Source organism: Saccopteryx bilineata, chromosome 4 (assembly GCF_036850765.1).
Source record: "Saccopteryx bilineata isolate mSacBil1 chromosome 4, mSacBil1_pri_phased_curated, whole genome shotgun sequence".
NCBI lineage: Eukaryota > Metazoa > Chordata > Mammalia > Chiroptera > Emballonuridae > Saccopteryx > Saccopteryx bilineata.
Genome location: NC_089493.1, coordinates 32,566,810 through 32,638,111, shown reverse-complemented (window position 1 = coordinate 32,638,111; position 71,302 = coordinate 32,566,810). Strand labels below are relative to the sequence as shown.

Here is a 71,302-nt window from a genome sequence, read left to right as displayed (position 1 = left end):
GAGAAGGAGGAAAAGAGAAGCAGATGGTCACTTTTCATGTGTGCCCTGACCAGGGATCAAACCCAGAATGTCGGCTTGCTGGTCCAATGCTCTATCCACTGAGCCAACCAGCCAGGGCCAACTCCCTCCCTTTGTACCCCACAACCCATGGGGTGAGGCTCTGGACGATCTGAGATCTTTTTATATAATATCTGACCTGCAGCCCCACTCACCCTACAACTCTTTGAGAGCCAAAGTAGCATTTTTCTACTTCTCTGGTTACAATATGGCAGCACCTAGTAGGCCCTCCCTGGTGGCAACAGTTATAAATGCACACCTCCTGCTTCTCTGCTTTGCTTCCCAGTTTATCTTCCCATTTAACTTGCCTCACTGAATAACTCCTTATTCCTTTGGTGGTTCTCCACAATTCGATGGTTCGGTCCAGCATCATTCCCATTTCATAGTCTCATTACCACAGTTCTAAAACTCCCTCCGGCACCTGCAGACTGAGAGAAGCCCTTTCTCAGACTCCCGTCTTTCTGCCTTTTGACCCATCTTTTTTTTTTTTTTTTTTTTTTTTTTTTTTGAGAGCATCCGGCACTGAGAAGCATGCTCCAAAAATCTGGAACGCTTCACGAATTTGCGTGTCATCCTTGCGCAAGGGCCATGCTAATCTTCTCTGTATCGTTCCAATTTTAGTATATGTGCTGCCGAAGCGAGTACCTTTTGACCCTTCTTAAGACTACTTTGAATCAAATCACCTTCCCTGAAGCTCATGCAGGCTCTGGCTATTATTAAACTTTTACTTGTCAATAATGGCCAACCCCTCTCCCACCCCACAATCTTCGTTTCTGTCTGATCCCCTAAGCAACCCCCCAGGCATCTTCACACACTGTCCCTCCTGTTTTCCACCTGGTGTGTCCCCAGCTGCCCTGGAGGCCCCTCTAACCCAGCCTGACTTTAAAATGTCTTCCAGAAATACAAAGCCCAAGTCACATTGTTTGTGTGAAGGGTCTCACCCAGAGCTTAAGGTGCTCCTTATTTTGCCAAGTCATTGGTTTTCAGCAAACTCCCTGTATGAATCCTCTCTCACCACCTTTTTCCATTATAAACTGGAAGGTGGGTTTAAAAGGAAAGGAGCTCATGAAGGCCTCCCAGCACTCTGCTGTGGCAACTATGGGTCCCCATCCCAACAACCCGCGGTGTCCTGCACCACTGTGTCCATGGAGAACCCCAGCCTGGGTCCTGTTCCACAGTGTTCCACCGGGGACCTCGGCCTTTCACTTTTGCCCCCTTTCTATGTGGGGTCATCAGCAGGAGTCAAGCTCAGCCACATCCCCCGCCCCTTCTCCTCTGCTGCTGGAGTGATATTTCTAAGCAACCCGCTCACGGCTTTCAGCCCCTTTTAAGCCATTCTGCCCCTGACGGTTAATGTATGGATTCATTGCTGATGTCCGCTGATGTCTCCAGTTCACAACAAACCATGCCATGTCCTAAAGCCCTGTTTTCTCAAACTGGTACAATGGGGAACTTTTGTTTCCTTCTCTCCACCTCCCACTCAGTTCTCAGTTCTCACAGCTTCCAGCAGGCCCCTCGCCCATAACAGGCTGGGTGCTCAGCTGACCCGAAGAAACATTAGCATACCTAAAACCCACATTTACATTTTATTACTTTATAGGAAGATGACTTACAATGCAACCTACAATAAATTGGGAAAAAGAAATTGAACAAGTTTCTCTGGGTAATGGGTCAGGGTTATATATACACCTGTGTATTCTTTTTGAGACTTTTATTTTTTTTTTAAGGAGAAATTGGTTAATGGAAAAACCAGGCCTGTGGTGTGCTGGTATCTTATTCCACTGGTGTTTCAGCCTCAATTACCCAACTCTTTCTTTAACCAGAGGAATTTTTCCCTAATGGAGAATTTCCTGATTTTGCACTGAAAGCTTTTCAAATCTAGTTCTTTCCCTCTTTTTGTTTGTGTATTTATCTGTCAAACAGACACGGGCTGAGAAGGGATGTCCCCCTGGAGGATGAGGTCGGGCACTTCTAAAGTTAAAACCTTGAAAAGGAGGAAATGAGCCCAGGTCATGGATTGGCTGATTTTGTGCATTAGAAATTCTAAGCTAAGTTTAAGTGAACTTGCTGAAATTTCTGTCTGGCCATCTTGGTTGTCCATTGAGCCAATGCTATGTGTCCCTTGAGTCTATGACATTACAGCAGGTCCCCCAGTATCCCTGAAAAGCAAGGGCCCTGCAGACTTTGAGAAAACTCCCCTGCACTGATCAGCTAGCCGTTTTCTACTCACTGAGCACACAGCTCCACAGGGACACGTGGGCTGCTGACCTTCGCCCTCATTGTCAGCTTCTCTCCTCTCAGCCTGCACCCAGCAAAGCTGGGGACACCCAGGGGCACAATGCCCAGGGGTGCCCCTCAGCCCTTACACTGTGGGAGAAGAATGTCGCCTGCTAAGATCACAGTGAGTACAAGGGGAAATCAAACCACACTGCTTTGGAGGGGATGCTGCTCAGGAACTCTGGGGAGGCTTCATGGGTGGTGGCTGTCAGCCTATCTGCAGGGGCCCCTTCGGTACCCCGTCTTAGACCAGCCCTCCTCTCCACCTGGACTCCGTCCCCTCGTGTTGCCCGGGGTACCACTCTGCATGGGGGGTGCTCTCTCTCCCCATCAGCTCATACACATGTTTCATTACCTCCCATCTTAAAAGAAAAAGGGGTTAGAGCATCATCCTGATATGCCAAGGTTGCAGGCTTGATCCCCAGTCAGGGAACATACAAGAATCAACCAATGAATGAAAAAAATACCCTCTGGAACCAGGTCTCTCTTCAGCTAGCACCCTATTTTTCTTCTCCCTTTTAGAATAAAATTTCTGTAAAGAATTACTGATTTTTACAGTCACTACCACCTCTCCTCCTATTTTTTCTTGAACCCTTTACAGTTGAGCTTTGCTCTCCACCATGCCCCTGAAACTAATCTAGCCAAGGGTCACGACAGCATCCACTAGTCAGCTCTCGCTTGTCCCCCCACTTCTTAGCAGCAGTTGGCCAGTTGATCACTCTCTCCTTCTAGAACTACTTCCTTCCCTTACTCTCATCAGCCCTGTCTCTGGTTCTTCTCCCTGATGTCTGTTTTCAGTCTATTAGCCTCCGGTCTGTGCCCTAGGGCTTTACTTAGCTGTGCTTACTCCCAGGGCAAGCCCATCTCATCCCCATTCTGAGAACCATTCTTATGCTGATGAGTTTGTATCCTGGCTCTGACCTTTCCGATCCGCATGACCTTGAAAAGTCATTTAACCTCTGGACCTGAGTCTCTTCATCTATAATTTAAAAGGCTCCAAAAAGAATAAAATTTTTCCTGCATTATGAATTACATGTATTTGACCTTGGGTAGGGTAAACTTCAATTCAACTCAACTCAATGGAAAACAATTTATAAGGACCCTGCTATGAGCACATGTATGTGCAACAGCCTAAAGAGAACATAGTGAAATTCCAATTCCATACCTCTCTCTTTTTGTTTCTATAGAACTTTGTGTCTAGAACAATAAAAGACTTCTTAAAGTCTTTATAGTTCTGCTCCGTTAACCCCATGATTCAGACAGAATAAGCTTACAATGAGGGGAGGAAATTAATACCCCTTGAGTACCAACACTGCCGGTCTCCTTCACGTGCTTTCTGATGAAATCCCTACCACCAGTCTGCAATGTCAGGATCTAAACACATCTCCTAAATCAAGGGTAGTCGACCTTCTTATACCTACTGCCCACTTTTGTATCTCTGTTCGTAGTAAAATTTTCTAACCACCCACCAGTTCCACAGTAATGGTAATTTATAAAGTAGGGAAGTAACTTTATAAAATTTAGAAAGCAGAGTTACGGCAAGTTAAAGCATATAATAATTACTTACCAGCCTGACCAGGTGGTGGCGCAGTGGATAGAGCGTTGGACTGGGATGCCGAGGACCCTGAGGTCACCAGCTTGAGCGCGGGCTCATCTGGTTTGAGCAAAAGCTCACCAGCCTGGACCCAAGGTTGCTGGCTCGAGCAAGGGGTTACTAGGTCTGCTGAAGGCCCGTGGTCAAGGCACATATGAGAAAGCAATCAATGAAAACTAAGGTGTCGCAATGAGCAACGAAAAACTAATGATTGATGCTTCTCATCTCTTCGTTCCTGTCTGTTTGTCCCTGTCTACCCCTCTCTCTGACTCTGTCTCTGTAAAAAAAAAAAAAAAATTACTTACCAAGTACTTTATGTCGGATTTTCGCTAAGTTTGGCAGAATAAATCTCTATAAAACAACTTACTATAGTTAAATCTATCTTTTTATTTATACTTTGGTTGCTCCACTACCACCCACCATGAAAGCTGAAATGCCCACTAGTGGGCGGTAGGGACCAGGTTGACTACCACTGTCCTAGATGAAGCCCTGTCTCTAGAATCCCAGCAGGCAGGGCCTCCGTGAAGGCCTGGAAAATTCCAGGAACTCATCAAACCTAATCTGCCCTGACTTGGGTGTGGGGGGAAGATCCAGGAGGAGCCGATTCAGCCCTGTGGCTGTCCTAAACGCTAAACACATGACAGTATCTGCAATGTGATTCAAAATAAAAACACCACAAACTCGCTAAACACAAAACTCGCACGTGTGCTAAAGTTAAAATTGCGTCTTTCTAGATGTTCCCAAACACGGTATTCTTGATAACTTTATCAAAGCTGCATCTTATTTTCTTCTCCCGGCTTTGAAGCCCCTGATTTGCTGGTACAATGGCCCTGGGTCTGCCTCCCAGGTTAGGCGGCAACCAGAGTCAGCTGCGTCCTCAGGAGATCAGAGGTGAATGAACTTAGGTAAGGCTCTGTCTCAAACCCTTCCCAGCGATAAGGAGTGGATTGACTAAGCATTTCATAGGGGCACCCTTCATGAACTTTATTTTTGAGAAGCAGGCACACCGATGAGGCCAGGAGATAACTAGATGGAGATAACTAGAGAACCGTTTCAAGGTCAGTGGGTTTGGTGGGATAGTCGGTCTCATCTTTGTTTCTCTTTCCCCTTCACATGAAAAGAAAAGTAGGTGTGTAGCCTCTCTGTGAGTCGCTGCAATATCTAGGTTCAGGTAGAAAATCCTGGTCCCCCTTGGATAAGCTCCCAGGGCTCAGAGACCTTCGGTCTGGGTCCTATCGTCCTGGACCCAGAGGCTGCTCTCCAAGAGGTGCTGATTATGATTTTCCCTGTCTCTGGGAAGACACAGAAAGAACACAGCCTCAATGTAATATTCAGCCTCAACGCCCTAAAGAATGCATGGCAAAGATGGCATGAGACCCACTGTTAGGCAAGGATGTGAGGAAATAGGAATCCTCATAAGTTGCTGGAAGGAGTATAAATTGATGCATCATTTTTGCAAAGCAATTTACAAACCTGTCAAAATTTTAAATGTACAAATATGCCCTTTGACTCAGTTATTTCAAGTCTAGAATTTTATCCTATAGAAATTCAATCACACAAGTACTCAAAGATATATGAGGAAAATATTCATTGCAGTCATTTTTATCCTATTTTTATTTTTATTTTTTTATTTTTTTTTAATTATTTTTATTTATTTATTCATTTTAGAGGAGAGAGAGAGAGAGAGAGAGAGAGAGAGAGAGAGAGAAGGGGGGAGGAGCAGGAAGCTTCAACTCCCATATGTGCCTTGACCGGGCAAGCCCAGGGTTTTGAACCGGCAACCTCAGCATTCCAGGTCGACGCTTTTATCCACTGCGCCACCACAGGTCAGCCTTTATCCTATTTTTAAAGAGTGGAAATAACCTAAATATCCATTAATGAAGGGATAGTTAAACAATGTCTGGTATATCTGGTCTATGGAATACTATGCAGCAGTTTTTAAAAATCCTGTTAAGCCTGACCTGTGGTGGCGCAGTGGATAAAGCGTTGACCTGGAAATGCTGAGGTCGCTGGTTCGAAACCCTGGGCTTGCCTGGTCAAGGCACATATGGGAGTTGATGCTTCCAGCTCCTCCCCCCTTCTCTCTCTGTCTCTCCTCTCTCTCTCTCTCTCTCTCTCTCTCTCTCTCCCTCTTCTCTCTAAAATGAATAAATAAAAAAATTCTTTAAAAAAAAAATCCTGTTAAGATCCATCTACAATTACTCATTAAGTTAAAGACACAACTTTTCAAACAGTATAAAATAAATCATGTGTGGTTTTTTTTTTTAAAGTACGTACATATATATAAGGTTTACCGGAAAGTTCTGTCCATTTTTGGAATAAAAATACAATAAACTTTATTAAATAATATAATTACCATTATTATTAATGATTTCTTGCCAGCATGAGGGCAATTTGTATATCCCATTTTTGAAAAATGTTTTATCTTTTGATGCAAAAAATTGAACCAGTGCTTGTTTGATATCTTCTTCATTTTTGAATTTTTTGCCCTTCAAAAAATTTTGTAAGGACAAAAACAAGTGATAGTCGGAGGGTGCTAAGTCCGGGGAATATGGTGGATGCAACAGACATGCTTCTGTAGCATTTCTTCCTTGTTGAAATTCGTAAAAATTACAGTGACGTAAATGAACTTTATCAGTAGCCATGGGTACACTATGGCTTCACACATAAGACTAACATGAACCAACTTTGTTTTAGTTAATTTGCTACGTCAGTATGTATACATTAAGTGATAAAAATAGAGAGGCACACATGCACCAAATAAACATGTGCTCACGTGTCGAAACTTGTTGTGATAGAAAAGGACAGAACTTTCCGGTAGACCTTATATTTTTATAAGCACAGGAAACATCAAGAAGATATTATGTCACTTGGGGGGGGGGAGCTCTGAGTGAACAGAGGTAAGAGGGGCAGAGAATGAGAGACTTCTACTTGTTGTTTTTCCATATCAAAGTTATAAATTTTCCTTCAAGAAACATGTGACTTTCATAATGAGGTTGTTGTTTTTTTAAAAAGAATGTACAGAGGCCTTTGGCGATGGGTCTTGTGATGCTGTTTTATCAACAAACATACCATGATGTGAGTCATGGATATCTCACCTCCTCGAGCACTGTGTCAAGTTCCATGCTCCTCTGAGAATGATTGAACCCCAGACTGTCAGAGAGAGCACCATGCCCACCTGCTGCCAGGTGAGAGAAGGTGTTTACTGCTCTGTCAGCTTCTTGGGGACAGACAGAGCTTTGCCATCTGCGCAGTGGCTTCACTACCTTATCTCACAACAGCCTGCAAGACAGGCGGGACAGGAATTTTTATTTTCATGTCTACAGTGGAGGCTTTGAGAGGTTACTGAACCAGCCTCCGGTCTGGTGGATGGAAAGTCAGTGAGCCACAACTGAATCAAGTTAGAAGCTAGTTACGCAGATGTGCCCATTTCCACTACAAAGGTACATACCAGTCGCCAGGACCAGACAGGTGGCAACCTTCGTCCAGGGCAGGCTCTCCCTGGTCAGGGCATGATGGAAACACCCATATTGCCTCTAACTTTCCATATTTAAGCTAACACATTCCAGCAGCTAAATCTGATGCATCAGGAACCCATTCCAGCTCTTTGAACGAGGTGTCTCTGTACAGCTCTGTCTCCTACCACCTGTTGCCTGGTAATACATTGGTATGGGCTGCACTCTGTCCCCTAAATTCATATGTTGAAGTCCTGACCCTCAGTGCCTCAGAATGTGACCATATTTGGAAATAGGATTTTTAAGAGATACCGTATATTTTGCTCCATTAGACGCACGGGCATTTTCCCCTCCACTTTTTTTTTTGGGGGGGGGAAGTATGTCTTATGGTATTTCATTAAATTTTTTAACACACCATTTGGTTCAGAATATTTTTTTTTCTTATTTTCCTCCTTAAAACCCTAGGTGTGTCTTATGGTCAGGTGTGTCTTATGGAGCAAAATATACGGTAATTAAGTTTAGATGAGGTCATTGGGGTGGGTCCTAATCCAATAGGATTGCTGTCCTCATGAACAGAGGTAATTTGGACACAAACATGTATAGAAAGAAGATGTGGGGACACAGGGAGAAGACAGCATCCACAAGCCAAGGAGAGGGGCCTAGAACAGACCCCGCCCTCACGGCCCTCAGCACAAATCAGCTGTGCTGCCACTTCGGACTTCCAGCCTCCAAGCCTAAAACAACACACTTCTCTCATTTAAGCCACTCAGTCCGTGGTACTTTCTCAGGGCAGCCCTAGCACACAAACACCTGTATCTCTCAGAACACAACTTTGTTTCCCTTATCTCCAACCTCTTGAGAGAGGACCTCACCATCCTGTACAAAGAGTGATATCATCTAAAAAAATTTCACTTGACTAGGCGGTGGCGCAGTGGATAGAGTGTCGGACTGGGATGTGGAGGACCCAGGTTCAAGACCTCGAGGTCTCAAAGAATTGATGTTTCTCATCTCTCTCCATTCCTGTCTGTCTGTCCCTATCTGTCCCTCTCTCTGACACTCTCTGTCTCTGCCACAAAAATAAATAAATAAATAAATAAATAAATAAATAAATAAATAAATAAATTTTCAAGAGACCTGCATCAGGATGGTCCAGCTTTACTAAATAATCCGTGGTACCATCCCAGACTGAGAATTCTAGGCGGAAATCTCTAACAACGGCTGAGGAGGACGTGTGCATTGAATAACTCCAGAAGTTGATCAGATGTCTATGACTGAGCGGGGTGGTGAGAGCCCTTCCCACAATGGCCGGGGGCATATGAAGTTGAAGAGCCGGCCTGGCTTTGCTTCAGGGTCTTCAGTATGCTGACAGACAGAATGAAACTCCTCAGCTTGTGAATCCCAGGAAATAGGAAGCCCTTTAATATGTTCCAAGGAGGGCAATTTCTATTTTAAAAGTATGATGTGTGGGTCTTATGATTTTTAAAAGAAATACATTCAGAAATGTTGGAAAATATAGAAAATGTAGAAAAAAGATGAAAATCTCCATAACCCTACCACCATGAGGCTTTGTTTACTTTTTCTGTATATTATTGCTTTATTTTACATGGTCGTATTTCATAAATGGATACAGAGTTTTATATACAATCTTACATACTTTTTTTTATTTATAAAGCATTCCTCCATATTATTATAATCTCTCTGTAAACATCATTTTTAATGACTGCAAAGGATCCCAGCAAGTTGATCAGTTTCTTCAAATGTGAACTGCAGAGCATCTGCCTCAGAATCACATGGGGTATGTTAAAAACGCAGATTTCTGGATCTCATCCCAGAACCGTTAAATCAATCTCTAGGGGTGGAGGCTTGGGAATCCTCATTGTAATAAACTTCTCAAGCAACTCATAAAGTTACAAAAATTTGAAAACCACTGAAATTGGTATAACCATAGTTATATATCACCGTTCCCCAAATGCTGAACGTTTCAGTTGATTGCCATTTTTGTTTTCATAAATAACTGTGTAAAGAACATCTTTGTGCATAAAGCATTCAGCAACTTTTATAGCATTTCCTCAGGATGGTTTCCCCAAAGCGCTATTATTTTGTCAGAGATGTGAACCTTGGAAAACTCTTGATAAACACTCAGCACACCTGGACATGCCTTTAAGCACAGTCTGCTCAGGTTTCAGGGACAAGTCAGTGGTCATTTACTTATCTATAGTCTTGGTTTATATTAGCTTTTGTCTTCCAGTTCTCTTTTCAACAGTGTTCTATCTTTATTAACAAAAATACTGAGTTGGATCACAATAAAGTAGGCAAGAAATGAACAGACAGTCAATAAAATGCCCTTTATTGCAGCATAAAAGTCTATGGCTTGGCCCCATGGTAAACCAGGGCAGCAGATCACCGTGGGCCCTTGGAGGGCTACAGACTAGAACTCAAACCAGATGCAGCAGCACCTCAACACACCCATCCCACATGCCACAAGAACAGTACTCTCTGCAACTCAAACCGATGACCAATACTGAAGGCAGACGCACAGCGAGATGAGTGTAGGTAGAGGCTGGGCTCACCCGCCCTGATGAGTAGGAATCATTTTTCAAAGAATAAGAAACATAGCAGCTGGCAGGATTTGGGGATTCCAGAGAGGAAAATTTGTTCACAGAGCCACAGTGAGCTCAGGGCAGCTTATGAGCTGCCAAGGGGGTTAGAAAGAGCCACGATGGAATGTCAAATGCATAGCAAGCATATTGTTTTTAGAATGTGTGTTGAAATGGCTCAGGGGGGAGGAAATGATACAGAGATATGGGCAGCCTCAAGCACTGATCAGAACAAGGAGAACTTATTCATTTGCTTAATTAGACTTTACAGAATATTTACCATAAGCTACACATGGGCCTAAAAGCTTTACAGTGTACACACTGAATCAAGCCTATAACACATCATCACCCCCAGTCTACAGATGAGGAAACTGAGACACAGAGATACTAAGGAAGTTAGCTAAAGTCACAGAGCTAATAGGTGGAGCCAATATTTAATCCAAGCAGTCTTGCTACAAAGTCCAGGCTTTTAGCCACTGCGCTATTCTGTTTTGGAAGAAAGGACTAAGAAGCGTGCAACCCAGTATACAGACAGAGCAGTGAGTGCAGCTGAAGCCACAGTCAACTAACATGACATTCAGAGCAGAGATGCTATCTGCTGACCCTCACATCCAGCACATTTTGGAAAGATGAGGTTGTTCATTATAAACCAACCTTTCAGCCTGACCTGTGGTGGCGCAGTGGATAAAGCGTCGACCTGGAAATGCTGAGGTCGCCAGTTCAAAACCCTGGGCTTGCCTGGTCAAGGCACATATGGGAGTTGATGCTTCCAGCTCCTCCCCCCTGTCTCTCTCTCCTCTCTGTCTCTCTCTGTCTCTCTAAAAAATGAATAAATAAATAAATAAAAATAAAAAAATTAAAAAAATAAAAAAATAAACCAACCTTTCAGCACTAGTCTTCTTTCCTACATATCCCCCCACCACACACACACACACACACACCTCCACCTTGTTCACCCTGCTGCTAGCTTCAGAATGTGGCACCTAAGCCCCTAGGTTGCTGTGTTCCTAGTACAATAATTCCTCCCCTTAGGGACTGCTTCTGCATTTTATATGAAGGACTGCAGAATTCATCATCCCTTGCCTCCAGGGCCTTCCATCACTGCAACGAATTACTTGTGCTGTAAAGTCCCATGTGGAAACAATTGACAGACTTTCCCATCAAACCTGGTTGGCCGGCAGCTCACATGCCTAGACTGGAGCAAGCTGCCTCCCCTTTTAAACAAACACATTAAGTTAATAATAACACCGGCCACAGTTTGACAGCCACGTTCACTAATTAATTCTCATTTGTCCTTTCTGTTAGGAAGGCTGGTAGGATTTACTCAATTTACAGATGAACTGAGACTACTAAACAATTTCATTTAAGGTGGCACCAAAAGGTTATTGGAGAGTTTACCTGAGAACCTCCCTGCTTGTTCAGCCTTGTGTGGGATGGAGGTCCTAGAGTCACCTCCTGCTCGCTCCAGGTGGTGACCAGCCCTGCCCCTTGACAGGAGAGTAGGTTGATCCTCACAACCACTCCTTCCATTCACCTGGCAGTGCCAATGCACGTGGTGATCTCATTCCATCCTCACAACAATCCCATCATAGATGAGCAGCTGTGGCTCTGAGAGGTCAATTGACACGCTCAAGGTCACACAGCTCAGAAGCAGCAAGACCTAATGTCTGCAGCCTCATCCTTTGCCCAGGGATGACTGGCTCAGAAATTTGTTCCAAGTGATATAATAGGCAACTTCCAGGAGAAAAGAAATCTGCCTTCCTGTCCAGCCTTGAGCCATGACCATTGAAGCTGGCCTCTCTCCCCACACCTGACTCCAAAGGCCCTGGAGCTCTGGGCATTCAAGAGCTGAACTGTTGTGGGCTCTGGTGGGAGGAAGAACTTGCTCCTACTCTGTAACCTCTGTTCCCTTAATCCATACAAGTTTATCTAAAGAATACTGTTGCCTAGGTCAGACACCCCAGGATTTCTGTCTTCAGCCATGTTGTTGGGTCTATGCTGGACTTCCACCCTGAGCTATTTTCATCCGTGGCATCCCAGGGCTGGGAAAGGTCATTGGGCGTGCTCTCTGTCTGCTTATCTTAACCTCACACTCTATCTTCTCTCTCTTCTATAACATTTATTGAGCATTTTCAACGTGCCAAGTGTTCCAGTGGGACCATTAACATTCTAGATCATGTTTAGTTCTTGCAACAACCCTACAAGGCATATATTGTTATTGTGGTGCTGGTTTTATAGATGTGAAAACCGAGGCTTGGAGAGCTTCTGTGTACGATAAAGGTCACGTGGCTACTTGCAGCAGAGCGTGGATCTTTCTGTAGACTCTAGGCTTAGGACACGGTCTCTGCCCCCCTCACCCTCACACAGCAGAGGGTGCCCGACTCTCAGGGCCAATGGCTCCCGTTCACAGTTTTCACCTGGTGATAGCCTGTGGGGCTGATTACAGCCATGCATTATTTCCCAAGAAGGTTCGGGGCCCCATAGCAGAAACCAATACCCTCACCTCCACCCTCGTTGAGCATGGAGTTTCAGCTGACTCTGAGAGCCGAGAGACCTAGGCTTCTGAGGTTGTACAAGAAAAAAAGAAAATGTCTTTGGCTTCCTGCTCAGTCTGGATCTGGCTAACCACGTCCCACTTGGGATCAGCATGGTGGCCGGGACCTACTGAGGAATAACACCATCGGGCTCGTCCTGGGACTTCAACTCTCCGTATTTTCCTAGGGCTTCCCTACGGACCCATGGCTCAGTGACAAACATGACCTCATGTAGCCTCGTGATACCCTCATGCTCCTGAATGAGCGGAGTGGTCAAAGGAGACTACTTTTAAAGGTGGAGACACTGAGTCATGGGGAGGTGATTGTGTTTGCCAGAAGTGAGTTGCAAGAACTGAAATTCAGGTCCCATTATCCTCCAGGAAGCCATAGCCACAAGACCCCTTCAGGCCTCACTGGGGTCCCAGAAAGAATGAATAAACCACCGAGGTTTCTCAAAGTAGTTGGACTGGAGGTGGCTCCAAGGCATGTGCTTACAGAAGGGCAGTGGCCCTGACGGAAGAAGACTAGGCAGCCAGAGCGAACACATCTGGCCATTATCTGCAGGCCTGCCTATCTCCTGCCCCCCTTTACTGCCCTGCCCCAAGATAACCAGCAGCAGCTCTGGACACAACTGACTGCCCATGAACTCCACCTCTCCTCCGTGGTGAAATCCAAACCTGATAGCAAAGACACAGTTTTGTGTTGGGTTTTTTTTTCCCCATTGATTTGAGTGAGAGAGGAAAGGACAAAAGGGGGAGAGAGACATCAACTCATGGCTTCACTTAGTTGTGTACTCATTGATTGCCTCTTGTAAGTCTCCTGACTGAGGGTTGAACCGTTGGCCTCTGCGCTCCAGGACAATGCTTTATCCCCTGAGCAACGCAGCCAGGGCCCAGAGAGTTTAGTTTTAAGCCCGTGCTAGCCAGGCTGTGCTCCACGGCCAGGTCCAAATGGGGGATTTCTCTTGTCCTCTCCCACCTCAGACAGATCTGCTCAGCAGAGCTGGCCAGGCACAGAAAACCATCTCAGTAAGCAGGGTCTCTTAGCTGACTCCAGCTTCCTCAGAGGGTCTCCAAGGCTGGGCCTGGACCTTGGAACCTCTTTTGAGGTGGTCCATTAGGCTGGGCCAGGCCTGAGAGAATGTCCTGATTCCCTCTTCACCACCCCCACCTCCTAACTCTGCCTTTCCAGAACATCTTCCCTGACTCCCCCCACCCCCCACTCCTCGCTGGCATCTGCATAGCCCTCTCACTCAGAACCACCCAGGCCGGCCCCTAGGCCTCACTTTCCTCCCTGCCTTCCAGGCCCACCTGGTGAGCTTCTGCAGAGAACCTTAGAGCTGGAGAAACCCCCAAGAGCCCCACCACCACCGCATTTTACACACCAGGAAACCATGACCCACAAGGGCTAAGTGGCAGGTCCAGAGCAACCATTTGGTAATAGCAGAGCTGGACTGGTTTACAGGAATCAAAAAAATGTTTGCCCCCCAACCTGCACACAGAAAGTCAAGGTAAAGTAATTGGGATGGCGGGTGGGAGTACGTGGAGAACAAAATTCACCCATCGACAGTTGAGGAAACTGAGGCCTGAGGAGGCGAAGGGGGGCTGCCCAGGGCCCCAGTTTACACAGTTTGCTGGTGTGAGCTCTTAGATACAGACTACATGGACCAGAGGCCCCTAATCCTACTGCTGACAGCTGATGTCCAGATGGGGTGATTTTGTAACCTCAATTAGTCACCTATTAACAAGCAGCTCTGAAAATCCTGCCGCAGGCTGCCATAAATCCCTCCGCCCACGGGGGACTGTGTGCCTCTGTTCCCGGGAGAGCTGCTCCACGTGGGGGTTCAGTTTCCCAGTCAGAAAAGACGAAGAATCTAGAAAGGAATAGGACCAGATTATAATTATTATTATTATTATTATTATTATTATTATTATTATTATTATTTTAATGAAGAAAGATCTAAATTATCCGAGTGGCCAAATCACCAGTAGCCTGTAGAGTTCCTCCTCACCCTTCGGTTGCGGGTACCTGGACACTAGACAGCCTGGCTTGGCATCCCCGCTCAAGTTTCTTAGCCCCTTTAAACCTCAGTTTTCTAATCTATCAAGTGGGAATATTACCTGCCGTTCTGCCTCTTGGTGAGATTAAAATTAGAAAATGGATGGAAAAGAATGTCGTGCTTTGTAAAGTGTTCTACAAATGTAAGCAGTTTTCCCTTATTAACGTAATACCCTCCTGGCATTTGAGAAGGGCCCTGCGTGGGGTGCCGGAAGGGGATTTGGGTCACGCAGCCAGGTTGCTCCCATCAGCCTGACTTAATGAAAGCCCTCTTCGTCATGGAAGCTCCTCCCTCATTGTACCTGGCTCCTCTCCACAGCCTTCGGAGCTCTGCAATCTCAGTTCAGACAATGTAGCCCACCCACCTCCCACCCAGTGCTCTCAAGAAAGAGTTTCCCTTGTCTTCTCCCAAACCCAGCTTTCTCTGATGAGCCAGCCGACCGGACAGCCCTGGGGAAGCTGGCATCTGATTCCAACTGGATTTTTTCCTGAGTGTCAGAGAGTCTGGGTGACCCCTGGGCTGGAAGGCAGAGCAGAGTCCCTGTCTGTAGGTTAGCGTTTTCTTGTGAGAAGGCTGGAGGTGGGTTTAGGCTAGCCTGGTGGCAACAGATCCTTGGCACCTCCTATTTTCTGAACACCACACTAAATCAAGGGGAGGGGCAGGGAACTAGCGTGTACTAATCCTCTATTATGTGCCAGGCACTTTGCCCATGTTCGCGCCACTTCCCATAACCCGCAGAGGGTATTATAATCTCCACTTAACAGATGAGGTGAAACAGGTTCTGAGATGCAAAGAAACCTATCCATAATCACGCAAGACAGAAGGGTTGGAACAGGGATATACATCCAGGGTTCTTGCCTCAAGGCTGGGGTGTGGGGCGGATCACATACAGCACGGCCATTTCCTGAGTCTGTATAGAGCAGGTTTACGGAAGCACGTGAAGAAAAAGCGAGCATAAAGCTCCATGGACTTCTGGATTTTTATTGTGATCTCACGATAAATGCTGTGAGTATAAAAAGTAAACAGAGTTGCTGTTAGGTAGATATCTTTAATATTGTTGTGTTACCTGCTCAGTAAAAAAAATAAAATAAACAAAATAAACAAAAAACCCCAAGACTCCTTCCTAACAATTTTCTGTTTGCAAAGTGAGCAGCTGATGTGTATAACAGTAGCAACTAATATTCATTGACCACTTACTATGCACAGAGCCTTACACAGGAATATTCTTATTCAATCCAACAACAGCCTATGCAATAGGTATGTTCCCTGGGGTTTTTTGTTGTTGTTGTTGTTGTTGTTGTTGTTTTTACAGAAACAGAGAGAGAATCAGAGAGAGGGATAGATAGGGATAGACAGGAATGGAGAGAGATGAGAAGCATCAATCATCAGTTTTTCGTTGTGACACCTTAGTTGTTCATTGATTGCTTTCTCATATGTACCTTGACTGGGGGCTACAGCAGACCAAGTAACCCCTTGCTCAAGCCAGAGACTTGGGTCCAAGCTGGTGAGCTTTTGCTAAAACCAGATGAACCCGCGCTCAAGCTGGCGACCTCGGGGTCTCAAACCTGGGTCCTTCCGCATCCCATTCCGACGCTCTATCTGCTGTGCCACCGCCTGGTCAGGCAGTATGTTCCCTGGTTTTTTGTTTGTTTGTTTGTTTTTTGTATGTTCCCTGTTTTACAGATGAGGAAACTGAGGTGCAAAAGTGACTTTCCCCAGGTCACTGAGATAGTTAAGAAAATTTGAATCCAAATAGTCTGATATTGGCCTGACCTGTGGTGGCGCAGTGGATAAAGTGTCAACCTGGAAACACTGAAGTTGCCGGTTCAAAACCCTGGGCTTGCCTGGTCAAGGCACATACGGGAGTTGATGCTTCCTGCTCCTCCCCCCTTCTCTCTCTCTCTCTCTCTTTCTCTCTCTCTCTCTCCTCTCTATAATGAATAAATAAAATCTAAAAACAAAAAACAAACAAAAAAAAAAACCCAAAAAAACACAAATAGTCTGATATTGGAGCCTATACCCTGAACCATTAAATCTAATATTACCAGCTCTGGGCCCTGGTCAGTTAGCTTAGTTGGTTAGAGCATTTTCCCCATATGCCAAGGTTGTGGGTTCGATCCCTAGTCAGGGCACATACAAGAATCAACCAATGAGCCTGACCAGGCGGTGGCACAGTGGATAAAGCATAGGACTGGAATGCAGAAGACCCAGGTTCGAGACCCCAAGGTCACCAGCTTGAGCGCGAGCTCATCTGGTTTGAGAAAAAAAAAAAAAAGCTCACCAGCTTGGACTCAAGATCGCTTGCACTAGCAAGGGGTTACTCGGTCTGCTGAAGGCCCACGGTCAAGGCACATATGAGAGATCAATCAATGAGCAACTAAGGTGTTGCAACGAAAAACTGATTGATGCTTCTCATCTCTCTCTGTTCCTGTCTGTCCCTATCTATCCCTCTCTCTGACTCTGTTTCTGTGAAAGAAAAAAAAAAAGGAATCAACCAATGAATGCATAAATAAGTGGAACAACAAATTGATATTTCTGGTGTGTGTGTGTTTCTCTAAAGTAAATTTAAAATTTTTTTTAAAAATTATATTACCAGCTCTAGGACTTCCTCGACCAAGGATAGAGTGTGAGCCAATGAAGGTATGCTTAAGTGCCAGAGAGTCAAAAGCACTCAACAACCATTAGCTGGAATGGAAGAAAGAAAGGGATGAGTAGGTGGCAAATGGATGACACGCTGAGGGGACCCTGGGGGTAACTACACACATGGAAGTCTTGAATTAGCCATCCTCAAGGTGTTCTGGATCCCTCTAACAGCTGCCCTATGAGGGCGAGATGGGAATGGTGGGCGGATGCAGACAGCTTCAGAGAACTCAGGCCCCGGGTGAGCGGCGGCTCAGTTCTCTGAAGGCCACCCATCCTGTTTCGGAGCTGCTGACCACCCAGGACATCACCAGTCTGGTGTCATCGCAAACCATCCAAGGCTAGGCTGAAAGACCAGACAGATGCCTGTCACAGATTAGGCTTGAGGCCAAGAGGAACACCCACAAGGCCAAGAGGGAGCTCCAAACCCACAAGCATTTGCTGAACACTGACACTGGAAGGCAACCAGGCACGGCTGACAAGGCTTTTGCACCAGGAGTTACCGTCTCAGGCCATCTCAGAGATGACTGTGCCTCCCATTTCCCTGTAGAGGACAGTCTCCTGGAGTCCTCCCACCTCCCATTCCAACCAGTCCACCAACACTCCCATTCTTTCTTCCCTCCAGGTCCTCCTCCTTCCTTCTCTCTGCCCCCACGATCCGGCCCTGGCCTGCCTCTGCAGCCCCATCTCTCACTGCTGCTCCCACTCCCTTCCCCCCTCTGGGCCTCATGAAACACCACTGTTTGCTTTCCACCTTAAATACCCACTCCCTTTTGCCTCTTCAGTGCTTTCATCTGCCCCGGTTCCTGGCCTGAGAAGCTCCTCCTTCATCCCCCTCTCGACTGTTTAGACAGCCCTGCTCACCCTTCGGAAAGTCTTCCCCAACCATCAAGAAGGTTAGGCCCCTGCCATATGCTTCTATAGCCTATCCTGCCTTGGCCTATGATTCATATAATCACTTAATTGCTTTTAATCTCCAGGAGGACGTGGACTGTCTGTTTTGTTCATTACTCTATCCGTGTTCCCTAGCACAGCCCCTGGCACATGGCGGGGGCTCTTCAATAGTTTTCAGCTGCTCAGATACAGTCCAGTGCAGACTCAGTTTCTTCAGGGAGGCAGAGGAGTGCAGTGCAGCAAAAGCAGTGCAGAATTAGCTTAACTGGGCACGTTGTTACCCCAGGGCTCTGCTGTGGCCAGGCGAGAGGCAGAGGTGCCCCGTTCACTGCTGTTGTTGGTGAAAGGCCTCACTCTAAGTGTGGAAAGCCTTGTATTTCAGCTCAAGCCATTGCCTAGGCTGGATTCTTTCTGGAAGTCTGGAAGGGGGTGTTGCAGGGAGGAGAGGGAAGGGGGAGATATATGTAAGCCGCCCAGGCCTTGGCCAGCTGAAAGCAAGCCTCAAGTCCAGGAACCCCACACTGTCCTACACCCACATAGCTCCTCCCTCACCACCCGCAGGGACCAGCAGCAAGAACCCAAGTTTGTGTAAACAAGGCCACAGGGAAGCAATGCCCTTATCTGTTATCGGTCCTCTTTCTCCAGCTCAGCCACTTGGCTGGACCCTCAGCCAGGAGGTGGGAGTTGGCCAGACTCCTCCTCTTCTCTCCTTTATCTTTTCTCCCTGGCAAGTTTCTCCTCCCCCAAAGCTCCCTGGGTTCCCTGCTCCCCGCAGCTGGAGAAGGGAGGTGGTCCTATCTTCACAGCCCAAGTCAAGGCCTAGTCTCTGATTGTCAGCTGTGGGGAGGCTCCCTCCTCCCTCTTTCCTTCCCTCCCAGTTCCCTCAGGATGGGGTCGGAGATGTGTTTATCTTGTTGGAGGAGATGGGGAGGGGTGGTGGGCAGCAGGCTGGAAGTTAGTTGAAGGGTGTGGAGTGCCCATAGGGTTCTAAGCTCTGATTTTGACCCTGGGACAAGAGGGATACATTTGGGGCCTCACGATGTTCAGATATCCAGTTGGAATCAGATGGACAAGAGTTCATTAGGTGCAAGGTCTCTTCCTGCTCTAAAATTCTGTACAACAGCTAGAAGGCTGCGTGGGAAGGCTGTTGGCAGGGGTGAGTCTGCCTGTCTGCCTGTCTCCTCTTTGGACTCCTAATTACATAAGCCTGGTACTGACCCAAAGAGAGGGGGTGGCTGGCTAATTCTCTCCGGACTGTCATATTACACCAGAGGCATTCCAGCCTGAAAAAAAAAAAATCTGTGAGTCTGAGGCATCAAGTTCCATGAAATGAAAATATCTGAGCCGCATCCCTAAGAAAATAGATTCTGTACTTCTCAGAACAACTGAACTGTAAGGGGAGAGGGGAGATCCTCCCCCTTCACTCAGCCGCAGCCTCTTGTCTTCCCCCACAGTAGTCTCAGAGACCCACAGTGACTGAACGCATGGCCCAACAGCAAGACAGACGAGATGCCTGCAGAAGGAAGCACCTCGGGTTTTACAATAGCGCTGTGAGACCTCAAACCTGGCCGGGGCGGGATGTTTGGGGATAAACATGCTCCCAGGACAAAAATAAACCAAAGCCTTAAATACTCAAAGCATATGACAGAAAAAAAAAAAAAAAAAAGCATATGACAGGAGGTCTCGAAACTACAATACTGTGGCACTTCACTTTATAGAAATGACAGTGATAAATATATGACCCTACAATGGTCCTGAAAGGGAGACTGGAGAAAGCAAGAGCTTGAGAAGCCAGCCTTGTGGCTAGACTACGGATAGGCGAACTCCAATCCATCAGCCAATTCTGGCCCACTGCCTGTTTTTGCAAATAAAGCTTTATTGGAATATAGCCACACTCGGAACATTTACACATTGTCTATGGCGGCTTTCACATTACAACCAACTTGAGTGGTTGCAACAAATATTATATAATATGGCCTACGAAGCCTAAAATATTTAATATTTGCACTTTACCAAAAGAGTTTCCTGATTCCTGAGGAAGACCAAAACAGGCTAAAAACACAACATCCCAAAGCAAAAGGTGAAGTCCCAACTCTTCTGGTTCCATCAGAGAGCTATAGGTTCTGTGAGTGTGACTGTCTCCACATCCAAAGATATCAGAGTGTGGGACACAGACACTCCTTGGCTGAGGCAGGAAGGATCAAACTGCATCTTAAACCCATTTATAATTCATTCAGCAACCAATATGTGTTGAAGGGCCTGTTCCTGGCCCTTAGAATACACCAGCAAACAAATAGACCAAGAATTGTCCCTCGTAGAACTTATTATACTGTAGTGACTGGTTTATAACTCCACCCCGAGACAGTTGTCCTCACCTGACCAGGCGGTGGTGCAGTGGATAGAGCACTCACTGGCCTGGGATGCTGAGGACCTAGGTTTGAAACCCTGAGGTCACTGGCTTGAGTGAGGGTTCACCAGCTTGAGAGAGGGGTTGCCAGCTTGAGCATGGGATCATAGACATGACCCCATGGTCACTTGCTTAAGTCCAAGGTTGCTGGCTTGAACAAGAAGTCAGTAGCTCAACTGGAGCCCCCTGGTCAAGGCACATATGAGAAGCAATCAATGAACAGCTAAGGTGACTCAACTATGAGTTGATGATTCTCATCTCTCTTCCTTCCCATCTGTCTGTCTGTCTGTCTCTCTCTCTCTCTCTCTCTCTCACTAAAAAAAAAAAGAAAGAAAAAGAAAAAGACAGTTGTCCTCAGCTGGACTCTGAGGTCTCTCTGTCTCACAGACTGAGTGAGGCTGGACCCCAATATGGCCTAAAGCAGAACTGACTTTAGGGTGGTAGACTTTATTATTATTCATTCAAAGAGGATTTTACTTCCCTTTCCCAGGGGAGATTAGGCTTGGTCGTATGACTTGCTTTGGCCAATGAACAGAAGTGACAGGTGTCCCTTCCAGACAGAGTTCTAAGGATCTGTGAGTGATTCATCATGTTAGTCTCTTTTCCTTCAGCTATGAAACCATCAGTGTCCCAGATCAAAAGTCCTAATGTCCATCAGCCCAGGAAAGAAAACCACCGAACAGACCTACAGCCAACACACAACAGACATGGTACAAATGACAACTTGTTATCATGAGCCACCAAGATTTTGTGGTAGCTACCACAGCATAACCACACACATGTTGACTTGTTTGTGCACTACATGTATCCCAGTAGAGGTGACTATATGTTTTATTTTGTTTCTTTATTTCCCCACTGACTTTCTTTGGGAAAATGACCAACTCATTCCAGTAGATGACATGAAATTGTCCATACGCTGCATGGACCCTTCACCACACTTCCTGTACAACACAGGCTTTCCCAGACGACTTTTCTTTATTGATTTTTAGGGAGAGACAAACAAACAGAGAGAAACATTGGCTTGTTGGACTTGTTGTTCCACTTATTCATGCCATCATTGGTTATCTCTTCGTATGCCCCGACCAGGGATCGAACTTGCAAACTTGGCATGTTGGGACAGTGCTTCAACCAGCTGAACTACCTGGCCAGGTCCCCAGAAGACTTTTCATTCTGCTTAATTGTGACACTCATAGTTCCCCATACCTTCATTTTGTGACTCTTTTTTTTTTTTTTTTACAGAGACAGAGAGAGAGAGTTGGAGAGAGGGATAGTTAGGGACAGACAGAAGGGAATGGAGAGAGATGAGAAGCATCAATCATTAGTTTTTTGCTGCGACACCTTAGTTGTTCATTGATTGCTCTTTCATATGTGCCTTGACCGTGGGGTTACAGCAGACCAAGTAATCCCTTGCTCGAGCCAGCGACCTTGGGTCCAAGCTGGTGAGCCTTGCTCAAACCAGATGAACCCGCGCTCAAGCTGGCGACCTCGGGGTCTCGAACCTGGGTCCTCCGCATCCCAGTCTGATGCCCCATCCACTGCGCCACTGCCTGGTCAGGCCATTTTGTGACTCTTAAAGGACAATGTCTGGTACATATGGGTTGCCATATCAGATTTTTTCATAGGTGAAACATCTAACTCATATATCCTAGTCAAAAAATTCTAGGGGAGTGCACTGGTTATATGAAATATACCCATGTCCCCATGTGTCTGTCTTGTCAGTTCAAAGTCATATATATCAAACGTATCCATGCCTTATATGTAGCCAGATGTCACCTGAACATCGGTACCCAGTTGGCTTTTCTCTTCCTCATCTTACACTCTAAGTCTAGAGTGTTTCACATCGGCTCACTTCATCCCATCTCTACCCAAGAAGCCATTGCCCTCTGTGGCCAGCCTTCTTGTTCTTTAGTACATGCCCCAGTTTTCTTGTCAAAAACATTTGTCTTTTGGGTTTCTGCACACCTTCTGACTCTTGTTATTGCCGCGGTCGCTCCAGGGCAAGCTGCAGGCATTGGCTGGAGTTTCCAAAGCTAGAATCCTCAGGTTGGAAAGATTAGTGTGCTTATGGGGAAATATTAGAGTATTTATTCAACCAGAAGGGAGGCTGCCATTTGGCAGGAAGGAGACTGAGACCTGCGTCAGTGTGGGAGACAGGTACTAACCTTTGCCTCACATGGCTGACGGAACTGCAGAGCTGTTGACAGAGCAAGAGGAAAGTCATGAGTGCATCTAGTCAGTAGGATGAGTGAGGAAAGGAGCAGGAGTTCAACAGGGTCCCAGGAGTTCTGTTCCCTCTCCTATCCCAGGAGCTTCTCTCCTCTGGGAGACACAGGCAGATGAGTTCTACCTTTTTTGCCTTCCTGGGAACCCAGGTGGGCCAGGTGTTGGGGACATGTCTCTGGGAAGGGGAAGAGGGCAAGATTAAGGGACAGTAAGAGAGGCTACTGGGAGAAGCAGGCTTCCAGAACCTACTCCTTCCTGTCACTCTGGTACAAAGCTGCATACGACAGCACAGCCCGGGACAAGGTCTCAGTCCCAGAAACAGGGAGGAGGGGATGGGAGAGTCATGGCTAAGGCCTTCCTGGGAGTATATGGGGTGAAGGCAACTGAAATCCCTCAATCTTTACCCAGTTCATGAGCTAACAGATGTGAAAGCCCTTTGTAAACTATGAAACACCACACAAATGTTATGGATTGCCCTGGCTGGTTATTTTCACTCTCTGTCAAGCCCAGAACTCAATTTCTCCTGTAGGACCCAGCCTGGCCATCTCCCCAGGCTTGTAGGAAACCTCATGGTCTGTGGCATTTTGAATGCCTTGTCTCCTTAAATCCCTCCTGGCCAGGGTGTTCATCCTTTGGTTTTACCCATCCAAGTCCCTATCTCTCCTAAAGCCACATCTCATTCAAGCTTCCCCTGAACCCCTCCCATCCAGCAGAAGGCCAGCAGAGGCCTCCTGATCTGGTCCCCACTCTGCCACAAGAAGAGGGGCCACGTTGGAGACTCCAGGGATGATTCTTCCTTGTTCCAACACCTCTCCTTTCTACCCCAGCCCCTTTTCCCCCAGGGCTCTGCGTTCCCTGGCTCTGAGCCCCACTGCCCTGCTCCGTCATGGATCCACCTTCCTTAAGTAGGTTTCCAAACTCCAGGCCTTTAACAGCTTCTTCCAAACCTACCAGTCCTGGGACTTTTCCTCTCTGCTCTGTTCTTAGTGGTAGCCACTTAACTGTGACCAGTCCTCAGGAAATGCTTAACAAATATCCAGGACTGCGGTAAGTGATGTGCAGCTATCCATGGGACATGGTCCTCGTGCCCTCAAGGGAGTTAAAGCAACTCATACGTGGAGAAAGATAGTTATTCGAGGATGACAAGGACTTGAGTGGTGCTCAATGTTCTGGGTGTGCGTGGAGTTCTATGGAGCTTGGAAGTGGAGGATGAATTTCATCTGAGCAGGGAGGACAGGGTAGGCCTTGCTGCCCTAACACATTCCAGAGAGATGAAACTATCCTGTTTGGGAAAGGCCTCCAGGGCCGGAGGTTTCAAGGCAACCCAACAACCGCGGGCTGATTTCCCTCTGGCCCCTCTTGGACATGCTAGACACTGTGGCCTAAGTTCCCTGCTTGTCCCCAGGAGGTGAAGAACAGCTAGTCACCAGCCTCAGTGGCCGAGAAGACAGGCAGTCAAGGAGCACTGATGTTGCTGAGAACTAAGAAAACCAGCCCAGATGGGCCTTTTGGAAAAGGGCTGAGCCAACAGCCCTGGTCAGTCGTCATCTGATGTCGGCCTCTGGGTTGCACACGTGACAGACACTTACCTAGTGAACCACCATCCCAGTGAGGGGCTGGGAGGTGTTGGGGTTCTGTGGAGACAGGAGAACCTGAGTGTTCTGGGTTAGTGAGCATGGTTAGGAACAAAAATATGGTCAGGTTGTGGGAGGAGGTGGCCCTGCGGTCCTAGAGGCAGGGAGTTTAAGCTTTCAAACTGAAGAAGCTGTGAAATGAGTATGGCTCAGCCGTGACTGGTGGGCATGGACCCACTCAGTGTGACTGATGGCCCTGCTGATGTAGGCAAAGGAGCAGGCGGGTGCCATCGGGATGGAGCAGCGCCTGCCTGGCCCTGGCGGCTGCTTTTTGCCCCAACCCCAGCTTCCTGAGAGAAACAGAAAGAGCCAGGTAGAAAAGAATGTCCCCTTCCTGTCCTTTGCCCAGCCCCTCACTCCAGCCTGCCACAGCCACCACGACCACCACCATTTATTGAGCAGTTACCACTCCTTATCATGCAGGGATCTCATCTGACCCTCCCCCCAAACACAGCAATGCTGTAAAATGGGTCAGACGTGTAACCCCCACCGCAGACATGAACAAACCTCAGGAGCTCGGCTGATTTTGCCAGAGTCACACCGCAAGACGTGTCCCAGAGCGCTCACGTGGGTCCCTTGACTACCAGGTGACCTCACTTAATCCCTGGAACCTTCCCTGAGACCATTCACTTTTATTATGAGAATTTCAAGGATCACAGAGGTCCAAGGCCTTCCTCAAAGTTATTCAAGAAGCCAGGGAGCAAAGGCAGGATTGAACCCCAGGCTTTTCAACTTCCGAGCCCAAACTAGTCCCTACTGTTTCCCTTCCCATCACCCCCGTAAGAAGCAGAGAGGTGAGTCAGCCTGTATCTTCCAAAAAGACTCACCTTCTCTGAGAGTCAAGTGATCTGTAACCTGAAAACACACGTGGGGGAAACATTCCCAGGTGAGGGGAGGCTCCTCGGGGCCATGAAATGATGGTCCTGTGGGCACAGGTGTGAGCACAGCAGGCACAGAGATGGGGCCGCGCTGGGGAACAGCTTCCAGCACTGCTGTATGAGCTTGGCATTCCATCTGCTCTTCTACACCCTTGATTTTAAAAAATAGTTCTCGCCTGACCTGTGGTGGCGCAGTGGATAAAGCATCGACCTGAAAATGCTGAGGTTGCCGGTTTGAAACCCTGGGCTTGCCTGGTCAAGGCACATATGGGAGTTGATGCTTCCAGCTCCTCCCCCCATCTCTCCTCTCTCTCTGTCTCTCTCTCTGTCTCTCTCTCTCCTCTCTAAAATAAATAAATAAAATAAAATATATATATATAAAAAAATAGTTCTCTCTCTTTTTTTTTTTTTTTTTGTATCTTTCTGAAGCTGGAAACAGGGAGAGACAGTCAGACAGACTCCCGCATGCGCCCGACCAGGATCCACCCGGCACACCCACCAGGGGCAACGCTCTGCCCACCAGGGGGCGATGCTCTGCTCCTCTGGGGCGTCGCTGTGCCACGACCAGAGCCACTCTAGCGCCTGGGGCAGAGGCCAAGGAGCCATCCCCAGCGCCCGGGCCATCTTTGCTCCAATGGAGCCTTGGCTGCGGGAGGGGAAGAGAGAGACACAGAGGAAGGAGGGGGGGGGGTGGAGAAGCAAATGGGCGCTTCTCCTATGTGCCCTGGCCGGGAATCGAACCCGGGTCCCCCGCACGCCAGGCCGACGCTCTACCGCTGAGCCAACCGGCCAGGGCCAATAATTCTCTTTTTTAATGTCATGTGGGCATGGAACATTGTCGGTTGTGATAACATCACGCTGTCCCTTTTTATTGTTTATGAGTTTAGTCTTGCTTGGAAGGGAGAAAAGGGGATTCTTGGAAAAGCCAAAAGCCACAGAAGACAAGGTGCTGTAAGAATAACTCACTTCGCCTGACCTGTGGTGGCGCAGTGGGATAAAGCGTCAATCTGGAACACTGAGGTTGCCGGTTCAAAACCTTGGGCTTGCCTGGTCAAGGCACATATGGGAGTTGATGCTTCCTGCTCCTCCCCCTTCTCTCTCTCTCTCTTTCTCTCTCATTCCTCTCTCTCTAAAAATCAATAAAAAATAATAATAATAATAACTCACTTCACCACAGGGACACACCTCACACCCCCGAGAAAGGAAGATGGCCCCCCACCTGCTTCCAGGGGACCTGGCCCTGGAGAGTTGGGAAAGGGTTCCATTTTCTGACCTGCCAGCCTCTACGACTGCCAAACTCTTCCTGAATCTGTTTATCCTAAAGCCAGAAAGGTCAACCTGACTCAACTGAGATGGAGTCTTATAAGAGAGAAGCCTGGGGCAAGATGGGATAGATCCATGACAAAGGTTCTGTTCTTATCCCTCCACCCTGCAAGGAACTTAAGTGCTTGCTTTGTTTACTGAAGGCTCCACTCCTTTTCCCTGCAAGTCCTCAGCATGCCTGGTGGGCATGAACGAGGACTCTCCAGCAAGCCGGGGCTCCAGCTTGGCTTTGGGGTCCTAGAGAGACAGGTCTGGTGGTGTTTCAACCCTGGGCCCAGGCAGTGGGGGCAGATGTAGTCTGGCTGCGGGGGCTGGAGGAAGACCAGCGGGGGCAGCAGAGGAAAACTGGGGCCAGGCCCCTCTTCTGTCCTCCAGCTGGGGCCTTTCCTGAAGTCCCCTAAATGCAGGTCTCTCCTGCAAGTCTGAACAGTGTCCTCCCTGTTGCTCCATCAAATGTCACATTCTTCACTCTATGATTTCTTGTACTTTGGCCTCTAAAGCTTTTATTGCTTGTATTGTCATTTAACTTGTCACGCCTATAGTGTTATCTGAGAGAAAAGGGCGAATTGTATCCATAGCTACAGCCCCATAACACCCACAGTGGGTCTCAGCAATTACTTGTTCAGAAGTGCCAGGCCCAGGAAAGTTAGGAGCTCTGGCCTGCTCCCTGCTCTTTCCACACACCGTGTCCACATCACCTTCTCTTTTGGTTTGTCCTTCTGCCTCTGCACAAGAGAGACAGTCCTGGACTCCAGTCCACCTCTGTTCGGATCTTCTCTGCCTGCCTAGCACAGTGCCTGGCATACAACTGCTATGAGCATTCATTCACTGAACACATGTTGTTCCATTTCTCCCACCATTTGTGTCTCATATCCTTTATACACATTTCTTTGATTTTTAAACCATTACTCTGTAAGAGTCCATCAAATGGATATTCTCCCATTTTACAGATGGAAAAACTGAGGCACAGGGAAGTTAACTGAGGACATACTGCTTATAAGAGGCAAAGGCATGATTCAAACCCAGGCTCATGTGGTGTCTAAAGCCAAGCTCCCTCTTACAGGCTCACTGCCTCCTAACCTGTAAATAACAGCCATTCTCATCAAACCCTTCAGGACCCGCAGGCTACAGAAGCTCAGCTCCCCAGCGGGGAGGCTGTTTCTTCTGGGACCCGGAAAGAGGTCTCAGGAAGATCAAGCCTGGAGCTTTCCACCATCCGAGTTGGGAGCATGGGAAGCGGGTGTTTTTCTTCCTTGCAGCCTCTGTGGCTGATTCTACAGTGTATCCGCCCTGGAGAATGACCGGAAGAAGTGGCTTCCGGCTGGCGCTGGGAGGAGCCGGCTTCTTCCCGCCCTACAGAGAAGGGCAAAGCAGCAGCTGCCTCTGCCTTGGGGGACATGGGAGGGCTTGGGGGCAGGGTCTGGAGTCTGCCCCTGCCTATTCAGCACCTAGCCAGCTTTGGAACCCACCAACTGAAAAGTTTAAGTGGCTTCACGCTTTCTGACACTTGATCTGGGAGCTCCCAGGAAAACAAACTGAGCCCAAGATATTTTCTGGATGGGGGCTGTGGAAATGAATCAATGAACAGTTACCGAGCATCTCCAAAGGTACAGGGACTGCCTGAGGTGGATCCGGCTTTGCCACCTATCCGCTGTGTGACCTTAGGCAAAGTACTTAATCGTGCTGAGGCTATTTCTCCATCTGAAAATGAGAGAAAAAACAATACTTATCTCATTGGGTTGCTGGAACATTTTAATAAAAAAATATAAGCAAGTGGCTTTAGAACAATGTTTGGCACATAATGAGTGTTCGGCAAATGTTCAAAAGCTCTGTATGTGTTCAAAAGCATGTGAGAGCTACAACTGGCTCTACCATCAGGGTCAGTTTTCTTATCTGTAAATGGCTCCTAATTTTCAGAGGAGAAAACGGACACGGACAGTAGCAGTGAAGCCAGGACTTGAGTCTGGAGAGCCTGGTTAAATCCGTTTGTCTTCACGGGTCTCCCTACTCCTCTGTCGACTTCACAGCGTAGTCACATGGCCGGCAAGTGGCAAAGCCAGGATTTCGTCCTGGTCCTGAAGAGTCGGAATTAGGAAGTGATGAGTTGGAGGTAGTTATTATACTTGCTTTGAATATAATTTATTTAATTAATTATGAGTTTGTATAATTTACTGTTTAATAATGGCCGTGTGTAACAACTTGACTCACAAAATTCCTGGAAATTTAGCAATCAGCTGTCATGAATCAATAACATGCCTGGCCAGTTCTCATGTTTGGTGTAAAACTAAAGGAGATAACGTCAGCTTTTCAACCATCAATACGCTGAAACTAGCTTTGGGACCTTGGGCGACTTTCTTACCTGCCATGCACTTCAGATATTCCCAACGTAAATAAAATGAGGCTGCTGTGAGGATTTCATGAGAAAATGTTATTTTAAGAATCTAGCCAAGTCAGGCAAGCAAGGGACCTACGGTACAAAAATCCCACCCAGGTTCTCTCTCTGAGGGTCGTGCCCTACAAGGTCAGCACCGGGAAGCCTCCTTAAATTCTATATGTTACATGCTTCTCCCTAGTTTCAGTCCTACTCCTGGCACAAAGTAGGCAATTGCTGTTATTACCACAAGAGCTTCAAGGAGGGTATAACCTAACAGAGTATAGACAAGAAAAGTTATCTAACAATACACAAGAAACACAATGATTTGGTACATTGTCCTGGGGCAGATGGTAGATATACCATGTGAGCCTTTCAGATAATTAGGGTTGTATTTCAGCAAAACCCCTCACAGCCTGCCCAGGACACTGAGCTGTCTCTAGAAGATCCAGGGCTGTCTAGAAACAGTTGCAAGCAAGAATTTCTTTGTATTAAATTGAAAGATTAAGAAACGCCAGGCTTCAAAGTATACTTTTTTCTATATAGTATTATCTCCCACAAAAAACTTTTCCAGCCTGACCTGTCGTGGCGCAGTGGATAAAGCATCAACCTGGAAATGCTGAGGTTGCCGGTTCAAAATCCTGGGCTTGCCTGGTCAAGGCACATATGGGAGCTGATATGCTTCTTGCTCCTCCCCCTTCTCTCTTTCTCTCCCCTCTCTATCATGAATAAATAAAATCTTTAAAAAAAAAATTAAAAAAAGTGGATGCTAGGGGGAGATCGGCCTGTTGATCTGCACTTCCCAAGTTCCCTCACAACTGACTGTGCACCAGTCACCCAAAGATGGTGGGTGTGGGGTAGAGGCTGCTGAGACATTGGCCATATCCTGTTGGGAGAACACAAGTGCTATGTGGACTGGAGGCGGTGAGAAATTTTCACTTGTTGAAGAGTGTAGGGAAAGGGGAATTGGGGTTTGTATTAGAATTCTGACTAACAGAGAAACAGAGCCAATAGGATATAGAAAGATGTAGAGAGATTTATCATGACAGATTGGCTCACACGATTATGGAGGCTGAGAAGTCCCACAATCTGTCATTACAAACATGAGGTCCAAGAAAGCCAGTGGTGTAGTTCAGTCCTGAGAAGAAGAGAAACCAATGGTGTAAATCCTGGTCCCAGTCCCAATCAAGGTAGGCCCAAGAATGGGGGGTGGGGGCAGGGAGAAAGACACAAATGGTAAATTCCACCCTGAGGCTAAAGACCTGAGAACCAGGATCACCAAGGTCCCGAGGGCTGGGGAAGAGGAATATTTCAGCTCAAAGAGCAAACACGCCCTTCATGAACCTCTTTGTTCTATTCAGGCCCTCAAAGAATTTGGACGGTGCTCACCTGCCTTGGGGAGGGTAATCTTCTTAGTCTGCTGATTCAAATGCTAATCTCTTCTAGAATCACCCTCACAGACACACCCAGTAATAACTGTTTCTATAAGTGTTTTACTATCTGGGCATCCTTTAGCCCAGTCAAATTGACAGAGAAAATTAACCATCGCAGGGCTGATGCCTTAAAAAGGGGGGCTGGGAAATTTTCTAAAGTGTGTAACCTTTTGTAGGAAGACAACTCTCAGATCTCTAAATTATTTCAATGGAATGTTTGAGCAAATTCAAGATTAATAGTGAGGTATTCTTCTGATAAGAGAATTGGATTTAGGATTAAAAGACTTGGTTCTACCCCTTACTACCTCAGTAATCTTGGGCAAATCATTTGACATCTAGGAGCCTCAGTTTCTCCATCTATAAAACGGGCACTGTGGTGGGGGGCAAATGAAATGAAAGCCCTTCAAGGTGAAGAGTTCTATGTAAATGTTCATAATGGCGATAGGTTGGTTGACCATTTGAAGATCCCCAGTCAATAACACCAAGTACCAGGAAGAAGGTCCCTTTGGCTTCTAAGATGCACTGTGAGCACTGCATGTGAGGGCCACTCACTCACACAGATCAGTCCTGACCCATGAACATTTGAAATCTGCATGCTTAGTTCATACCCAGCTGGTTCCATATAGAGATATTATAAGAATGTTTCTGCTGTCAGGGTTGGAACGAGAAATTTCCACTGCAATTGCTACATACTTGGTGTTTGAATATGGAAGGGGTTGTGCACCTTTCAGCAATCCCACACCTCCAGGGAACAAGGATGGGACTTGCAGCTTTTCTTCAGGCAGAAGTCTAGCTCCTGAGTCTGGGAAGGTTTCCTTCTTCTGAAGGCAGGCTGACCTGTTGTCTCTCTCTTGTCCCTGACCAGTCAGGCTCTAGACCCAGACTTTGGGAGAACACCTGAATTTGCTCTTTTCTAAACTTGGTGGTGCTGAAGGAACACAATGGAGTTCTACATGGCAGTGCAGGTAACTCAGGAAGAACAATGCAGTGAAGGCAAAAAGGCCAAGGACCTGCAGTAGGCTGTTCATGAGCTGTGCAATGCGGAGAGGTGGGTTACCCAAAGGTGGAAGTGTGACCCCAGGTAGCCCAAGAAATAGACTATGGCTGGGTACCTGTCCCCTCTGACCCCTACCCCATGTCTGACAAGAACTATCACTATGCCAACAGCAGGGTCATGTTGTAGCACTTTGAATTGGCTTTTATTTTTTAGAACTTTTTTTTTTTTAACAGAGTCAGAGTGAGGGATAGATAGGGACAGACAGACAAGAACAGAGAGACATGAGAAGCATCAATCATTAGTTTTTTGTTGTGACACCTTAGTTGTTCATTGATTGCTTTCGCATATGTGCCTTGACCGTGGGGCTACAACAGACTGAGTGACACCTTGCTGGAGCCAGCGACCTTGGGTCCAAGCTGGTGAGCTTTGCTCAAACCAGATGAGCCTATGCTCAAGCTGGCAACCTCAGGTCTCGAACCTGGGTCTTCCACATCCCAGTCCAACGCTCTATCCACTGCGCCACCGCCTGGTCCAGCTAAATTGGCTTTTTATAAGTATATCTCTTCTGTGTTTTATGTAGGGTGAATTAATACCTCTTGGTGATGCCACCTAGATTTGAAGTAGCTGCCAAATTTCTTTAAGCTCAAAAGTAAACTTTCTTTAAAAATTTTTTTTTATATTTTATTTATTAATTTTTAGAGAGAGAGGAGAGAGAGAGAGAGAAGGGGAGGGAGGAGCAGGAAGCATCAACTCCCATATGTGCCTTGACCGGGCAAGCCCAAGGTTTCGAACCGGCAACCTCAGTGTTCCAGGTCGACGCTTTATCCCACTGCGCCACCACAGGTCAGGCAAAAGTAAACTTTCTTGAAGGGTTGATAAACCAAGGGAAGCAATAACATCCTATGTGATCCACTCACCTATTTTTGTAGAAAGATATCTCTGTTAAGAAAAAAAATGCTTATAGCTAAGCCAGTACAGGGCTTTAAAAAAGTAAACCACTAAATACAAATTATGTGTTCTTGACTTAACGTGGCCATTTTTTATAGTGAGAATGTTTTAATCACTGTGCATTTCATAATGATTTCAAGTGTGGAAATTTATTATCTAATCAAAAGGACTTGTGATGACTAATTATTGGCATTGTATCCAATCAGAAATTAATAATTCAGGCCTAACTGCAAATGCTAAGCTTTACATGCAGTGGTAGGGTGCCTGCTGGTTGGCAGTGCTGGTCTGGGTAGCAGGTCTCTCTTCTCTGACCCTCAGTCCTAATGTGAGCCAGCAGGTTGGGGTCATATGGCTTTGGATCTACAAGGTCCTAAGGCCAAAGGGGGTGCAGAGGGCCAGGGGACCAACTGTTCTGGAGGGGCAAGTTCCTGGGGCTCATCAGGTAGCCCAAGCGCAAATCACACTCGGCTCAAGTCCGCTGGTGGAAGCGTGCTTCCGTTCCTCTTCTTCATTGCCGCTTTTGGCGATGACGCTGGCCGCGGGGCTGCGGTATAAATAATGACAGTGGTCCGCAACTGCCTCTGGTGGTGCTAGAGACTGTGTCGCTCCAGCCACACATGGCAGAGGAGCAGTGGGGCAGGCCAGGCTGCCCGCACAAGGGCGCCGCCGGGCGGCATGTTCTAGACTCGCTCTGCCGCAGGGCAGCTGGTGGCGTGAGAGGACCGCGCACACGTAGAGGCGGAGGTGGAGATGGTGCTGGTTGGCTGCTGCCCATCACGTGCCGTGCTCATATTTAAGGGCTAGGGCAGGGTCACAGGACCAGTCGAGATCGCAGGCTGCTACCTGGTAGGATTGTAATCGCGTGTTCCTCCAAGTAGGCCAACTGGGGGGAGGGGGTCCGCAATGGCCTCCATGGCCTCTGCGATCACGGTCGCATGCTTCACCGATGTATAGGTGGCCACTCCAGGCAGCGGCTGCCACACTGGGGGAAGCAGGCCTGCTTCGCAAGCACACCTGGTTGGATCTACAGAGGCTGGGCTCCTGCGTCTTGAGTGACGACAGGACCAGCCTTTTCCATCTGCACGGAATAGCCAGTGTACGTAGAGGGAGAGGCCTGCAACCCATGGTGAGAGCGTGCTGGAAGGGGGTCCCCGCCCGGCACAGATCTGGGTGTTCCCATCTGCCGGGCGTGCTCTGCTGGGTCATGGCGGCATAAATGCCGCTGAGGGCTGCTGGTGGACAACGTTCAGCTGAGTCTTGAAGGTCATGATCAGGTTAGTGGACATGCGGGGGGGGGCGTGTGCATATGGGTTTTGCTCTGGTTCACAGTGTCGTACATATTCACCTGATGATTGCAAATCCCTGTTCTGGAAATGTGATTTGACGTGCGCGCTATTGGGAAAGTCGAGTACAGTGTCGTACATATTCACCTGATGATTGCAAATCCATGTTCTGGAAATGTGATTTGACGTGCGCGCTATTGGGAAAGTCGAGTACAGTGTCGTACATATTCACCCGATGATTGCGAATCTCCATGTTCTGGAAATGTGATTTGACGTGCGCGCTATTGGGAAAGTCAACTAAGTGTGTCATGGTGACAAAAGGGTTGTTTAAGGTTTTGATCGGAATGATTCTCTTATCGGCATCTATGGTCAGCAGCTTTTTTTTTTTTTTGTGCCAGAGCACGTAGAGAGACAGGAAAGGAGAAAGATGAGAAGCAACACCTCATATTTGCATCACTTTAGTTCTCGTTTGTGCCTTATGGGGGAGGGGAGGGCAGCTCAAGCTGAGCCAGTGACCCCTTGCTCAAGCTAGCAACCTTGGGCTTCAAGCCAGCGACCTTGAGTGTCAAGCCAGCAACCTTTGGGCTCAAGCCAGTGACCACAGGATCATGCTCAAGGCAGTGAGCCCACGCTCAAGTCAGTGACCTTGGGGTTTCAAACCTGGGTCCTCATCATCCCAGGTCTACACTCTATTTTCTGTGCCACCACGGGTCAGGTTCAGCATCTTCTTTAACAAGTCGATGAACCGGCTCCCATCTGCCTTTTCCACCAACATGTCACGCCCTTCTAAATCTGTTGCCCTGTTTGCCTGGGCCAGCTAACCCTATATGCTCTTCAGAGAAAAATAATGAATTACAGGCTGGACCTGTAGTGGCGCAGTGGATAAAAGCGTCAACCTGGAAATGCTGAGGTTGCCGGTTCAAAACCCTGGGCTTGCCTGGTCAAGGCACATATGGGAGTTGATGCTTCCAGCTCCTCCCCCTTCTTTCTCTCTGTCTCTCTCTCTCTCCCTCTCTCTCTCCTCTCTAAAAAGGAATAAATAAAATTAAATTAAAAAAAAAAAAGAACAACTATCAAAAAAAAATAATGAATTACATAAACGATCCTTTTACTCTGGTATTAGTAACTGTGCCTCAAGTCTCCCCCACAGCGACCTCTCGGCTTCTCCCGAGGCGTCCCAGATCCTTCTGTGTGCTCGGGGGCTGGCTCCAAACCGGAAGCACTCCATATCCCTGTGTCTCCGTGTCAGCCCCTCTCCCTCAGTTACCCTTTGGTTTTCCAACCAGCTTCTTAAAGGGGCAAACCTGTTATCTACTGAAATTCTATTTTAAAAAATGAATAAACTATCACATGCTTTCAAAAACAGTTACCCAAAAAGAAGAAGAATAAACAGTCACCTGATTTTCTTTATAATTCTCAGTGAAACCAGCATCAGGCCAAATACGGAAAGAGGCTCAGTTTCTGCTCTCTGTCCACCTCCCCCTTTCTTTCTGTATGGTTCCTCCTCCATTCCCACCATCAAGTTAGGGTTCTCGGTTTCAATTGACAGTCTGTCTGATCGAAGTAAAATAGAAATTCACTTAAAAGAATATTTCTGATTAACGAGTGGTGGCTCAGTGGATAAAGTGTTGACTCAGGACGCTGAGGTGGCCTGCTTGAGGAAGGGGCTTGCTGGCTCAGCTTGCGACTGAGATCACTAGTTCAATCTCTGGTCAAGGCATTTATGAGAAGCAATTAATGCACAAGTAAGGGAAGCAATGAGTTGTTACTTCTCTGTCTCTCTACCTCCCTTCCTCTCTCTCTCTCTCTCTCTCTCTCTCTCTCTCTCTCAGAGAGAGAGCCTGACCTGTGGTGGCACATTGGATCAAGCATTGACCTGGAATGCTAAGGTCGCCGGTTCAAAACCCTAGTCAAGGCACATGACAGTTGATGCTTCCTGCTCCTCCCCCCTTCTCTCTCTCTCTCTCTCTTCTCTAAAATGAATAAATAAATTTTTTTTAAAAAGGGAGGGAGAGAGAGAAAAGAAACAAAAGAATACTTTATACTTCGTAGAATCTCTGGGAGGTCTAGAAAAGGAAGTCGGGGACTCTGCAGCCAGAAGAAATTCCCCTAAAATTTGCTACCAGCACAATATTTTGGGACACTGGACTCAGCCTCTAGCCCCTCAGCCACCACTGTCCCAAGAACTCGGACCTCCTCCAGACAGCATTTATGGATTTCCACTTCTTTGCATCACTAGCTCCTATTCTGAGCCAGGACAGATGTATCCACTGGGCAAAAGCCCAGCCCTATGCCCATTTCCTGGCTGTAAAGGGAGGCTGGGAAAGAGAATACATCACACTTTTATCTGCTAAAGTGGCAGACTCTGCTGCCACCCTTCAGGACTAGGAAGGTAGAAATTCCCTAAACCTGGAGAAAGGTTCAGACACCAGCCAAAAGAGAAAGCAAACTTACATTCTCCAAAGCCGCTCAGCTCTCGTCCCCCCACCCACATAGAAACACTGCCTTGGCCAGCAGAGATTTAATGTGCTATCTCTCAGAAATAATTGCTTTGTTGAAGATGCCTAAAGAAAGGACAATGCTGGCCTGACCTGTGGTGGCGCAGTGGATAAAGCATTGACCTAGAACACTGAGGTCACTGGTTCAAAACCCTGGGCTTGCCTGGTCAAGGCACATATGAGAGTTGATGCTTTCTGCTTCTCTCTCCTCCCCCCCCTTTCTCTCTCTCTCTTTCTCTCTCCCACCTCTGTCTCTAAAAATGAATTTAAAAAATCTAAAAAGAAAAGAAAGAAAAAAGGACAATGCTTAACAGAAAGTGTCATTGAAGGACACAGTGTAGGGCAGGGATGTTCCCATGCTTGACCCAGATGGCTTCTGACTCCTACAATATCTAAAAGAGTGGCCCTGGCCAATAGCTTGGTTGGGGCACTGTCTCAAAACACAAACAGGCAGAGACATCACTCTCTCTCTCTCATTCTCTCTCTCTCTCTTCTTCTCTCTCAAAAATCAATACATTTTAGCCTGACCTGTGGTGGTGCAGTGGATAAAGCAGCGACCTGGAAATGCTGAGGTCGCTGAGTCAAAACCCTGGGCTTGCCTGGTCAAGGCACATATGGGACTTGATGCTTCCATCTTCTCCCCACCTTTTCTCTCTGTCTCTCCTCTGTCTCTCCCTCTCTGTCTCTGTCTCTCCCTTTCTCCTCTCTAAAATGAATAAAGTAAAATAAAATAAGAATCTTTAAAAAAAATCAATACATTTTAAAAAAAGAGAGAGTAGAACAAACACTGGATTTTATTGTCTCCTAGATCACAAGATGTCTACAGACATGGTAGATTATTTGTAAAAATGGCTACAAACATTCCTCTTTCTGGACATACCCTCCTAAGTATCACTGTGCAGCTCCCCCCATAACGAGTCAGAGTATTTCCCCGCTCCTTGAATTTGACCAGGCCTGGTAACTTGCTCTGGCCAACGGAACACAGTGGGAGTCATGTTGTACCACGTCCAAGACTAGCCCTCCACAGCTCTTGCCTGCCTACATTCATTCCCTTCAAGTGCAGCTATGCCATGAGAACAAGCTTCAGCTAGCCTGCTGGAGAATGAGAGACTATACTGTCCGAGCCCCAGCCTTCTTAGACCTGCCAGCCCGTGGCCCACCCGGCCCCGGCCCACTCACCAGCCCCCGGCCCACTCGTCCCGGGCCCACCCCGCCCCGGCCCACTCGTCCCCGGCCCACTCACCAGCCCCCGGCCCACTCGTCCCCGGCCCACCCCGCCCCGGCCCACTCACCAGCCCCCGGCCCACCCACCAGTCCCCGGCCCACCCGACCCCGGCCCACTCACCAGCCCCTGGCCCATGCGGCCCCGGCCCACCTGGCCCCAGCCCACTCACCACCCCTGGCCCACGCGGCCCCGGCCCACCCGCCAATCCCCGGCCCACTCGGCCCCGGCCCACTCACCAGCCCCTGGCCCACACGGCCCCGGCCCACCCGCCAGTCCCCGGCCCACTCACCAGTCCCCGGCCCACTCACCAGCCCCCGGCCCACTCACCAGCCCACCCGCCAGTCCCCGGCCCACCCGGCCCCGGCCCACCCACCAGCCCCCGGCCCACGCGGCCCCGGCCCACCCGCCAGTCCCTGGCCCACGCGGCCCCGGCCCACCCGCCAGTCCCCGGCCCACCCACCAGCCCCCGGCCCACCCGCCAGCCCCTGGCCCACGCGGCCCTGGCCCACCCGCCAGTCCCCGGCCCACCCGCCAGTCCCCGGCCCACCCAGCCCCGGCCCACTTGCCAGTCCCCGGGCCACCCGTCCCTGGCCCACTCACTACCCCCAGCCTACCCGCCAGCCCCTGGCCCACCCGTCCCTGGCCCACTCACCAGCCCCCAGCCCACCCAGCCCCCAGCCCACCTGCCAGCTGGCCACAGGTACACAAGTGAGCCCAGCTGAGACTAGAACAACCCAATTAAGCTTAGCCCAAACTGCCCACCCACTGAATTGGGAGCTAAATGGCTGCTTGTTTGAAGCCACTTCGTTTTGGGGAGGTCTGTATTGTAGCAAAAACTCACTGATATGGGACAGGTGTGGCACCCCTGCAAAGCACCCTGGGCTGCAGGCATGGTTCTTGACCTATATGGACAGAGGCAGGGCTGCAGATGCAGTTGGTACCCTGCCCGCTTCCCTTCACCCTCACCATTTCATTGTACGCCTGTCCAGCTGCCAGCACCTGTATCTCTGCCTGGGGCTCTCTCTGGCCACCAGGGCCCCCTTGCCCACCCTCACAGCAGGCAGGCCAGAAATGCCATGTGGCCTTCCACCCATGACTGCGGGGTTAGTGTGTGAACACCCTCGCTTCGCTTGCCCCTTGGGTGTGCTATCTCTGAGGCATGTGTCCTTTCCTGGCTCCAGATCGTCCCAGCAGGATCAAGGTCCAGCTACCCCCAGGGATAACTAACTTTGTAACATAGCCTTTATTGGCTGCCTCCCCTTCTCTCACCCACTCCTCCTCCCCACACTCTCCTATTGGTATTTCCTGGGGTCACCACTCAAATAAACTACTTGTTCTCAAATCCTCACCTCCAGGTTTGCTTCTAAGCAACTAAGACTGGCGGGCACAGAGATGGGCTTCCACGCAGAACCAGAGGTGCCATCAGCCTCTCACCTCCATGTTCCATCCCCCTCTCCCATCGGGAGCCAGCTGCGTGAACACTGCCCACTACCCCACCCCACTGTCCCTAAGGACAAACACCCGAGGACAGCCGCTAAACGGGCTTCAGTAGCTTGAAAAACTATTTCTCTGTCATTTGACTTTGTCAGTTCTTGTTGCTCTTGCCTTCACTTTCCAGTGCTCAACCACCGCCCCATCTCATGGTCTGGAGGGTGAAGGTGGGTGGAGGAGGAAAGGCTTAGAGAAGAGGAAGAGCCAGCCTTGGAAGAGGAAGGTGTGGAGCAGGCTGGCCTCTCCCCACCTGTTCCTCTTACCTTCTTAGACCTGGCCAAAGGCCCAACCTGAGCCCCCAGCAGGAGGTGGCATTCAGAGGAACAGGTTCAGCAAACACAGCCTTAGGCCACAAGGCTCAGAGAATGTCTGCCCAGCACATACATTCAAAGATAATTATTGAGTGCCTGTTAGGTGCCAAGCACTGCTCTGGATGTTGGGATATAGTGCATGCTTGCACACATGCAGGCGTGCACGCGCGCGCGCGCGCGCGCGCACACACACACACACACACACACTCTACATATATCTTTCACCCCAAGCCCAGGGATATCTGTCTTGGAACCTCACAGCACATAGAAATGGGAATGGGTTCTGGGGTCAGGCAGACCTGTGTTCAAATCCTGTCTCCACCCTTAAGTAGCTGTGTGACCTTTGGCATATTGGTTTCCTCCTCTGTAAGGTAGAAACAATAACAGTACCTACCTTACTGAGTTGTTGGGAAGGTTAAGTGAGGTCATACCTGACACATATAAGCCCTTAAACCTCAGCTGGTAGGCTCTGAAGACAGTGCCTTTCTGTTAGGTGACCTGCCGTGTTTCCCACAAACTTCCCTGGCACAGGGCCCCACAGGAATGTACATGCATGAGGCTGGTGGGCTGAACTCCTCCACATAGCCACCCTTTGTCTGCATGTCCTTCACATCTATGAAGAAATACGCTTTTCATCATTGCTTTAAAAAAAGAATACACCCACAGAGGGTGAACACACAATATGGTGTTCAGAGATGTGTTGTAGAATTGGGCACCTGAAACTTGTATAATTATGTTAACCAGTGTCGCCCCAATAAAATTCAATTAAAATAAATAAATCAGCCAAAATTTAAAAATACACAACTTTCTTGGCCTTTTAGTTTTCTTATTCATGATAGAGATATGAATACAGAGAAATATTTCTCTACCATTAAGAGAAAAAAATGCAGGCAGTTCTGGTAACTTTTAGGGAGTGACAGGTACTGGCGCAGGCATAAACCATGTCTTAAAAGACGCGGGCGCAACTCAGATCGACACGACCGATGCTCCAGTTGATGATAAGGGAAGTATGAGTCTTTTGTGGTCAGATATCACAATGTTTCAAGAGATGCTAGAAAAATGATTATTATAATAAGTCTCTTGATTTTTAACTGTTGGCTCAAAATATTTAAAAATATTGAGTAGAGCACAGTGCATTTTAATGAGTCCGTGGACAGTGACCTTGACACCTCTCTGACCTTTGCTCATCTCGAGGCCTCTGCGGTCTCAGCGTTCATGATGCAGGCCCACCACACTACAGCTCCAGTGGGTGCCATTCACTGCCCTCAGTGGCAGGGTCCCTCCTATACCCCCCCCCCCCAGCCAGGCCCGGGGAGCTACAAGCAAGCCTTTTTCCATATAGATGCTGGCCCTCGCCAATCTCTCGCTCCCCCGACTTGTTGGTACTAAATGTACCACTCAACTAGTAGAGGATCAAAACTACTATCCTCTGTCCTCCATCTCCAGCTAGTCTTTTATGATAGAGACGACCAAAGTACATGTTGACAGAATCCTCAGAGAGGCAATTCTGAATTCGTTGCTATTGTGGGTGGTATTTGGGTAACACATCATGATCCAGAAGAAATCTCTAACAGGAACACGAAGAAAGCAGCCAGTCCTAAACATATCTAACAAAAAAGTTAGCCATCTCTATGGCCTTCCAAAAGTTAGCCATCTCTATGCCTTCCACAATAACACCTGCCAGCCAGAGTGCAGCCTGTAACAGGGGCTGTTTTAATGTTGCCATTCTCAGTCACTTGTTCATTTTCTCACCAAACAGAATCATGTAGGCTTACTAGCCATCTCCTAGAGGGGCCGGAGAGAAGAAAGAAGGTGTATACCTTCTCCATTTATATAGTTCACATCAGACATTATCGGGTACCTTGAGACTGAGTGCACTGTTAGGTGACAAAAATATATCAGGGGGAAAAAAATCCTTCATTATTACTGTACACCTCGGTTGAACTACCTATATTTAACCTACTGATTGTTTAAATAGACCATTTCCTTTAGGTCTGGCTGGAGTCCCTGTAATTTAGTATGCAGAATAAAATAATTCACTTGCAGTCGTATTTACTCTTCACTTCCCAAGGCTACCTAATTTTTTTTCCTGTTTTATTAGGCCTAGAACCCCTAATAAAAGAGAGTTGAGCAAACAGTTTGAGTACAGAGGAGTGAGTGCAAACACAGTGCTTGAATCACAAGGCAGCACAGCTGGGAAGAGCCTTGGAGATAATGTAACATCCCTTTGCGGATGAAGCAACCAAGACCCAAAAAGGCTGGGTGACTCACCCAAGGACACACAGCCAGTGCGAGAGACTGTACACAACTGATTCCCAGCTCACTCCACTCTCATTAACCTTGAAACATCAAGGCTTCTTCAAACACCTGCAGTGAGGCCCTTGACGGCCTAATCCCACAGGATGATGGGCCAGTAGAATGAAAAGCTATAAAGCTATACTGATAGCAAAGTTTTACCCATCTAATATTTGCTGAGTGCCTGCCAAGTGCCAGGAGACAGAACACAGGAGATCGAACCGTGAGGAAGGGCCCAGGCCCCTGCTTTTCCAGATTTGCCTTCGAGTTTGGGCATTAAAAAAAAAAATTAATGAACATGACATGTTAAGGAACATGTCAAATGCAAAGCACAGTCCTAAAATAAGACACTTGTTTCAGGGTCTTAATTTAAAATAATATTTTGGGGAAAGTACAACATACCAAGGGGGTGTGATTTACATGTTCTCAATCAACCCCCAGTTCATAACAGTACTTCAGACCACTTCAAAAGAGGTTCAGAGCCTGACCAGGGGTGGCGCAGTGGATAAAGCGTCGACCTGGAAATGCTGAGGTTGCCGGTTCAAAACCCTGGGCTTGCCTGGTCAAGGCACATATGGGAGTTGATGCTTCCTGCTCCTCTTCTCTCTCTCTCTCTCTCCCTCTCTCTCCCTCTCTCTCTCTCTCTCTCTCTCCCTAAAATGAATAAATAAAATCTAAAAAAAAAAAGTTCAGACAGCCAACCTCTCGTGTCCCAGACCCGTCCCTGTGAGTCACTTGACATCATTAACAGGACACACCAACTCTCTTCTATCTAGAATTTCGGTGTCGGCTTTACAGCGCCGACACTGCTGGCCCGTCGCCCCATCGTCCAGCATGGCAAAGGGAAGTTGCCCTGTGCTTTCTAAGAACACATGGAATCACAGAACTGGACTTCATCTGGTTCAACCCACTTATTTCAGACGAGACTGGGTGTGTTCAGGGTGGTATAGCCATAGACCTCACCTCCTTATTTCATAGGCACGGAAATGGAAGCCTGGGAAGAAGTGACCACCCCGGCCTATCAGCACATTATGTCCCCTCTGGCTGTGCAGGGTTGGGCAGTTGCACTGATGTATAACTCCCAGATTTCCTTGCGTGTTGGCACGGACTTCCAATCCTCCCGTGATTTTTAATGCATGTTTAAGAAGACAAAGCCCAGCTCCCTAACTCCCTTTTCATAAGGCCCTGCAGTCTAGAAATTTCCCAGACATCTGACAGTGCACTGAAGGGACCGAGTGACATGTATTGTTTGGTTTTGCGAGAGCCCTTCCCTGTGCACAAAGATGCAAGTCCTGTTCCAGACTGAGCCAAAAGCTATGGGGTGAGGCAAGAGAAGTAGAAGTCAGGGACAACAAAGAAGCCAAAAATATCAGCTTTTTACGCCTGACCTGTGGTGGTGCAGTGGATAAAACGTCAACCTGGAAATGCTGAGGTTGCCGGTTCAAAACCCTGGGCCTGCCTGGTCAAGGCATATATGAGAGTTGATGCTTCCTGCTCCTCCCCCCTTCTCTCTCTCTCTCTTCTCTAAAATGAATAAATAAAAAAATTAAAAAACAAAAATATCAGCTTTTACCTGAGTCTAGAAGTCCGCCTGTAATACCTCGGGGCGCTCTAGGCTGGGCAGTAAAATGGTTGGTAACACCAGAAGAAAGATGTCTGAGGACCCAGGCCATCTTGAGCCAGTGAATGAAGAACCCCAGCCCTCGTCCTTTCCCGGGTTTGCAGCAGCTGGGGGAGGCCAGAGCAGAGGCTGTAGCTCAATCGGAGCGCCTCCCCCTCTGCCCTTGCTGGCTTCTGCTGCAGCTGGAGCTCTGAGAATGGGCCATTTTTCTTCCTCTGACCCCTGCATTAACAGGAGTAAACGACTTCCTTAGGTGGAAGGAAAATGCTGGGAGCAATTCAGTAATTCTGGGAAGCAGCTCTCAGAAAAGAAGGTACCAAAAGTAGGAATACCAACTCCAACCACCAACCTGTGCCTTCCAGAGCAGGCCCCAAGTTTCAGGCAGAAAAGGCCGGTAGCTGGTTAGAGTGATCCCCCGCACACCCAGGTTTCTCCAGCTATCAGAGTGATAACTATCACGCCCTCCACCACCGGCCATGCAGCAGCACAGCTGAGCCAGGAGCTTGGTTTTCATTCAATGTAGCTGTTCCACCTGAGGGTGAGCCCACTACAGTTGTTATTGGCGTACTATGCCTCGGTTTCCCCATTGTAAAAGAGGCATAAAATAAGCCATCCTCTGATTACCACCCCAACTCCCTGGACTATAGCGAGAGGGTGACCAGGTGGGATGGAGTCACCCCAGGGAGGCATGGGCTGGGAGGAGACACGTTCTCTTCCATAACTGTGGGTCCCCAGGAAAGAGTGAATACTAGAACCCAGACCTGCTAATTGTCCCCAGTGCCATCTGACATCTGCCTTCCAAGTCGAGTGTAGGGGCTGAGAGCTTGGGTGTTGGAATCAAACCAGGTTCCTGGCTTGTTTATGTATGACTATGTGATTGGGTATAGTGACTTCTCCCTGAGCCTGACTTTTCTCTCCTGTAAAATGGGTCTAATGATAGCACTTACTCATAGAGACTATCAGAGGAGACCATGCGATAGAGGGCCGAGCCCAAAGCCTGGCATCCATAATCTAGTGTGCCAGGTTGCAACGTTAAAACATCCCTGGGAAAAGGTCTGTCATTGAGGACTGCAAGCTGCTCCCACATTTTCAATACCATCTTTATCCACAGTCTGTTCATTCCCACGCTCCTTCCTCTGCATCTCATCTGATCCTCACCACAGCCCTGTAAGGTGGGCAGGGTGAATATGCTTTCTGTGCCCATGCTTAGAGGAGAAAAACAAGTCTCCGAGAGGTTGTGATTTGCTCAGAGTCACACAGCAGTCACAAATTCAGGCCTGCCTGATAGAGCTGGAAATGAGAAGGAGGCAAGTGAGGTGCCAGGGTGCAGAATTTAAGAAGTCACTCACTTACAGGACCCTGAGAATGAGCACCTCCTTAAGTTTGCCCTGCTGCCTGCCCCCAAGCCACGTGCCGACCCCAAGCCACGGGCCCTTCCCAGAGCAGAGGCTGCTGCCTCCACACACTGCACCTGCAGGTCAGCCCTGCAAGAACCTGCCCCAAAGCCTTGGGCTGCCAGGTCTACTGGCTGCGCTGGGCATCTCTCTCTGTCAGGATCCAAGAACATTTCCCTAGAGCCCTGCCGCCGGAAGCATTTCCCCAAAGAGTGGTGTCATCACAGCCACGTGGGGTTGCCATGCACCCTTGAGCCAGAGCCAAGAAAGCTAGGTGGGCTACCCTCCATCGCCTGAGGGAGAGATGGGCCAGGACAGGCAGGCCGCATGGGCGACTCCCCAGATGGTGGCTCCTTGATGCTGACCCACCCACCCAGCCAAGCTCATCTCTCTCCAGCCCCTCAGAGCCCAGCGAGGCCCCACTCAGCAGCTCCCTGCCTTACACAGATTGTGAGAGGCACCAGCTAGCTACAGAGATTTATTTTGAATCTGCAAAGAGAAAAACTCTTTTCTACCGCAGATGATTACATTTACTAATTAGCCAGCTTGCTGGAGTCTGGATTACTATTTACTTAGTTTCACTAAAGAAATAACACCTGTGCACCAAGGGGAACTCTAGGGTAGTGGGCAGTATGGGGGCTTGAGAGCTGATCTGCTAGGATTCATAACCTGCCCTGAGGTCATTCCCTCCATCTATAAAAATGGGATGGGAATAGTCTCATCATCCTCAGGTTGTTGCTATCACAAAAACCAGCCATAATATTTAACACTCACCACAATTAAGTTTTTATTTTTGCAGTGTAACATACACAGTAAAGTGCATAAATCTTCAGCAGGCAACTCAAATTACTTTACGTGCATATACTCTACCTTCTCTATCTTCTTTATCAAATCTCCATCAATGTAGATTAGTCTTTTTAAAACATGTTAATTTATTGATTGATTTTAGAGAGAGAGAGGAAAAAAAACATTGATTTGTTGTTCCGCTTATTCATGCATTCACTGGTTGACTCCTGTATGAGCCCTGGCTGGGGATTGAACCCACAGTTCTGACATATACGATGCTCCAACTGATCTACCCGGCCAGGGCCGTTTTGCTACCTATGAACTTCATATAAATGGACTCAGAATATGTGCTCTTTTGTGGCAGGCTTCTTTCACTCAACTTTATGTTCTTGCAATCCATCTGTGGTGTTGTTGTGTTTGTGACATTCTTTTTTTTTTTTTTTTTTGACAGAGTTAGAGAGGGACAGACAGACAGGAAGGAAGAGAGATGAGAAGCATCAATTCTTTGTTGTGGCACCTTAGTTCAATGATTGCTTTCTCATATGTGCCTTGACCCGGGGGCTACAGCAGGCTGAGTGACCTCTTGCTCAAGCCAGAAACCTTTGGGCTCAAGGCAGCGACCATGGGATCATGTCTATGATCCCACGCTCAAGCCGGATGAGCCCGCGCTCAAGCAGTGACCTCGGGGTTTTGAACCTGGGTCCTCCATGTCCCAGTCTGACACTTCATCCACTGTGCCACTGCCTGATCAGGTGGCATTTATTCTTTTATACAGCTTTATGGTATTCCATTGTGTAACTGTGCCAATTTGTTTATCTATTGCAATAGATATTATCATCATCCCATTTTGCAGATGAGGAAACTGGGGCTCTGAGCTGCTTACTAAATTTTTAGCTGAGACCACAGAGTGAAGTTGACTCTAAGCAGGGACTTGAACCAAGGTCTCTGACTCCAAAATCTGCTTATTAACCTGGGCAGCAGAGTCTCCCATCCCCCTGGGGTCATGGGGTGGGCAGAAATGAACTCTGTCACATGTGGTCATGAACTTCTTCCCCCTGTTATATATACTGTTGGGAGTCAGGGCCTGGCTGGGTAGTTCAGATGGTGAGAGCATCATCTGGATACACCAAGTCTGTGGGTTTGATCCCCAATCAGGGCCCATACAAGAATCAAGCAATGAATGCATAAATGGGTGGAACAACAAACTAATGTTTCTCTCTCTCTCAAATAAAGAAATAAATACAATTGGAAGTCAGGGAGCACTACCTAATCACCTCCAGTTTGGCCATTGCCGGTACTTATTTTCACTGTACCCCAAGCTGACAGCGCAGGTAAGGTTGTCACTCAGCCCTGTACCTTGAGACCTGGCCTTTGCCGACACGTGAACGCAATTGCAGACAGCCTAAACGCAGTGGAGGCATCCTGGCCCCCCGACAAGCAATTGACTCTCGTGGGCAGGAGGGAACCCAGCCCCGCACGTGAGCAGCCCCTGCCCTCACTACTCAGAGATTAATTTCCCACAATGATGACTCAGTGGTAACCCTTTAGGACTCCTTCAAGCACCATAGGCCCTAAGGCTAAAAAAGCTTCCCGTAACCCAAGCTTTATCCACCCAGAGGTGGTCATGACAGGGACCCCCCAGGGCTGACTTGACCTCAAGAAATGGCTGAGGTTTCACCCTCCCTCCCAACTCTCTAAATTCCAACTTGCTGCCCAGCAGACCAGAGGCCAGCCTGTGAAGGGTGGTCTGGGAGGCAGCGAGTGGGTGCTGAGGAGTCTGGCCGTCTCCCCACACCCTCTGGTAGAGTTCCAGTCGGTCCAGCCAGACGTGATTAAATGGTTGGCTACGTGCAGGGCGGGGAGACCCCGAGGGAAGAAGGGCACAGGGCCAACTCCCAAGACACCCAGGGCACCCTCTTCTGTCGATCATTAACAGAAGCCACCCTGCTGCAGGCAGAGAGGGGAAAGTCCAAGGAGGTGGCCTGCCCCCTCCTCCCAGGCCCCGTCCTCCAAACGCGCCAATCCAGGGCCTCGTGGGACATGAGATCATGACACTCGGTGGAGGGGGGTGTGTGCAGAGTCATCTAATCCAACTGGCTGCCTCTTGTGTCCCTGCAAAAATCTCCACAAAAGGCCAAGGGAGAAGGGAACTAACACGGGTCGATTTGCAGTTACTATGTGCTAGGGCCCGTGCCAGATGTGTTCAGAGTGCCAGCCTGTGACATGGTGCTCAGATGCAATGACAGAGTTAGCCTGCCTGGGTTCAGATTTTGACACTACTAGCTGTGTGACAGATTAGTGAAAACCGTACCCCAATTTCTCCATGTATAAAATGGGGTCAGCACAGAACTTCCTTTGTTGAGGTCACTGTGAGCACTTGACAAATCACCACACATGAAATTCTCTGGCACTTATGAAGAGCTGTCATGCTAATGGTCCACTTGATCCTCACAGTCACCCCTGGAGATACAGATGGAAAATCCAAGGTTGAGTCATTTGCTCAAGGCACAGACTGGTATAAGGGCAGCTGGGATTTGAACCCAGGTTGAAGGACTTCAACATCCCTTCTTCCTCTTTGCCATGGAAACTTGCTCCCGCAATGACCCTGTCTGCCCATTCAGTAACCAGTGCTTCATGCACCAAGTGGAGGCAAGCTCAGCTCTTGTCCTCCCCTACCTCCTCTCTGCACCTACGCTTTTCACCAGAGTACCACTGAGGAACAGCAGGTCCCAGCCTTCCTCTTTACAATGAGGCTTCCAGACCTAAAAAGGTAAACCATTGCTCAGTGGCCAAATTAGCTCATTTCTTTGAGCTTCTCCAAAAAACCTTTAGCCAAGAGCTGGACCATGGGTTGCAGGGCCAATGGCCATGAAAGCCCTGCCCACGGGCTTTTACAGGCCCCCAAACCAAAGACGCCCCAAAGTCTGTGGCAGGAGGTAGGGAAGTAGGCCTCATGCCCCAGGAAGTTGACTGACAAAGTCTGGCCTGGCCTTTCCTGCTCCACTTCCTTTTGTGTAGACCTTACCTCCAGCTCTCTGAAAGGCTCCTATCTGCTCCCCCGCCCCCACCCCACCCCACCCCCATCTGTAGATGAGCTCAAGGACATAGTTCCCCTGCCAACTGGGCTTACACCTCCCTGGACTCCCTACAAGCCCAGAGCATGCACTGCTGCTGAGACCCTTTTATCTTCTAATATCCTGGAAAAAGAATAGACCTGAGAAAATTCTGCCATTTCCTTTCCCAAGTAGCTTTGGACCTACCGGTATCTCCTCTACATTTAAGATCTAGATGGTAGAAAAATCAGGCTCTCAGGTAACCCAAGCTCACTTGGAGCACAGAGCTTCCCCAGGCCAGAAGGAGCCTTCCCTTGGCTTTATAGACCCCCACCGCCCCCCATCTCCAGGGCTTCCTTCGTTGTCACCCAAGGACTGACTCAATGCAGGAAATTCTGGGCAGGCAGTGGGTATGCTTAGTCCCCTCTGAACCCAGGCAGGAGCCAGGAAGTTAGATGTCTGCCATCTGCCCAGCTATGCCAGCAGGGGATGAGCTCTAGGTGAGTGATGAAGTAAAATATGCCTAGTTTGCTTTTAGTCAGAGGAAGCTCACAAGCCACTGCCACCATCACCCCCCCCCCCCCAACACATACAGACACAGTCAGTCCCTCAAGGGACAGAAGCCTAGGTTCACTCCAGTCCCAGAAGGCCGGCTCTTCCCCTTCCCTCCACCAAAACCTTTGTCCTAAGAGGTGACAGTCCCTTTTTTCTACCTCATGCCCCTGCCCCCCAGCAGGCACCTGCTGTCTTGGAAGGAGATGTTAACAGGGTGCATTAAGGGTCTTCCACAGCCTCAGACAGCCTGACTTAGCCAATGCCTTCTGCAGGCCTACGTGCCTTTGGCCAGGCGGAGGGAGGCAAGGTGGAAATCCCACATACTCCCTGCAAGTTTACTGAGTACAGGGAACCAAGGGCAGCTAGCTGAGCCTCAAATAGCAATATCCATCTCTGCCTCTCCAAAAAGATATCCTCCCAAGAACCAGATCTGGGGGTTTTAGGATCCAACCTTTCTGGTAAACAAAACATCCCCACTTGGCGGGCATCTGGCCTTGGCTGGGTTGCTTCTAGCCAAGGAGACCTCACCCTTCCCAAGATGACAATCTCCCTAACTCTGCATGGCAGGGTGTCTAAGGTAGTGGAACCTAAGGACGACTTCCTGTTATGCTGGCCCTTTTAATACCCACTTCCCCTAAACATCCCTCCCAGTACAGCACATGTCAGATCCAGGTGGACCCACCCCTGCCCCCAATGCCCTGTGATTGGGCCCACCACCCTGGATGCTCCCCTCCAAGCCTGCAATGGTCCATCATACTCCAGGTAGTTAGAAAGTAGGGCTTTGTGTTAATTTCCTGTGGGAAAAATGAGCCTGGAAGTATCCTAATTGCTCACTCCAGTCCAGGCTCACTGATGTGCCATGTGCTATGTGCCCCCCTTCACCATGTTGGCACCCTAAACATCACACATAGGCTGGGCAAAAAGTCTGGAAACTCTTCTGCCTCAGCAACCCTGAAGAACCCAAGTCCAGAGGTGGGCAAGGCTGGCCCCTCTGACAGCCAACACCCTGGGCAGGTAACACAGAAGTACAGGCATCTTTGCAGTAAACCTCCATCCACCCCATCCCTTCTCACACCCCAGGATCAACCCAACCAAGGGAGCTAGCAACACACAGCAGACAATCCTCCAAACTGAAACCATAAACCAAGTAAAACAGCTTCACACCATCAGTATTTTTTGGAAAAAAAAATGGGGTTTTATTGATTTTTAAACTGCAAATAGTCGTTACAAAAAGTTTTCTTTTAAATAAATTCACACAAAGAAAGAAATAGAAAGCGACGGTAGTGACCAGCAAGAAGAATAATTACATTCATCTTAATGTGTGTGCCAGTTCTGTTTGCATTAACATCGGAAAACTAAACCTGGAATCCAGAACCTCAAATCTGCGATCGGAATGTCTTGAGATGGGCACGTGGAAGTCAAAGGGTTTCTTTTTTTTTTTTCCCTTTTAGAAGCTATACATAAAGTTGTTTTCCTTCTGCACTGTCACAGAACTTCTACATACATTCTTAGTCCTAGCTGTGAAAGGCCTAAAGAGAAAGAAACTCAATTTGCAGTCCAACACAAAGGGGGGAAATTTCTAAAATAAATAATCCAACAGTTTTTTGCATTTTTTTAAATTAATTTTTCATTTTTTTAAAATAAAATAACCAAAAAAAAAAAAGTGTAAAGTTACAAAAAAATGTCGTTGAAGAATAATATATTAAAACTGTGGAAAAAAGGGAAAAAAGACACGTCACAAAATTTTAAGATTAATATGAAGATCATAATTTAACATAAAAGAATATATTCTATGGATTTGTCATCCCGATAAATATGAACAAAATTAACAAAAAAAGCATAGTTTGGCAATAAATACGTTTTTTGATAAGTTAAATAAGCTTTTTTATATTGATGTGCAGTGACAAGCAAAAATTTTGCTCTCCAATTTCTGAAAGTTATATGAAGTTTAAAACCCAGGGAAAAAAGCATGGCGTGAGTGCTCTAAGGATAGACCTACGGTATTCTAGAGCAAAAACCATTAAAGCTACTTCTACAGGAAATCGTTTTACACAGATATTGTATGTGGAATGAATACCATTAACTCTCACCCCTTACATGTATTTTTTTTTAGCTTTTCTCTCATTTTTTTTTAAAGATGTCACATATGAATTGGGGAACTTTAGCACCAAAATCAAGTCTCTCATAGTCCATCTAGCTTCCCCTTCCTCCCCACTTAAAAAAAGAAAAAGAAAAAAATTAAATCACAAAGTCCCACTTATGTCACAATCTTCATCCACTTTTTCAGTCTTCCTTCCTGTAGACCTTCACGAACCCAGGCAAGATTAAGTCAACAGAGGTTCAGGTCGGGAAGAAAAAGGTTTTGAATGTCAAGATAGGTTTCCCCAAAAACCCAAGTCTGGCAACAACTCTCCCAAGGGGGTATGAGGGGGTTACTGGGGAGAGGGGAGAAGGAAGTGTGTGGGAGACTGAAATAAGGGAAGGTGCAGTTGTATCGCCAGTGGAGGGAGCTGCTGGTCTGGGTACCCTCCCCCTCCCCCCTCCCCATGGGCAGAGGCTCTGGGAGGCCCACGGGTGCCCTCTGGCGCTGAAGAGGTAATGTAGTCACAGTGACAAAGTTAGATTACAAGGCACTAAGTTGCTTCTGTAAACTGTTACTGCTTTTTCTTTTGTGATTTGGCACTTAAGGCTTAAGCCGGAAAAAAAGGCATCTACTGACAAATATGGGACTTGTCTGTTATGCATGGTAAGTGGGCTAGAAAATCAAGGGGAGGGGGCTTCAAGCCAGAGGAAGCTACTGACAAATTGACTTGCCCTTATGTTAGGGGGATTAAAAGGGGGGAGAGGAACATTCCAAGGTTCTAAGGGAAAGAGGTTGAGCTTAACCTTGTTAATGTAGGGGTTTTATAGGGTAGGATAGGAAGGTAGGGTAGGGGATGTGGGTATGGGGCGGGGTGGTGGAATGGGTAGGGGGTCCCTCCCTACCCTGGCTTAGTCATCTGAGATGGAAAGTCTGCTGAAAATGGGCAGGCGTCTTGAGTTGTCCAAGGTGGGGGAGTCTGAGCCACTGTGGCTGCTGCTGGAGCTGCTCAGGTAGCCCTCCTGGTCCGAGAGAGAATCCTGAGGGCTGGGGGGAGAGTCAAACATGTGAGGGGACTCTGACATGGGCCGGAAAAGAAAGGTGGTTGGGGAGCCACCCCCAGGCAGCCCCATGCTAGGGGCAAAGAGGCTTGCCAGCTCCTGGCTGGAGAAGGCAAAGGGGTTATTGGTGCCATCAGGCAGGGTGGGTGAGGCCAGGAGGTCATCGGCGCTCAAGATGGGGGGTGGGGTGATGGATGTGGGGCTGTCCAGCAGCCCCGTGGCAGCAGCGGTGGCAGCGGCACTGGGAAACCCAGCAAAGCTAAAGCTATGCTGGAGGCGGGGACGGTCAGCGGAGAGGTCCCGGGCCCCCGCCAGGGCGCGGCGCTCCTCAGCATTGTGGATGAAGTGGCATCGAGGCCCATATGGGCAAAAGCCGATGGTGTGGAAGGTGCGGCACAGCTCCGTCTTGTACTTGGGGTGGCGGGTCAGGCTTCGGAGCTCATGGATGCCATGCGCGAACTGGCACTTGTCGCCGTACTTACAGGCACCATTCTCCTCAAAGGGGCGGCACAGCTCCGTCTTGTAGCGGCTAGAGTTGACCTGGCCACTCCCTGGCTGCTTCTGAGTGGGCAGCAGCCGCTCGCCCCCTTCTGAGAAAGAGCGGTCTCGGAAGCGGCTATCCCGAGAGCTCAGAGCTGGGGCTGGCTCACCCTTGAGGCTGCTGAGGAGCTGGTTCTGGTGGAACTTGGCGCTGGGCAGGGTGACTGAGTGCCTCCTGGGAAAGCCTCCACCAGTAGGGGTGCCCACTGCCTTCCTGTCCAGCAAGCAGCCCCCTGCACTGGGAGTACTGTAGTTGAGCATCTTGTTACCCTGGAGGGAAGAGAGGAGAGCCAGAATGGTTAGTGACAAAGGCCATCTATCCACCAGACCCAAGGAAGGTTCCCATTAATGGCAGTCCCCTGCACAATTAGAAATACCCACCTCCCAAGAACCATTCCCACCCCTGCCCGGCAAGACTCCCTTCCCCCCCATAGACCAGCCACCTGGGTTTACTTTGGCCCCATGCATTAAAAATAACAATAAAAATCCTGGCCTGTGTATTTGAGAAATTGTTTTATGCATGCACCCCATCCCAGGCAGACCCCTGAAATGGACCCCCATGGCCTGTCCCCAAAGCTACCTCTTGTATCCATGAAATTGCAACCTCTTGACTTCCCAAATAGATTTCTCAGCTCAAAATACCTCCTATCACTAAGACCTCTGTAGATTTCCCTTCCCTGTAGCAAACACAGGTAAACTTTAAGATTAAAATCCCCTTTTAATCAGTCCCTGCTTAGTTGACCACCCCCACCCCCAAATTGGCCTAAAACTCTTAACTTCCTCCTTCAAAAGTGTTCCCTTCCTTTGGCAACAGGTTTCAAGACTGCCTTTGCTTTTATCTTGCTAGGAGGGAAGGGTGAGAGGAGAAATCCCCTGTCCCCTTGTCCGGGGTTGGGGAGTGGGGAGGGATTGATTCCTGAAAATAAAACTCATGCCCCATGCTCCAGAAAGAACTGCCTTCCACAATGCTCTCCCCAACATTCCCTGGCCACCCCACCCCCCTCCACTGGGAAGATGCCTTTGCAATTAGTCTTCTGGCTCTGAGAGCAGGCTGGAATAAGAGCGCCAGTGTTTAATCTTTAACGCAAAGCTGCAGGTGGGAAGGAAAAGGAAAGCACAAAATCCCCCCACCAGCCTGCTTGCCAGTCAATAATGGATTTGGGGGGTGGGGGCAGAGCCAGCCACCAGGGGAAGGTTTCTATTCCAATGGGACCCTGGTCACCTGTCCAAAGTACACCCAAGATTTGGAAAGGGGGCTGGGGGGCGGGATGGCTTGGGAGCTGGCTGGCATGTAGGTGTCATTTTGCAAATTCTAAAGTTGGTCCCTTAGGATCAGCTGCAGGGGATCGGGGAATCTGTAACAGCAACCACCCCACAGAGAGCGGATTACAGGAACCAAGTTGAGAGCGGGTTCCCAACAATGAGGTTCATTTAAAAAGTCCTGCGGGGGGAGGGGGCCAGAGAAAAAGAAACAGATCAAAGAGCTGGAGAGCTGGGAAGAGAAGGAAGAGTGCAGAGAACTCCGGCAGCAGCCAGGGCAACTGGAGTTTGGGAAAGCGCAGGGAGGGAAGTAAGCTGAGATTCCAACTTTCTGATGTTTCTCTTCAGCTCCTCGGCGTCCCTGCGCCCCAACCCTGCAGCCTGGGGCCCTGGCAGCTGCGCGGACTGGCGAAGCAAGCTGGGAAGAGAGCAACATGACCCGACGTGTTTAAAGGAAGGCAAAAACACTTTAGCAATTAAAAGTTAGCCTAGCAGCTTCCCTATTTCTTTAGGGAGAAAACTGGGGAGCAAAAAAAAAAAAAAAATTAACATCCGTAGTCTTTTTTTGCTGTGTGCACTTAAAACCGCCCTCCTGGAACATTCCGAGTTTAAAATTTGCTTTTTCTCACACTGACTGGCAAACTACACGGCTTAAGGATGCCCCCATTAAATCCTTCTCCGTGAATACCCTTGAATTCAGACCGGCCTTTTCAAGTCCTCCCCCCCAGCCTCCATGTCTACGAGCCGCAATCCCCCCAGAAAACAAGCGGGTCTACCCAAGTCCCACTTTCACCCCAAAGTTTACAGCACGGTCCTCTATCCCAAGAGGAAGCCTGGCCAAGCTGGGGCCAACTGAAGCCCCACTGCAATTTTGCAAGATCCTTTTGAATGACAACTCTTGGCCTTTTTCTTGCAGATTCCCAGTCCCTTCAAAACAGAGAAGAAAATCCCCCAGCAAAACGTCCTCTGAGACTCACTTCCCCAAGGGAGTTCCTTTCCCAACCCCACAGGCTGGCATGTAGCTAAGGAGACTCGAACCCCTGTGGTGGCGGTGATACCCAGAGCACACACACCGGGAAACCGAGCAGACTAGCGAAAACTGGGGCTCAGGCAGCACGTGATCAACGAAAAATTGCCCCAAGTCCAAGCTAATGCCCCGCGTCCCTCGGGGAATCACGCCACGCAAATTTCGCTCCCCAAATACTCTAGTGTCTGGGTTACATTCCCATGCAGTCCCCGCCAGGAACTACTGAAACTCAAAGGGTGCGGAGTAGAGGGCCAAATTCCTTCAAACTGGGGAGGAAGCAGTGAATGGGGCGGTTAGAAAAGCACTATCTTGACTTCATCCTTTCTCCCCCTTCTTTTCCAGACACAAACTTTTGGGGGTTCTCTTTCTAAGGCAAAAGAGAAAAGGGAAAACCTGAAAAATTTTGAAAAACAAACGCTCTGCCCCACTTTACCTTGCATAAAACTTCGCTCAAGTCGAAGATGGTGGCAGACACGAGGGTGGTGGTCATTGTGGGTGCTCACACGGGGCAGGGACGAGATCTGGTGTGTCGCGAAAAGTCCCGGTGCGGGGAAGGCGCAGCCTCCGGCTCTCGGGTCAGGAGTCCCACTCGCCTGCTCCCGGGGCCCCTCGCCTTTCTGACTCTCTCCGGCTGCGGCGCGCGAAGCCCAATTTATAGTGAATTAGGAGAGGAGGAGTTTAAACTTATTTAAATGAGGAAGAGGAGGAAAAAAAGTTGATTGACAGACACTGAAGTTGAATCAGCCATGCGGTCAAACTCGGGGGAAAAAAAAAAAAAACTTTCAAAAGGAAGAAGGGGGAGGGGAGACGAGGAAAGAAGGCGAGGGAAAAAAAAACCCCACTCCGAGCCGCGCACTTTTTTTTCTTAAAGAGGAAAAGTTTCGAGTCCTCTCCCTGCGCTACCCGGCGCCCTTCTCTCCGGCCGCGCGCCCCTCCTTTGTCAGCCCCTGAGCTGGGTTCTGTGACATCACTCATTCCACTCTCTTCGGTATTCTTGTTGTTGTGTTGTTGTTTTTTGTCGGGCAGGAAGGCGGGCTCGACTTTCTCTTTTTGCAAGCGGGAGCAGAAGCCTGTCGTGAGCCCCGCTGCGGTTTCCATCTTGAGCAGATCTTTCTTGAAACTTTTCCGAGTGCCCTGCACAACTTACTCTTTTCCCGAGATGTCTTCCGCACTCGGATCCCCTCCGCAAACCAGGCAGGGCAAGGGGATTGGAAATTTGGGACGCACAAAGTCTTCAACTTTAGTGTTTTTTTCAGCGGGCTTGGGGTGCGAGATTCCCCCCCCCCCCCCGCCCCGGGAGGACCCAGTGTGGCGGGGGGTGAGCGCAGCACGATTTAGCGCGCTGCACCCGTCTACACTCGCGCTCCCATTGCAGCCAGCATCGTACGAGTCTAGGCGGGGGGCGGGGGGTGGGGGGGTGGTCGTGAAAAAGACCACCGCCCAGGCTGATTGTTTATTTTAGCAGGACTAGGAGTTTATTTGTTTCGCGCATCCAATTTTTACACTTTTTTTGTAAAGAAAGCCTGAATCCTCATGAACGCCCCTTCTTCCCCCCACCCAAACCCACCCACCAACACACAATTTTTAACGCACATTTAACTGTGGGCCGCCCCGAAACATACGCACGCACACACTAGACACTTGAACAATGAAAAAAAGTTACTTCGGCTAGAATGAAGGTAAAGAGATGGGGGAGGCGACACTTAACTTATTGTTTTTCCTCCCCCGCCCCCTCAGGAACGGAACATATGGCTTGTCACGCTGCGCTGTTGGGCGGGAGGGGGGAGGGGGGCATGGGATCCTCGAAACCGAAAGGTCCCCGATAGATTGTTACTTCTTTAAAAACTGTAAAACTATTTATTTACTGTTAGGTTGGGATGCCCCTCCACTCACCCAAATAAAAAGTTGTTAACGTATCCCCCCACCCTCCCCTCTCTGCGCCTTCGCGGGTGTGCTGAAGTGAGGACCCAGGCGGAAACCGCAGGGCTGCGTTTCTTTCCTATTCCCCCGCGTGCCCGGCCGCCTCCTCAGCTCTCGCACGTTTCTTCCCAGCACTCGAGGCCGCCGGGTCTGTTATGAAACTCCGTGCGCTGAGTGGCTAAGAGCGGGTTCCATTGCGATGTAATTAGGTCACCCCATTATGAGCACGTTTCTTAGGAAAGGACAGGGCGGGCCGAGCAGAGCGCTCGAGACGCACTCTCACCACCACTACAAACACACACATTTTACTGCACTTATTTATTCATCAACCTCCGGGTAAACGTAGGGAAATCTTCCAATCACAACTGTTTTATGAACCGGTTGATTTTCATCTTTGCGAAACACAACTTTTGCTGCAATCACAGATCTACGTGATCCCCAACCCGGTCTGCTTTTATTTGTCTTTGACTTATATTGATGGGCCCCATTTTCAACCTGGCTGCTGCCCCGTACCGCCTGTTGCTTCCCTCCCTTTGCTCCCATTTTGCTGCTTTTCTTGAAATCTGGCAAGCACCAGAAAGGGAAATAACTTCCATCCACCTTAATTTAAATCAATCAAACGTAAGGTTCTTTCTTAAAGGGATGTTTGCTCACTCCTCTCCCCAGCTCCAAGAAAGGGGGGGCAGTTTCGCGCAGTTTCTTGGTGATGAGGTAATGAGTTCCAGATTTCAGAACAGAGTAGGGTGCGCGTTAAAACCACAAGGTTAGTCGCGGCCTGATGTGAAGCTATTTCGGTTTTTATTCCTCCCACCTCCCCCCCCCCCAAAAAAAGGAAAAAGGAGCCCATTGGTCTAACTCTGGAGGGTTCGCGAAGCTGTGCTGAGGGGCGAGGAGAGGTGGAGAAGCGACGGATAAGGGGACCTGGGCGGCCCGCACCGCCGCTCCCCCTCTCCGGGGAGTGCCGCTTTCCCCGCAGCTGCGGGACCGGCCAGAGGACCAGCACGCGGCCTCGGCGCCCCGGGCTAGTTAAAAAGCCCCCCCCCCCAAAGAGAACGCGATTCCTCGAATTTCCTCCGCTTTTCCGACTCACGGAGGGCGCTCCCCTCCCCCTCCCCCGGGGGCGCGGGCCCCGCGGGGCGGCGGCTAGCCTGGTCCGCTCGCCCCGGAGTTGTTTACCGGCCCCGCCGACCGACCGGGTTTGTTCCAGCTCCCAGAGCCTTCCTCTATAATTAAACCCTTTTTTTAATTGTCGGGTTGAAACGTCATTTCGGGGACTTTCCAAGGGTAAGGGAGCCGAGGGGAGGGAGCGAGCCTCCTTAACCCTTCGTTGACCCAGCGTCCACGCCGCGGCGGGCCGGGAGCAGCGTCAAGAAGGGCGGAGAACGTGGGGATCCGAGGGCCAGAGCCGGCCAGACCCCACTGAGACGTGCTCGGCAGGTGCCCGTTGGGTGGTGGGAACGGCAGAGAGCCACTCCCGGGCCGGAAGCGCAACGGGCGGCGTGCGCGGCCCTCCCGCCTCCCGCTCTGCTGGCCGCCCTCGGCCCCTCACCGCGCCGCGCGCAGAGGCCGCCCCTTCACCTGCACGGCCGCTTCCGACTGGGAGGCGCTGGGCCAGGTCCTGCGGCCCGGCCCGACTTCCGGTCTCCCCGCGGGCAGGGCCTCACCAGGTATTTTTGGCTTGGGGGTATGTATTAGGTTTTGTCAAAGGGGGAAAGTGAAAGTCCTCGGATTTAGGGAAACGCGGTGGATATATTCATTGACCAATCTGGACCCTGGGCGCACCTCGAGGCAGGTGAGAGTGTTGGGGTGCTGGGATGCCGACCTCTGGACCGCAAAGCCTTTTCCCCAAGAGTCCCCACGGCACTCCCTCTCTAGAGTCCCCTCCTGGCCCACGTTGCTGCGCAGGACCTGCCTGTCGTGGAACCCTGCGAAGTTACAGTTACTCCCTGGCTTCAGGTCTTTTGCAAACTCCTCCAAATTCTTTGGCTTGAGCCCCGCCCTTCCCCCCAACCTCTGCTACTGGAAACCCTGGGACAGCGGCAAAAATCCCTGGATTAGATAGAAGGAGAGAGGGCCAAGTGCTGCCAGAGAGGTGCCTGGTTTAGATTGAGCTAGTGCTTGTGGAGTGCAGATTCCTCAGCTTGGACCCAGGCCCAGTGAATCAGACGCTTTGGGGTGGGGCCAGGAATCTGCATTTTAGTAAATTTCCTGCCAGTGACTGAAACTCTAAACTTTGAGAACTCTGTGGTCCAGCAGCATATTGAAGCTGAGCTGCTCTGGATCCAAATCTTGGCTTCGGGATAAGACACTGACCAAAGCCTCAGTTTCCTTATCTCTAAAATAGGGATAATAATAGGCCTGACATTGGCCAGTAAAGTGCCTAGTTTCATGCCTAACTGACATCTTTAATATGCATAGCCACTGTATGTACACTAAACCATTCTCGGGGCCTCATTACACCACAAAAATTCTGGTCTAGGAGTCAGGAATCTTGGATTCTAGACCTACTCCACCTCTGGTCGACTGAATCTTTCCATACTCTGCACTTCAGTGTTCTGATCTGCGGAGAGGTGGTGTTCAGACATCACTTTGAGCAGAAGCACCTGGAGAGCCTTTAAGAATATATATGTGGCTTGGAATGATTCTGCTTCAGTTGGTCTGGGGGTGAGGCCCAGCATTTGTATTTTTCAAGCTCCCCAGATGATTCTAATATGAAGCCAGGAACACTAGATTCAGTTATTTTAGAGTGGTGATTCTCAACCAGGCGTGATCTTGCCGGAATTCCAGTGAGTATTTGGCAATGTCTAGAGATGTTTTTGGTTGTCACAACTGGAGGAAAAACCACTCCTAGAGATAGAGGCTGGGGATGCTGCTGAACACCCAGCAATACACAGGATAGCCCCCCTCCAACAAAAAGATTTTTCTGGTCTAATATGTGAGTAATACCAAGATTGAGAAACTATAGGGGTTCTTTCTAATTCCAAGCTTCCTTCATACTTAGTTAAGCTCCATCCCCACCCTCCCTCAGGCCTTTCTACATATGGCAGTCCAAATGATCTTCAAAATCTAGATCTGATCTTGTGTTAAAATTGCCTAAAACCCTTGGTACCCATTCCTCTTAGAATAAAAACCAAACTCTTAGCCTAGAAAAATCTGATTTTATTACTCCAGCCTCCTCCTCTTCCCCACCACTACCTCTCCCAGCCCTCAGGGCACTGCTGTGTGCTCTAGTCAGTTTCAGATGAAAATGAACAATCCTTCCTCTTGCCCCAGGGCCTTGACACATGCTATTTTTTATCAGAATTGAGCTTCCTTTGGCCCAAATTCTAAATCATTGTATAGAACCCAGCTTCAACAAAACTTCCTCAACCATTTTTGGTACCTCCATCCCCCATCAAGGCAAGGTATATGCTTTCTCTCTTATGTCGTCATGGACTATTTATTTCCTTCAAAGTTATTTTAGTTTGTGAATATACATTAATTCACAAACATTTTTAATTTTTAATTTAACATACAGTGAAATTGACCTTTATTTGGTATATAGTTCTGTGACTTTTCACATGTGAATGAATTCATGTAACTACCACCATCATCAGGAAACAGAACAGTTCCATCATCCCTTTGTAGTCACATCCTCCCCATCCCTTACTCTGTCAGCCACTATGCTATAATTTTGTCTTTTTCAGAATGCCATATAAATGGAGTCATACAGTCTGTATGATTTCACACAGCATAATGCTTTTCAGATTTATCCATATTGTTGCACGTGTTAATAGCTCATTCCTTTTGATTAAAGTAATATGTCACTGTATGTGTATATCACTAGTTTTTTATCCATTCACTTTTTGGAGGACATTGGATTATTCCAATTTGGGGCCATTGTAAGTAGAGTTGCTATAAACATTTGTGTACAGATTTTTTGTGGGAACATAAATTCTTATTTCTCTAGGTTCAATTTAGGAGTGGGACCTGACCAGGTGGTAGCACAGTTGATAGAGCATCGGACTAGGGCACAGAGGACCCAGGTTCGAAACCCCAAGGTCGCCAGCTTGAGTGTGGGCTCACCGCCTTGAGTGTGGGGTCACTGGCTTGAAGCCCAGGGTCACTGGCTTGAGCCCAAGGTAGCTGGCTTGAGCAAGGGGTCACTCGCTCTGCTGTAACCACCACCCTCTGCCCCCGTCAAGGCATATATGAGAAAGCAATCAATGAATAACTAAGGTGCTGCAACAAGGAAAGAGATCTCTCATCTCTCTCCCTTCCTGCCTGTCTGTCCCTCTCTGTCTCTGTCACAAAAACAAATTTAGGAGTGGGATTGCTGGGTCTTATCATGAGAGTATGTTTTGAAATTTATAGAAAACTGCCAAATCATATTCGAGAGTGGAGATGCCATTTTATTTTATTTATTTTATTTTTTTGTGTGTGTGTGTGTGTGTTTTTCTGAAGCTGGAAACGGGGAGACAGACAGTCTCCCACATGCGCCGGACTGGGATCCACCCAGCACGCCCACCAGGGGGCGATACTCTGCCCCTCTAGGGCGTGGCTCTGCTGCAACCAGAGCCACTTTAGCGCCTGGGGCAGAGGCCAAGGAGTCATCCCCAGCGCCTGGGCCATCTTTGCTCCAATGGAGTCTTGCTGCGAGAGGGGAAGAGAGAGACAGAGGAAGGAGAGGGGGAGGGGTGGAGAAGCAGATGGGCGCTTCTCCTATGTGCCCTGGCCGGGAATCGAACCTGGGACTTCTGCACGCCAGGCCGATGCTCTACCAAACCGGCTAGGACCGGAGATACCATTTTACACCTCCAACAGTGATATCTGAGTTTCCAATTGCTCCACATCCTTACTTGCACTTATTACAAATATTGATCAACTTATAACCTATGCAACTTATGACTATTCATCTTTATGACCACAATCACTAGCCACAACTGTTCCATGTCTGGCAGCGCAAGCGTTGCCCAGTTGGGCATACAGCAGTGCGGACCAGCTTCTGGCAGCACTACCATCTCTGCGTGCACCATTTCAACTGTTATCCCAAAGTCAATTTGTGTTTTGTGTCTTGGATATTTTTCATCAAACCCCTCCCAAGATGTCTACGAAGAGGAAATTGTCTTTGCAAATATTAAACCAGTTGTACTGGTAATGCAGGGTTTTACTTAAACCTGATGAATATAAAAATAAGAAACAAAATGGTGTAGAGATGATACAAATGGCATAAAATGAACAAAGAAAACTATGATATATAACAATAATGAAAATTATGATAAAACATGACATAAGATTTTTATAACATCATTTCACAGTACTGTACTCAACTTACGACCAAATCGTGTTACACGACCGGTCTGTCAAAACCAATCATGGTTGTAAGTTGAGCACTAGCTGTATAGTATTTTTTATTTTAGTCATTCTCTAGGTGTGTAGTGGTATCTTGTGGTTTTAATTTGCATTTTTCTAATGGGTAATGATGGTGAGAATCTTTTCATACTCTCATATGTCCCCTACTGAAATTCCTGTTCAAGTCTTTTGCCCGTTTTTTAATTGATTGGTTGTTTTCTTACTGTTGCATTTTAATAGTTCTTTAGGTATTCTGGTAGTTTGCAGATATTTTCTCCAGTTTATAACTTATTTTTTCATTCTCTCAATAAAGTATGTTTACAGAGAAGAAGTTTTTAATTTTGATGAAATCTAATTGATCAGTTTTGTCTTTTCTGCGTCACGCTTTTGGTGTCACAGCTAAGGACTCTGCCTAACCCTCGGTCATTAAGATTTTCTCTTCTCTAAAAGTTTCATAGTTTATATTTGATACATCTATGATTCATTTGAAATTAGTTTTTATGTAAAATGTAAGATTTGGGTTGAGGTTCATTTCTTTTGCCTGTGGATGTCCAATCCCAGTACTGTTTATTGAAATGACTATCATTTTTACATTGCTTTTGCACCTATCCAAAATCCAGTTGGCCGTATTGGTATGAGACTCTTTATTCTGTTCTACTGATCTGTGTGTCCATTCCTCTGCCAATACCACAATGTCTTGATTATTGTGGCTTTATTGAAGTCTGAAAATCAGTGGCATAATTTCTCCAGGTTTATTCTTTCTTTTTATTTTTATTTTTTGTATTTTTCTGAAGCTGGAAACGGGGAGAGACTCCCGCATGTGCCCAACCGGGATCCACCCAGCACGCCCACCACGGGCAGTGCTCTGCCCATCAGGGGGCGATGCTCTGCCCCTCCAGGGCGTCGCTCTACCGCCCTAGCACCTGGGGCAGAGGCCAAGGAGCCATCCCCAGCGCCCGGGCCATCTTTGCTCCAATGGAGCCTTGGCTGCGGGAGGGGAAGAGAGACAGAGAGGAAGGAGTGGGGGGTGGAGAAGCAAATGGACGCTTCTCCTTTGTGCCCTGGCTGGGAATCAACCCGGGTCCCCCCCCCCCCCCCCCCCCCCCGCACGCCAGGCCAATGGTCTACCACTGAGCCAACCGGCCAGGACCTCTCCAGGTTTATTCTTAATTTTCAAAATTGTCTTAGCTATTCCAGTTCCGTTGCCTTTTCATATGAATTTCAGAACCAATTTGTCTATAGCTACAAAAGAAATCATACTGGGATTTTTATTGGAACTGCATTAAATCTATAAATCAATTCAGGAAGAAATTATATCATTACAATGTTGAATCTTCTAACCCATGAAAATAGTAAGTTTATTTATTTAGTTTTTTTTATTTCTTCAGTCAATGTTTTACATATATGCATAGCTTTTAGCATGCAGATACTATATATGTTTTGTTAGATTCGTACCTAATATTTCTCTTTTGGGGGTAACTACAGTATCATAATTTTTTAAAATTTTAGTTCCCATTTTCTCATTAATAGTTTATAGAATACAGTTGATTTTTGTGTATTGCCATTGCTTCCTATAATCTTACAAAGTCACTTTAGCCATAGATTCCTTGAGTTTTGTTTTTACATGTTTGCTTTGTCTTTTAACATAAACAATCATATTCTCTGCAAATAGGAGTAGTATAATTTCTTTCTTTCAATATTATGCATTAGATTTCTTTTTCTTGCCTTATTGCTCTGTTCAGGACTTCCAACATGATGTTGTATGGACATGGTGAAAGCGAACGCCTTGACTGCAGTCTTAGAAGAAAGCTTTCTGTCTTTCACTGTTAAGTATGATGTTAGTTGCCGGGTTTTTTTATAATCACTTCACTTTTCCTTTTTTTTTTAGAGAGTCAGAGAGAGGGATAGATAGGGACACACAGACAGGAACGGAGAGATGAGAAGCATCAATCATTAGTTTTTCGTTGCGACACCTTAGTTCATTGATTGCTTTCTCATATGTGCCTTGACCGTGGGCCTTCAGCAGACCGAGTAACCCCTTGCTTGAGCCAGCGACCTTGGGTCCAAGCTGGTGAGCTTTGCTCAAACCAGATGAGCCCACACTCAAGCTGGCGACCTTTGGGTGTCGATCCTGGGTCCTCCGCATCCCAGTCCGACTCTCTATCCACTGCGCCACCGCCTGGTCAGGCATCACTTCACATTTTGACATCTCCCTTTCTACCAGGATGTATGTGCTACAAGAGCGGGCTCTCTCTACTGTCAATTCATCCCCAGTGACTGGCACGGTGCCTAGCACACAGTAGACCCTCAATAAGTAATAATTCTCTACTTAAGTAACTTAGCCATAACCACAATTCTGTGTGACACAAAACAGAGAGACTTAGCTGAACATGCACAGATATCACGAAAAATAACCTCACAATAATTACACCAGCAGAATCAACTAGGTGTTGGCTCTGTGGAGTTGACAATTTTAAACTGTTGAGCACCTGTAGATCAGCTTGTTAGCAAGCCCTACTGTGTCAAAGCATTTATCTATGATAAATAGATGACTGCAGTAAAATAATTATTTTAGATTGAGAGCATTTCATTCCCAAAGGGAATTTAAACAAAAAGCTCTCAGCTCTGAAAAACGGGCTTTCAGGGTAAAGAGGCCCACTGCTCTGAAATCTTAGGCCCTCAGACGGGTGGGGTTGTTTCGCTAAATTTATTTCAGCCACTTATAGAAACAGAAGGGGGAAGAAGGGGGCGGCTGCTTGCACACCAGTCCTGGCTCTGGGGTATTAATATCTGCCAGGTCAGGCTTTTATTTGGGTTTTGTTTTACCTTTTGGGGGTGGGGAGGCGGCAACAGGAATATCTCACAGCTGCATGGCTCACGCTGCGGTTTCCCACCTTTCTCCCTGCACACTCTCCCAGAGGCACAGCCAGCCCCTCCTCGCCTGCCTCACCTCCCGAGGGCTCTCCGTCCCCTGAGTGCCAAGCACCAGGCGGGCGTCCTCTGCAGCCTTGGCCCGGCACCGATGAACACCAGGCTGTCTCCCGTTCCCAGATGGGGTCTGAGCATGAACAGAGAGAGAAACTGAAATGGAAGTTGAATCCGTTTTCTTCCTGGCACAAGTGTGGGTACAGGGAGACTGGAACCTTTGTCCCCCGCCCCCACCAGAACCCCCTCTCCAGACCCACAGCTCCACCCCCAGCAGCTCCACTACTTGAATTTGGGGGTTGTTGGAGATGAAACCCAGGCCTTTTTATCCCTGTGTTCCTCTTCCTCAGCCTCCCCAAAGCACTGACCACACCGTCTCAATTTCTGATACCTGAACTGTCTTTCCTGTCACACCCACCTCTGCCTCATATGTAGAAAAAGAAGCTAAATGAAACCGCCATGTTGATTTTTAAAAACCTGTTCTTGTTTGAAACCCTGGGCTTGCTGGGTCAAGGCACAATGAACAACTAAAATGAAACAACTATGAGTTGACACTTCTCACTCCTCCCCCCATTTTTCTCCTCTGTCTCTAAAATCAATAAGTAAAAAAAAAAAAAAAAAAAGGTAATAAAAATCTGTTCCAGTGCTGAATTTGGAATGCTTTGTGGAGCACAGGTTAATTAGCTCCCCTAGATGGGAAACTCAGGCGCAGGAGGGGCGTGGCAGCAGATGGGTGAGGTCAGTGTCACTGGCTGGCACTAGGCGGCGTCTCCCGGCCCTGAAAGGACCAAAGAAAGACACGGCCTTGTGTCTGGGTCTTGTGTCTGGAAGCGTGCAGTTCTGTGGCCCTTGTGTGAGGGCAGGAAGAGAAACCATTCAAGGAAGCTCAAATCAGCTGGGCTTAAGGTTCGAATCATGACATGAGACTATGGGGAAGTACCTCACACAGTGCCCAGCCCATGGGACCCTAACAAGTGTTGGTTTGGTTCCTCGGCAAACTCTTGGGTCACCAAGACAGACAGGAGCATCGGCCCTCTCCACTCCCCAACTTCCCACCCCCCACTGGTCCTCGGCACAGGGACTCATGGGAGGGCAGGAGCTGGGGAGAGGCCCAAGGTGAAGACTCCAAGGGGGGTCTTGCTCCAAACTGCCCCAGCATAATCAAGGGTATAGCACATACTTATAAACTGTAAAGTGCTCACAAGCAAATTAGCTTCCAGTTTTGTCCAAGTACCAGCCAATTTGCATTGGAATGATCCTCCAGCCCGGACGGGAGCAGACTCCACCCTGGGGAACTGCTCCTTAGAGAAGCAGGACCCACCTCCCCAGCCAGAGAGGGGATCAGACAGTTCTTGGAGGGTCGCCACAAAGGCAGCCGGTGGAGGAGAGAGGATGGATCTTTGCCACAACCTTGTGACTCCTTTAGATCTGAGTTTCTCCTGCCAACTGCACCCTCCACCCCAGGGGGGGACGCAGGCCCCCAAACCAGGGCCTGCCCTTGTCTGACCAAAGGCAACTAGATCTGCTGCAGCTGTTCGGTGAGAGAACAGGCTCTCCCAGGGACCAGGGAAGCAGCTGGAGAAAGATTCCTGCCAGCCCGGGGGGTGTAAATATTTATACAACGTGGTGCGTGGGAAGAAGGCAGCAGAGGGAGGTCGCAGGAACACGGCGGCACCGAGACCGCAGGTCGAAGGAGCCCGTGCTCTGGCCTCGGGTGGGAAGGGCAAGAGGTGTCTGGGATCCCACTCCACCTGCATTCCTCCCTCAGAGATGCCAGGTCCTTACCCGCAACTCTCCTGGCAGAGCAGAGGGAAGAACTTAGAGAAAAATGTATCGCCAATCCCCTAACTGGTCTTTCTGTCTAGGGTGGTCCTTGAACCAGAGATAAACCAGATGGCTCCTGGATCTTACGATTCAGGGTCTTAAAGAATACTGGCATCCAAGAGTTGGACTCCAGGGTTGAAGGCTTAGATAAAAATATATAATATTATAAGCAGAATATAAAATATATTTTATGAGCAAAGATGTCTCTCAAGCATCTATATAATCAATAGTACTTTTCTAAAGTGGCAGAGAACATTGTGCATTGATGAAAGTGGCGATGAGAAATGGCCAAAGAGAAGGTGTGGAGAAGGTGAGGGGCCCTGAGTGGCACTTCCAGAGAAGCATGTAGCCGCTGTCATCACAGCCTAGGAAGAGAATAGCCTGATGGACATCCACCTGGTGCTCTTGGGCCCCTCTCCCCCAGGATGTGACCCATGTCCAGGAGAGCCCCGGGCAGAGCAATGATTCATCACCCTCCCCCCCCCCCCCCCCCCCAGGCTTGCTGAAGACTCAGCCAGCGCCCAATGCGTTGACGCCCCTGGTTGGGAAGCAAGCCTGGACTTGGGGCGACAGCCAGATGGACTTCAGTCGATTTGCCTCAGACAGCTGGGGAGCAGGGCTGGGACACTCCTTACCCCCCTCCCCGCCACTCCAGACAAGGAGGTGTGCGGCTGCAACTTCTAGGATTTCTCTGCCACCACGCCCATCGAGAAGTGCCACCTGCTTTTATCAGTACCAGGGCTGACACGCAGGACCTCCCGCAGGTGGGGTTTGTGTTGCTTCCCAGTGGCCAGGAGCCTTTAAGATACTTCACAATTATCAGCCTCTCCCATTCTCCCTGTATCCTGAAAGCACACATTGGCCAGTTGTGGTGGGGCATCAAGAAGAAGGACAGAGGCTGGAAAACTGCCTCTGTCTCCTTAGTAGACAGCTCCAGATGTCCAGGCCTACCTCAGCCAGAGATGAAGGATCAGAAAGATAACCCAGACTTTCCCAAGAGGCAGAGCCCATGTATCAAGTCATCCTTCCCTCAGCACAGAGCTTTACAAGTGATACATGCCCAGGGGGTACACCTCCCTGGAGCCCAGCCTTTCTGGGTGGAACCTAGTGAATCCCCCACCTGTATGCCCAGAGAAGGGCAGGGTCTGTGGCCTCCCTGAGCAACGGGGCCCAGGCCCACACAACGTGGAGGAAACGCCATCTGCCCCAGCCCTCAGCCCAGGCCTGGCAGATGATGTCAGCCTTGGGGGGCGGGTGGGAGGAGACCCGTCTTCAGAAAGAAGCTCCTCTTCCAAGGACACCAGGGCCGGGGGAGACTCTTCAGATACCCAGGTCCTCTTCTGCCACCATGGCGCTGCCTGCCGGCTGTGGCCTGCTTCTTGCCAGCACTGCTTAAACAGATGAACAAGAATAAAAGCCTGTGTGGCCCAAGGAAATCTTTAGGGGAAAGAATTGAGGCTGAAGAAAAGGGGCTGGGGTGTGTGTGTGTAAGAAATAGGAGAGGAGGGAAATTCAGGAAACAGACAAAATAAACCATCCACGAATCCAGATGTAAAACCAGGAGGGCCAAAAGAAAAGAAAATTTATGCTAAGAAAGGAGAGTGAGGAGGGGAATTGAGAATGAAAAAGAAAAGGGGGCAGTTATAAATATTCTTTATGCAAAGAGAGAAGAATGTGAAAGCAAACAACACCAGAAAAAAGAAAAACCCAAGAGATAAAGAGGCAGCAATGAATTTAAAACAACTGCTTTGACCCTCAACCAACCACATTTATTAGTGTTCCGAGTCTTCCTGCTTTTTGTGGATTCCAGACTCGTCTGACCATTGAGCAAGGACCGTCCTAGAAATGCAAGCTCTCCATTAGCCCTTGTTTTTCCTACAATTCTCCCAACTGATTCCAGCGTTTGGTATTTTGCAGAGTGAGGGCTGATCTTCCTGGGACAAGGCCAAAAACCGTATCAGTCCACCCCAGTCTGGTGGCTTCCATCCGGGTGCCCTCGAGAGGGCTCGCTGGAGAACCTGAGCAGGAGGAGGCCTGTGGCAGGAGAAGCATCAGGTGGGATGTAGCTGTTTCACCAGCTCTGCGTCTTCCAGGGAGGGGCTTGGCTTATCCAGCCTCCTCTCTGTGGACCCAGGGCTAAGCCAACCCACAGATACACCATCCTGGAACAGCAAGGAGTCTTGGAAGATTGGCATACCAAACTCTGTGCAAAGCCAGAGGTCCCAGCAAGTGCCACTTTTGGAAACAACTTAGATGATTTAAGTTGATTTCCAGGCATTGCCAAGAAGATCTAAAGAATAGATACAATTTTCCCAAGGCTGTGATTGGCAAACAGTTACTTGAAGTTCATTTTGTGTCCGTAAACTCCATGAGCACTTAGATGCTGGTTCCGTTCAGTTTCCTTCCAGCCCCTTGCAGCCTAACGTTGCTTCTTTCCTCTGTGAGTTAGCCAGGGCCTCTCTCCTCTGTGTTTGCTTGGGCTTTTCCATTCCCCTTACTTAATCAAACCCACCTCTATCTACCTCTGCCCACTCTTCTATTTCTCCAGGGCAGCAGGAGTTGGGACAAAGCTGAAGCAAACCAAGGCAAAATCGAGAAGCAAAGGCAGTTAAAATGCAAGTGAGTTTGGTTGAGCAGCCAGCTTTGGCGTGTTCAGGGTGTCCGCAGTGTGGGCGAGGTGGGCTCCTAATGGCCAGAGACCTGAGCCTCACCGCAGCGCCTGAAACTGCTTCTTCGAAGTTCAGCCAAGGGAAGCCACTCAGGCTGAACTCTGATCGACTGGGACAGAGAAAATGGTGCCCGTGCCAGCCTTTCTCCCTCTAAGAATTCTTAAGTACTTGACCCTGGTTCTGTACATTCTGTAAGTCACATTTTTTTCTTCTATCAAAAATTGATGTGACAAAATACAGAGAAGGGACAGGATAATGTCTAGGTTGTAGCCTTGGATACTCAACCCAGTTTCTTCCCATCCCTCCTAACCTTTAAACCTGTCTCAGGCATGTAATCTATGACTCAAACTATTATTTACCATGAAAAAAAGATAAACCAGGAAATTAGAGGCTGAATGACCTAAAATTTATTCCATTCAACTGAGCTAATCTCCTAATAAGGGTGTGTATAATAATAAGTCACACTATATCTGCTCTGAAGATGTGAACATTGCAGGGAAAAGTGCATGGTTACTGCAGATCCCAACTTGTCGAGGTTTGTCCTCAAAATGGAAAGTGTCTGGTCCTCCGCCAAGTTGCCTAGCAGTTTGCTAAGCAAGTCTCAACATTTGGGAACCAATATGTTGCGGTGGAGAGCACCCAGTGTTCTGGCTGACCATATTCAAACCCTGGCATGGCCGCCGCCTAGGCGAGCTAGGGACTTACCTGCCCTCCCTAAGTCTCCACTGTGAAATGGCAGTGACAGTAGTACCCGTCTCCTGGGGCTGCTGTAAGGGCAGATGAGCAAAGCATTTAGCAGGTGTGAGCACCCCCTCCCTAGAAGCACCCCTAGTCAACTGTTGCTGTGTGTTAAACAGCGAATTGGCAAGTTCAAGAAGGTTGGAAGCCCCACAAAGTGGGGTTCCACGGAGTCACTGGAACACAGTCAAGTATCCTGCGCGGGAGCGAGAAGAGGGTCCCTGAGGAGGCCCAGGCAGCTGGCGGGTGGAGTGCTGCGCAGAAAGCCAAGGACAGCCACTCACAGCCGGGCCGTCCGCGTGGGTGGGAGGACGCAGGGGGCTGCCCTGCAGTCCTCCTGCATTAGCTCAACAGGCTGCGGCCCCACCCTTGCATGTGTTCATCCTGCCGTGAAACGGCGCGCTGACCCAGCACCCACAGCGCTCAGGCTCGGACCAAGCAAGCGGAGAGCAGTAACGGAGTGAACTGGCGAAGTGCTTACTGGCCTCGGAGACTTAATAACCGGGCGTTTCTGCCCAAATTCAGAAATCTGCCCTTCTAGGAGCTGGATTGTAAGGACATGACCAAATGCTGAGAAATTCTTATTTCAGGGCTGGGCTTTTTATCCTTGAGTAGAAAGGGAAAGAATTTTTAAAATACGAACAACTGAATCATGGTAGATCTTTAGGGGGCATTATTAATTTTAGGATGCAATAAGGACAGTGTGGTTAAGTTTAATGAGTGTTTGTTTTTTAAGAGATACACACTGAAATGCTGATAATGATATGATCTAATAGGAAGGATTTACTTCAGAATTGTATGGGAGGTAAGGAGGCAGATGGTGATAAAAAATGGGCACGTGTGGCTAGGGTTTGGTGATGTTGGCGATGGGTAGATGGAGCTTTCTCACAACTCTGCCGCTTTCTATGTGTATTTGGAATTTTCCTTATCAAAGTATTTTAAAGTCGTAAGAGCTGAAAATTTTAACTCGGGGACTCTGGTCTTACTGGTTCCTGCAACACTTCCTGAGGACATGTGCCCTTGGACAAGAGAGGAGGTAGTTTGGGAAGGTCTTCCAGGAGCCAGTCAGGGCTGGAGAGCAGGCAGGAAGACCT

The 71,302-nt window shown here is 48.5% G+C and overlaps 1 protein-coding gene and 1 non-coding gene across 2 annotated transcripts; both read right to left on the bottom strand.

Moving 5' to 3' along the window:
* Window positions 1-595: 595 nt before the first annotated feature.
* On the bottom strand, window positions 596-702 carry LOC136336913 (U6 spliceosomal RNA). Its single transcript, XR_010731647.1, has one exon. It is a non-coding gene; the product is annotated as a U6 spliceosomal RNA (small nuclear RNA).
* Window positions 703-50,003: 49,301 nt separating this feature from the next.
* On the bottom strand, window positions 50,004-55,442 carry ZFP36L1 (ZFP36 ring finger protein like 1). The gene is made up of 2 exons (XM_066278199.1): window positions 55,235-55,442; window positions 50,004-52,784 (listed from the first exon to the last, which is right to left on the bottom strand). The coding sequence occupies exons 1-2, from the start codon at window positions 55,289-55,291 to the stop codon at window positions 51,825-51,827; spliced, it is 1,017 nt and encodes a 338-aa protein (XP_066134296.1). The 5' UTR covers window positions 55,292-55,442; the 3' UTR covers window positions 50,004-51,824.
* Window positions 55,443-71,302: the final 15,860 nt, after the last annotated feature.

Bases quoted from the DNA above. Each gene is read 5' to 3' on its own strand.
- ZFP36L1 (XM_066278199.1), bottom strand. From the start codon at position 55,291: ATGACCACCACCCTCGTGTCTGCCACCATCTTCGACTTGAGCGAAGTT. The intron at 52,785-55,234 runs GTAAAGTGGGGC...TCTTCCCTCCAG, and splicing joins TGAGCGAAGTTTTATGCAAG to GGTAACAAGATGCTCAACTA.